The sequence below is a fragment of the Pseudophryne corroboree genome, chromosome 1, assembly GCF_028390025.1.
Source record: "Pseudophryne corroboree isolate aPseCor3 chromosome 1, aPseCor3.hap2, whole genome shotgun sequence".
Classification (NCBI taxonomy): Eukaryota; Metazoa; Chordata; class Amphibia; order Anura; family Myobatrachidae; genus Pseudophryne; species Pseudophryne corroboree.
The window spans coordinates 39,127,045-39,197,917 of NC_086444.1; the positions used below are offsets into that span (position 1 = coordinate 39,127,045).

At 48.4% G+C, this 70,873-nt stretch overlaps 6 protein-coding genes across 6 annotated transcripts; all 6 read right to left on the minus strand.

The window, feature by feature from the left end:
• Positions 1-11,838: 11,838 nt before the first annotated feature.
• LOC135054074 (protein kinase C delta type-like) lies at positions 11,839-13,380 on the minus strand. Its single transcript, XM_063957535.1, has one exon. It carries the CDS (start codon positions 13,378-13,380, stop codon positions 11,839-11,841), a length of 1,542 nt encoding a protein of 513 aa, XP_063813605.1.
• A 7,086-nt stretch (positions 13,381-20,466) lies between these two features.
• Positions 20,467-21,747, minus strand: LOC135068472 (protein kinase C delta type-like). The gene has a single exon (XM_063964642.1). It carries the CDS (start codon positions 21,690-21,692, stop codon positions 20,706-20,708), a length of 987 nt encoding a protein of 328 aa, XP_063820712.1. The 5' UTR covers positions 21,693-21,747; the 3' UTR covers positions 20,467-20,705.
• Positions 21,748-36,093: 14,346 nt separating this feature from the next.
• On the minus strand, positions 36,094-37,635 carry LOC135054227 (protein kinase C delta type-like). Its single transcript, XM_063957551.1, has one exon. It carries the CDS (start codon positions 37,633-37,635, stop codon positions 36,094-36,096), a length of 1,542 nt encoding a protein of 513 aa, XP_063813621.1.
• A 7,222-nt stretch (positions 37,636-44,857) lies between these two features.
• LOC135054384 (protein kinase C delta type-like) lies at positions 44,858-46,399 on the minus strand. Its single transcript, XM_063957563.1, has one exon. It carries the CDS (start codon positions 46,397-46,399, stop codon positions 44,858-44,860), a length of 1,542 nt encoding a protein of 513 aa, XP_063813633.1.
• A 7,239-nt stretch (positions 46,400-53,638) lies between these two features.
• On the minus strand, positions 53,639-55,180 carry LOC135054503 (protein kinase C delta type-like). The gene has a single exon (XM_063957663.1). The coding sequence runs from the start codon at positions 55,178-55,180 to the stop codon at positions 53,639-53,641; it is 1,542 nt and encodes a 513-aa protein (XP_063813733.1).
• A 6,969-nt stretch (positions 55,181-62,149) lies between these two features.
• Positions 62,150-64,025, minus strand: LOC135054889 (protein kinase C delta type-like). Its single transcript, XM_063958345.1, has one exon. The coding sequence runs from the start codon at positions 63,928-63,930 to the stop codon at positions 62,389-62,391; it is 1,542 nt and encodes a 513-aa protein (XP_063814415.1). The 5' UTR covers positions 63,931-64,025; the 3' UTR covers positions 62,150-62,388.
• Positions 64,026-70,873: the final 6,848 nt, after the last annotated feature.

The window sequence follows — 70,873 nt, forward strand, 5'->3', positions numbered from 1 at the left end:
ACCGGGACACAGTTTTGAGGCTGGCTTGTACCAAGGGCCCTTTAAATGGAATGGGTCGCCTATATCGGTATTTCCGGATTTTGCGGTGGATGTACAAAAAGATAGGGCTCAGTTCCTACCTGTTAAGAGGAGGCTCCGTGAACTTGACTTACCATATGCCATGCTCTTCCCATCTCGGCTGCGGGTGGTGGCTGATGGGGAAACAAAGTTTTTCACAACTCCTCGTGAGGCCATGGTGTGGCTGGACTGACGATTCCCGGCGAAGCGTGCCCTTGCAGATCCGTGAATCTCCGGCTGACTTTGGAAGCTGACTTTCTCTTGTTTTTTTTCTTCTTGTTATTCATCCTGTTTGTTTTGTATATAGGTGCTATTTACTGCGAGGCGATAGGATGCGGGAATGTTTGGTAGTTGTCATTGTTCACTTTATCCCCCGCTATTCTGCTCTCGCGGTTTAGACAGGTTATATGATTATTCACTTGTCTGCTCTGATATCTCTGGTATTCCTTTGATTTTTTTATTTCTGTTTTTTGTTTTTGTTTTGCTTTTACTTCTCCCTTTTGGGTGGGTGGAGGGGGGTTGTATATTTGGCCTGATATGTTTGGTTCTCTGATATCCGTAGATGTTTCATTTTGGGTATTGGATAGACCTAGGGGGTGGATCTCTATGATCTCCCCTCAATTTTTTCGGGGGGGGGGGGGGGTAGTAGTTGGTGGCTGGGGGCTACCTCTTTTTTTTTTTTTTTTTTCGAGAGTCATTAAATTCTTGGCCCCGATTAAGGAGTGTTTGCACTAGTTAATGGTGCTACGAAGTTTTGTTTATTTTTATTTTTAGGTTTTTTTTGCACTTAGTTTTGGGATCCAAGTACGCTGCATGTTGGGGGTGGTATACAGGGAGGGGGGTGGGGGACGGTTTTAGGTTGTATTTACTTTTTGTGTATGTTGTGAATGTACATGGTTTGCTGCTGTGCTAATTAAGCAATGGTGTCCGGTTACTGAATTTATGCATGGCGGAATTGGCTGGCCGCGGGGTGTTGCACTTATTGTACTTTTGCTGTACTATGGCGGGGCTTAAAGTGTTATCGTGGAATGTGAGAGGGCTCAATGATAAAGTTAAGAGGTCCCTGGTACTCCGACAGATTAAACATTATGCCGCTGATATTGTCTGCCTTATGGAAACGCACTTGGTGGGGAGTAAGATTCTCTCATTGAAAAGACCCTGGGTGGGATGGGCGTACCACTCCATGCATACTTCTGCCTCCCGTGGAGTTTCAGTCCTTATTAGGTGGACCATCCCCATCGTGCTGGAATCTATACAAATGGATCCCTGGGGGAGATATGTGTTTTTGAAATGTAGACTATTTTATGTCCCTGTCCTACTTCTAGCTGTTTACGTGCCCCCTCCCTATTCTCCTGATGTTCTTAAGAATGTTGCTGGGTTCATGGCCTCATATCCCGGGATATCTGTTATTTGCCTCGGGGATTTCAATAATGTGCTAGATGTGGCGAAGGACAGACTCTCTATATCTTCATCTGCTGCGTGTCCTGGGAGATTCACTTTTGCAAATGTGGTGTCGGGGTTGGGCCTGGTCGATCCTTGGAGATTGAGACACACGTCTCTTAAACAATACTCCTGTTTCTCTCACTCTCATTCTTCGTTCTCCAGGATTGAGCTGGCCCTCCTCTCGAGCGACATGGTTCACCGGGATGGTAGTATCAGATATGAGACCAGATCACTCCCCTTTGACCTTTACTTTAGACTTTAACTGTTCTAGGGGCCAAGCTGTATGGAAATTTAACCCATTTTGGCTTGTTCACATGGAGGACGGCTCTGACCTGGTGGCTGCATGGCGGGAGTTCTTTGAATTGAATAGTGCCGACCAAGCTATCTCTAATTTATGGGACACGTTTTTTAGGCCTTTCTGCGGGGGAGTTTGATTAAACGGGTGTCTAGTTTGAAGTCCTTCTATAGGCGACGGGAGGCTGAGTTGGAGGCCCAGAGTGTCGCTGCAGAATTACAATACTTACAAGATTCTTTGAACAGTTCTAGGCTAGCCTGGTTATCGGCTCAGAGGGAATGGAGAGATTACCTAATGGAAAAGACTCAGCATAGAATCCTTTTCTCATCCCATACCTTTTACGCTACTGGTGATAGGCCGGGGACGTACCTGGCCTCTTTGGCCTGGGGTGATAGACCTACTACTGTTTTGGTTGAGATTGTGAACTCTGATGGTGTTCCCCTGACTCAGACTCCACAAATGGCGGCTGAATTTGTACCCTATTATAGCCACTTGTATGAATCCAAACTAGATTGCACCTCGTCGCAACTGAACGATTATTTAGACGGTGTTTCTTTCCCCACCTTAGCCAGTGAGGCTTGTGACCTTTTGGAGGCGCCTATGTCCTCCGATGAAATTATGGCAGCTGTTAGGGCCTCCCCTACTGGCAAAGCCTCGGGCTTGGCTGGCATACCTTCTGAGGTCTATAAGCAACACCTGGATTTCTTTGTCCCGCGCCTACTTGAGTTGTATGGCCAGATCTTTGCACAGGAGTCTCTCCCCCCGTCTATGGCGGAGGCAATGATTGTAGTTCTCCCTAAACCTGACAAGGATCTTAGGAAAGTTGAGTCCTATCGCCTTATATCCCTCTTACCCACTGATATTAAAATTTTGGCTAAGGTGTTGGCTGGCAGATTAAATACAGTTTTCTCTAACGTCCTAGAGGATGCTGGGGACTCCGTAAGGACCATGGGGAATAGATGGGCTCCGCAGGAGATAGGGCACATTAAGCAGGAGGCAGCTGGTGGTGCTACTGCCGGGATGAGCAGGCAGCAGATGGTGCTTCTACCGGGAGCAGGAGGCAGCTGGTGGTGCTGCTGCCGGGATGAGGAGGCAGCTGGTGGTGCTTGTGCCAGGAGGAGGAGGCAGCTGGTGGTGCTTGTGCCTTGAGGAGGAGGCAGCTGGTGGTGCTACTGCCTAGAGGAGGATACACCAGCTGGTAGTTTGCCTTGCGCAGGTCATTGTTGTCCACATGTCACTGGTAAAGGAGAATCCTGTGAACAGGCACTCATCCTCTGAAGATATTGCAGATTCTGTAGGTGAGAGCAGGTCATCCAACGGTATAGCTTCAGCCATTGTCTCTGGGGTAGGATACATGGTAAATGGGGGAGTTATCCTGCCGGCCTCTAGTTGCTTCCAGTTTATGGACTTGAAGAATGGATGACATTTGATGTTACTACAGAGTTTCTGCCTTTCCTCTGGGTCTTTGCATAAGAGTCTTTCAAGGATGTCCCTAATCTCTGGATGGAGATTGCTCGGATAGCATGGAGCATCTTGCCTAATAGACAGCATAACCTCGTCAGAATCATCGCCAGCATGAAAGGGGTATACTCCGGTAGCCATTTCAAATAATACTACCCCGAATGAAAAGAGGTCTACCGTGGTGTTATATGGGATGTTAGAGGTAATCTCTGGGGCCATGTAATACAGAGTCCCAGTTTGTCCTGAGATTTTCTTATCACCATGGACATTCATCACAGAGAGGCCAAAATCTGCGATTTTGACATGGCCAGCTGCATCCAGAAGTATATTGTCTGTCTTAATGTCCCTGTGGACAATGCCTCTTGTGTGCAGGAACTGCAGCCCACAGAGTATTTCTGCTGCAAAAATCTGATGGTAGGAACATCAAATGGGCCTCTGCGCTGTATTAATTGGAAGAGGTCTCCCCCACTCAGGTACTCCATTACAAAGAATATATGGCCCGGTGTGTGGAACGCTGCATATGTGTGCGGGAAGAATGCACTCTCCCCAGTTATTTTCAGCACCTCTTTCTCTACACACATGGAGTATTTCTTAATGCTCTTCACTTCTTGACTCTTTTCTATTACTTTCACTGCCAGACGCTGTTTGCTGATGGAATGGGAAGCTAGGAACACCTTCCCAAAGCCGCCCTCTCCAAGCATTCTGTGGAAGGTCAAACTGGCTAGAAGGTGAGACGCAGCTGTAGTTTCTGGGGTGCTGGCTACGGATATCCCACTTGCATCTGCCGATCTCCTCCTTTTGTTGCCAGTTTCCTCACTTGTGTGAGTTCTCTTTATGCCCCTCCGTCCTGATGCCTGGGGTATGATGGGCATGCTGGGTCCCTCGCCTGGACTATCATGATGTTCCTCCTCTTTCTTTTTCTTACATGTTCCACTGTCCCCTGTCCTGTCTGAGGGTCTTTTAGAGGCCATTCTCTTAAGCATGACCTCAGTTCTGCCACTGCTGGTCTTTCTCATCTTCCTCATAGTTGGGGACTCATCTGATGACTCTCTTGTTCTCTTCTTTTGAAGAGTCTTTGATGCTATCTCAGTTGACTGGTTCTCCTCACGCACCTGGATGTCTCCTGCCAATTCAATTTTGGAAACATCGCCTCTCTCCTCACATATATCCTCCTCCTTCTTCCTCTTGCTAGGAGCCGCTAGCTCCTTTATAGCAGACCCGTTGTTATTTGGTCGCTTTCTCTTTTTTGGATCCATATTGTAGAAACAATATAAACAAATTTGCCAAGGGCAAAGAAAAGCAGCTTCACACTGGAATAGGTGAAGATACACTAATGGAAATTATGTTCATGAGTCACTGAGCCAGCAGCCAGTGACATCACAAAGCTTGGTGACATCACAAAGCTTGGTGACATCACAAAGCAGCATTGTGACATCATCAGCAGCTGCTGTAGGTCCAGTGTCACTGCCTGCTACCTGCTGTCCCTATAATATAACCAGGTTTTATGTAAGAAAAGTCCCTGACACACTTGGTGCTCTAGGATGAGAATTTTGGGGGCAATTTTTGTGTTTCTTTTTCCCTAGTAGAGTCAGGTGATAGTAAATACTAAGGAAAAACTTCCGCACACATCTTATTACTTTCCTATATTTGTTATTGAACCAAACAAGGTCTGCAGACTTATTTGTACACAGATTAATAAATTATAATTATTATCAGTTAATTATAAAGCATCAATATATTCTGTTGCCCTTCACAATGGGAACAAACAGTATATAATATGTAGGAATAATATGTTTTTAGGTTGGGAGTGCCAAGATATAATTTCATTTTTGCTCCTGTAAATAGCTGGATGTCACCTCCTCAGGGGCAGATGGACTTACCTGCCGCACCACCTACCTGACAGAGAGAGATTATAAGGGTACGGTGATGCCCTTATGTTAAGGCTGAATAGAATAAAATGGAATTATTCCATAGGGAATTCCTGAGAGGGGTCATGGTGTTTGAGGGGCTGCAACTAAAGTTATTGGACGTACTGAGATGAAATCCGGCATGAATGTGGAGACCCGTCACTTGGTGCGGCATGCCAAATTTGAGGGCACATAAATACAAAAGGAGTCATTGGGAACCATCTAAACATGACAATGACAGCATTTTCCTTCCACTTCCTCTTTGGTCAAACTGACCCTTTCCTGCTGCAGTCTATGAGGGATGTTTGGGAAGGTATAACTCAGGGTAGAGGATGAATTGTGACTTGGGGGGAAATTTACTAACGCTTCTAAAACAGAAAATTGGTGAGGTTGCCCATAGCAACCAATCAGATGCTGTCTATCATTTTTCTAAAAGGCAATAGAGAAATGATAGCATCTGATTGGTTGTCTCGAGCAGAGCCGGATTATGAGAGGGGCGACATGGGCGGCCATCCTGGGGCTCCCACACATTAAGGGCCCCCAAGACCCCTGCTTTCTAAATTGAAACAGTCTCCCGCAGCCGCCGAGGAGCTTTACAGCACACGCCGGCAGCGGCCGCTGAGGAGCTCTGATTTCAGCACATGCCGGCGGCTCAATCAGTGTCTCAGGGATTTCCCTTCGCTATCCCGCAAGACACTGACTGAGTCGCCGGCGTGTGCTGCTGTCACCGACCAGGCTGAGGCGCGTCCAGGGTGAGTGAGTGTGTGTGTGTGTTGTGGGGGGCGGTAATCTGTGGCAGCAATTGATGTGTGTGTGTGTATACACGCTGGCAGGGGGCATTGCATTTACCCATGGGGGGTCTGCCTCCAGTAATTTTAGTAGTGGGGGGGGGGTATCTCCCAGCAATTTTAGTAGTGGGGGCCCCCACACGTTTGTTGCCAGGGGCCCCCACCTGCCTTAATCCAGCCCTGGCTACAGGTAACATCACCAATTCTCTGTTTTAGAAGCTTTAGTAAATTTGGGGCAGCTCTTGTACCAGTTTAGGGCCTTTGGGGTTCAGAGAATTGAGAGCGTTACAGTTTTTTAACAATTGAACAAAATATGCCCCATTCTAAAGAGAGGGGATTTCAGTTTGTTGCGCCTGCGGTGGGTGAAAGCAGCTCAAAACACAGAACGTGAGCTGCAATCAGCTCAAAATCGTCCAGTGTATATGGGCCTTAACTCTCTCTGCATATGTTACATCTGCCCCCCCTCAGTGCACATGGTTTTGCCCATTAGCTAACAAATGTGCTGCTGCCATCAGATCTGAGTTAGTCCCTATGACGCTGGCTAAAGTATATACATTGTGCAGCGCTGCAATCAGATCATACCTCCCAACTTTGAAGGGGGAGGAAGAGGGACCTCTTCGTGGCAAAGCCGTTCGCAACCCGAAAAGGGGGAGTGGCTTGTCATGGATGGGGTGTGGCCGCCGAGTGGGCGTGGCCGAGCGCCACGGACCCGTTTTCGGCATTTTGGGGGCGTGCCGTAAGTGTGGTATATATATACTTGCACTTCGTTGCCGGGGCGAGAACTTCTCCCCTAATTGAACTCCGCCCTATGAATAAAGGTTGTGTGATCCCTGTGCAGCAGTCACAGAAAGGGTTAATCTCTGCAGTTTGTCACTCACATTACATTGATGCAGAAGTGGAGCTGGGAGCTGTAATCACAAACCAGCTGCAATCATTACGCTCGGTACATACTAGACCAGTGGTTCTCAAACTGTGCTGTGGCTCCCTGGGGTCAGGGCCGGATTAACAATGGGGCGTGTGGAGCTGCAGCTCCAGGCCACCCATGAAAATAGGCCCACAGGCTCCACTGCAGTGGTGATAGGAAAAAAATAATTTTCCTGTCACCACCAACAGATGAGCTCACTCACCTCCTCCCAGATGAAACATTACCCATTCACACCTTCAGCGGGTCCCGATCTCTCCTAAGCCCAGCCTACTCCCATTGCCGTCTGTAGCTCCACCCCATGTCAGATTAGGCTCCTCCCACTGTACAGCCCAGGACTGACACCCGAAGCTCTGCCCACTGAGTTGCATGAAGCCCCGCCCAATCACTCCTATCCTTCCCTCAGCAACTGAGAGATGGCACTGGCAGCCAGGCTGATCTGCCTAGCACAGGAGGGAAGGCATCTGGCAATGTCTGTGAGGAGAAACCAACATGACAGGAGTACCTTCCAGGGACGTGGAGGCAGGGGAGGCAGGGGAGGCAGTGCCTCCCCTGTCATAATGATTAAAATAATAAAAAGAAGATATTTATAACACAGAGTCTGTTATAAATATATTTCTCTGACGTCCTAGTGGATGCTGGGAACTCCGAAAGGACCATGGGGAATAGCGGCTCCGCAGGAGACTGGGCACAACTAAAGAAAGCTTTAGGTCACCTGGTGTGCACTGGCTCCTCCCACTATGACCCTCCTCCAAGCCTCAGTTAGATTTTGTGCCCGGCCGAGGTTGGATGCACACTAGGGGGCTCTCCTGAGCTTCTAAAAAGAAAGTATAGAATTAGGTTTTTTATTTTCAGTAAGACCTGCTGGCAACAGGCTCACTGCAGCGAGGGACTAAGGGGAGAAGAAGCGAACCTACCTGCTTGCAGCTAGCTTGGGCTTCTTAGGCTACTGGACACCATTAGCTCCAGAGGGATCGACCGCATGGAACTGGCCTTGGTGTTCGTTCCCGGAGCCGCGCCGCCGTCCCCCTTACAGAGCCAGAAGCAAGAAGAGGTCCGGAAAATCGGCGGCAGAAGACATCAGTCTTCACCAAGGTAGCGCACAGCACTGCAGCTGTGCGCCATTGCTCCTCATACACACTTCACACTCCGGTCACTGAGGGTGCAGGGCGCTAGGGGGGGGGAGCGCCCTGAGCAGCAATAAAAACACCTTGGCTGGCAAAAATATCACAATATATAGCCCCTGAGGCTATATATGTGATAATTACCCCTGCCAGAGTCCATAAAATAGCGGGAGAATAGTCCGCGAAAAAGGGGCGGAGCTATCTCCTTCAGCCCACTGGCGCCATTTTTCCCTCACAGCTCCGCTGGAAGGAAGCTCCCTGGCTCTCCCCTGCAGTCTACACTACAGAAAAGGGTAAAAAAGAGAGGGGGGGCACTAAATTTAGGCGCAGTATATATAACAGCAGCTATAGGGGACATAATTCAGTTAGTCCCTGCATTATATAGCGCTCTGGTGTGTGCTGGCATACTCTCACTCTGTCTCCCCAAAGGGCTTTTGTAGGTCCTGTCCTCTGTTAGAGCATTCCCTGTGTGTGTGCGGTGTGTCGGTACGGCTGTGTCGACATGTTTGATGAGGATAATGATGTGGAGGCGGAACAGATGCCTATAGAAGGGATGTCACCCCCTGCGGGGCAGACACCTGAGTGGATGGACTTATGCAAGGAATTGCGTGCACGTGTCGACTCCTTACACAAAAAATTTGACGACATGCCAAATATGGGACAGCCGGCTTCTCAGCTCGTGCCTGTCCAGGCGTCTCAAAGGCCATCGGGGGCTCTAAAACGCCCGCTACCTCAGATGGCAGATGCAGATGTCGACACGGATACTGACACCAGTGTCGACGACGATGAGTCTAGTCTAATGTCCACTAAGGCCATTCGTTGCATGATTGAAGCAATGAAAGAGGTGTTACAAATTTCTGATATAAACCCAGGTACCACTAAAAAGGGTATTATGTTTGGGGAGAAAAAACTACCCGTGGTTTTTCCCCCATCAGAAGAATTAAATGAAGTGTGTGAAGAAGCGTGGGCTTTCCCTGATAAAAGATTGGTAATCTCTAAGAAGTTACTAATGGCGTTCCCTTTCCCGCCAGAGGGGAGTGGGCTGTAGGGTAGCTGTGGTGTAGCGTGTGGGGAGGGGGGATTAATTGCTTAATTAGTCATTGTGGCGAGGTAGATGAAAAAAAAATCTCTTATAAGCCATGTCTCGCACAGCCTTATCAGGGCTAATTGAATAGCCCCCCGGAGACACAATTACCCGCCATCAATGACCGTGGGTAATAGAATACCTCCATATGTTGTGTAAAGGTCACTAGGAGTGACAGATTTTACTTATGGACTACAGGGCTGCATCCCCCCAGTAAAATCTGTCACCCGCAGGGACTGCCTAGCCGTGGCAGTGACTTACTGTACCATAGGAAGTGTTTCTCTTCATGCAGAGCCGGCCTTAGGCATAAGCAAACTAGGCAAATGCCTAGGGCATTTGGTATGCTTAGGGGCACCAGCAGCTTCTGCGGATTAAAATGATATGCGGAATGCCTATATTCTGTGTGTGACTGCGGCTGTATCTGCATACGAAATGCTACATTGCAGTGTATTCCTGGAAATCACTGTAATGTAGCATTTCGTATGCAGATACAGTCGCAGTTGCACACAGAATATAGGCATGCTGCATATCATTTTAATCAGCAGCAGCTGCTTGTGAGTCCTAGTCACATAGTAATGCAAATAAAATGCATTTTCATGAACAAAAGGTGCCAAACGTTAGCCGAGCTGTCAGCTGACTCATGCCAGACATCTCCTGCAGAACTAGCGGCGGTGCTAGGGGGCACCAGCCAAAATCTTGCCTAGGGCATCATATTGGTTAGGGCCGGCTCTGTCTTCATGGTACTGTAAGTCCGGACATGTAATGTTTCAATTTTTGTTAAATGCAGTTTCTCCACTGCCTGCCACCTGCTGCCTCTCCACAGCCGTCACCTCTCTCTCCTGTCACCCACTCTCTCATCCTCTCCCCGTCACCTCTCTCTCCAGTCACTCTCTCCGTCACAACCCTTCCCCATCAGCTCTCTCTCCTATCACCCTCTCCCTGTCATCCAACCCTCTCCTCGTCACCTCTATCTCCTGCCACCCTCTCCCTGTCATCCAACCCTCTTAACGTCACCTCTCTTTCCTGTCACTCTCTCCCTGTCATCCAACTCTCTCTCCTGTCACCCTCTCCCTGTCACCCACCCCTCTCTGCATCACCTCTCTCTCCTGTAGAACTATCCCTGTCACCCACTGATTCTCACCCTTTCCCCATCACCTCTCTCTCCTGTCACCCACTGACGCTCACCCTCTCCCCGTCATTCTCTTTTGTCACCCTCTGCTTGTCACCATCTCATCGTCACCTTCCAGTTCTCACTGTTGCCCATTGCCTCTCCCTAGCTTCACTCTGTGCCCGTCTCCCACTATCTCTCACTGTAGCTACCCTCTCCCTGTCACCCACTGACATTCCTGTTACCCACTTACTTTCACCCTCTACCCGTCACGCTTTCTCTCCTGCTATCCTCTCTCTCACACACCCGTGATCCATACGATCGTATGGTGTGTGCACTCCCACTAACTGGATGCAGCTAGTCGCAAGCGCAATGTGGCTGCTTGTGGGTAGGAGGCCGCAAAATTTAGAGTTTGCAGGAGGGCGCTGAACACCCTAGCACCGGCCCTGTGTGTCAGGCTGCTGTGCGTGTGTGTGTGTGTGTGTGTGTGTGTGTGTGTGTTTGTGTGTGTGTCAGGCCACTGTGCATATGTCCATGTGCATGTCAGGCTGCCGTGTGTATATGTCAGCTGCTGTGTGTGTGTGTGGGTGTCAGGCCAATGTGTTTATGTGTGTGTGTATGTAAACTGCTGTGTGTGTGTGGGTGTCAGGTGACTGTGCATATATGTGTGTGTGTGTGTGTGTGTGTGTGTGTGTGTGTGTGTGTGTGTCAGGCTGCTGTGTGTGTGTGTGTGTGTGTGTGTGTGTGTGTGTGTGTGTGTGTGTGTGTGTGTGTGTGTCAGGCTGCTGTGTGTGTGTGTGTGTCAGGCTGCTGTGTGTGTGTGTGTGTGTGTGTGTGTGTGTCAGCTGCTGTACTATGTGTGGTGTTACTGCCATTAGTAGGAGATAGAAAAACATTTATTTTGAGCTCTAACAATAGTCTACTGTAAACCTGTGTAAACGTAGCAAATAAAACATTGGGGATTTTGTCATATTTTGATCAAAACATATAAGGTTGCAGCCCACGTCAAGGGACCCCTACATTCTTCTAGTCCCTAATCTAACATATATGCCCAGCACACCATTACATTGCAGTTACATGTACTCCCAGCTACAGAGGGGAACATCTATACAGAGCTGGCGTGTGAGCCGCACCCAACTAGGTCTGTCATAGCCTTAATTGTAAGATGCCGTGATATAACAGAAAAGAAATATGCCCGCACTCGGTGTTACCCATATTGTACATGGTACCAGCTGCGTGGCACTATTCATGCCATATATTTATATAAAAGAGAAAGACATTTGCTGTCAGCTCTAACAATAATATACTGCAAATCTGTGTGTAGCAAATAAAATAGAGGGGGTTTTATCATGTTTTGATCAAAACATTTAAGCTTGCAGCCCACGTCAAGGGACCCCAATATTCTGCAAGTCCCTAACCTGGCCTATATGCATTTAGGCAGCAGGTGGTGCTTCTACCGGGAGCAGGAGGCAGCTGGTGGTGCTACTGCCGGGATGAGCAGGCAGCAGATGGTGCTTCTACCGGGAGCAGGAGGCAGCTGGTGGTGCTGCTGCCGGGATGAGGAGGCAGCTGGTGGTGCTTGTGCCAGGAGGAGGAGGCAGCTGGTGGTGCTTGTGCCTTGAGGAGGAGGCAGCTGGTGGTGCTACTGCCTAGAGGAGGATACACCAGCTGGTAGTTTGCCTTGCGCAGGTCATTGTTGTCCACATGTCACTGGTAAAGGAGAATCCTGTGAACAGGCGCTCATCCTCTGAAGATATTGCAGATTCTGTAGGTGAGAGCAGGTCATCCAACGGTATAGCTTCAGCCATTGTCTCTGGGGTAGGATACATGGTAAATGGGGGAGTTATCCTGCCGGCCTCTAGTTGCTTCCAGTTTATGGACTTGAAGAATGGATGACATTTGATGTTACTACAGAGTTTCTGCCTTTCCTCTGGGTCTTTGCATAAGAGTCTTTCAAGGATGTCCCTAATCTCTGGATGGAGATTGCTCGGATAGCGTGGAGCATCTTGCCTGATAGACAGCATAACCTCGTCAGAATCATCGCCAGCATGAAAGGGGTATACTCCGGTAGCCATTTCAAATAATACTACCCCGAATGAAAAGAGGTCTACCGTGGTGTTATATGGGATGTTAGAGGTAATCTCTGGGGCCATGTAATACAGAGTCCCAGTTTGTCCTGAGATTTTCTTATCACCATGGACATTCATCACAGAGAGGCCAAAATCTGCGATTTTGACATGGCCAGCTGCATCCAGAAGTATATTGTCTGTCTTAATGTCCCTGTGGACAATGCCTCTTGTGTGCAGGAACTGCAGCCCACAGAGTATTTCTGCTGCAAAAAATCTGATGGTAGGAACATCAAATGGGCCTCTGCGCTGTATTAATTGGAAGAGGTCTCCCCCACTCAGGTACTCCATTACAAAGAATATATGGCCCGGTGTGTGGAACGCTGCATATGTGTGCGGGAAGAATGCACTCTCCCCAGTTATTTTCAGCACCTCTTTCTCTACACACATGGAGTATTTCTTAATGCTCTTCACTTCTTGACTCTTTTCTATTACTTTCACTGCCAGACGCTGTTTGCTGATGGAATGGGAAGCTAGGAACACCTTCCCAAAGCCGCCCTCTCCAAGCATTCTGTGGAAGGTCAAACTGGCTAGAAGGTGAGACGCAGCTGTAGTTTCTGGGGTGCTGGCTACGGATATCCCACTTGCATCTGCCGATCTCCTCCTTTTGTTGCCAGTTTCCTCACTTGTGTGAGTTCTCTTTATGCCCCTCCGTCCTGATGCCTGGGGTATGATGGGCATGCTGGGTCCCTCGCCTGGACTATCATGATGTTCCTCCTCTTTCTTTTTCTTACATGTTCCACTGTCCCCTGTCCTGTCTGAGGGTCTTTTAGAGGCCATTCTCTTAAGCATGACCTCAGTTCTGCCACTGCTGGTCTTTCTCATCTTCCTCATAGTTGGGGACTCATCTGATGACTCTCGTGTTCTCTTCTTTTGAAGAGTCTTTGATGCTATCTCAGTAGACTGGTTCTCCTCACGCACCTGGATGTCTCCTGCCAATTCCATTTTGGAAACATCGCCTCTCTCCTCACATATATCCTCCTCCTTCTTCCTCTTGCTAGGAGCCGCTAGCTCCTTTATAGCAGACCCGTTGTTATTTGGTCGCTTTCTCTTTTTTGGATCCATATTGTAGAAACAATATAAACAAATTTGCCAAGGGCAAAGAAAAGCAGCTTCACACTGGAATAGGTGAAGATACACTAATGGAAATTATGTTCATGAGCCACTGAGCCAGCAGCCAGTGACATCACAAAGCTTGGTGACATCACAAAGCAGCATTGTGACATCATCATCAGCTGCTGTAGGTCCAGTGTCACTGCCTGCTACCTGCTGTCCCTATAATATAACCAGGTTTTATGTTAGAAAAGTCCCTGACACACTTGGTGCTCTAGGATGAGAATTTTGGGGGCAATTTTTGTGTTTCTTTTTCCCTAGTAGAGTCAGGTGATAGTAAATACTAAGGAAAAACTTCCGCACACATCTTATTACTTTCCTATATTTGTTATTGAACCAAACAAGGTCTGCAGACTTATTTGTACACAGATTAATAAATTATAATTATTATCAGTTAATTATAAAGCATCAATATATTCTGTTGCCCTTCACAATGGGAACAAACAGTATATAATATGTAGGAATAATATGTTTTTAGGTTGGGAGTGCCAAGATATAATTTCATTTTTGCTCCTGTAAATAGCTGGATGTCACCTCCTCAGGGGCAGATGGACTTACCTGCCGCACCACCTACCTGACAGAGAGAGATTATAAGGGTACGGTGATGCCCTTATGTTAAGGCTGAATAGAATAAAATGGAATTATTCCATAGGGAATTCCTGAGAGGGGTCATGGTGTTTGAGGGGCTGCAACTAAAGTTATTGGACGTACTGAGATGAAATCCGGCATGAATGTGGAGACCCGTCACTTGGTGCGGCATGCCAAATTTGAGGGCACATAAATACAAAAGGAGTCATTGGGAACCATCTAAACATGACAATGACAGCATTTTCCTTCCACTTCCTCTTTGGTCAAACTGACCCTTTCCTGCTGCAGTCTATGAGGGATGTTTGGGAAGGTATAACTCAGGGTAGAGGATGAATTGTGACTTGGGGGGAAATTTACTAACGCTTCTAAAACAGAAAATTGGTGAGGTTGCCCATAGCAACCAATCAGATGCTGTCTATCATTTTTCTAAAAGGCAATAGAGAAATGATAGCATCTGATTGGTTGTCTCGAGCAGAGCCGGATTATGAGAGGGGCGACATGGGCGACCATCCTGGGGCTCCCACACATTAAGGGCCCCCAAGACCCCTGCTTTCTAAATTGAAACAGTCTCCCGCAGCCGCCGAGGAGCTTTACAGCACACGCCGGCAGCGGCCGCTGAGGAGCTCTGATTTCAGCACATGCCGGCGGCTCAATCAGTGTCTCAGGGATTTCCCTTTGCTATCCCGCGAGACACTGACTGAGTCGCCGGCGTGTGCTGCTGTCACCGACCAGGCTGAGGCGCGTCCAGGGTGAGTGAGTGTGTGTGTGTGTTGTGGGGGGCGGTAATCTGTGGCAGCAATTGATGTGTGTGTGTGTATACACGCTGGCAGGGGGCATTGCATTTACCCATGGGGGGTCTGCCTCCAGTAATTTTAGTAGTGGGGGGGTATCTCCCAGCAATTTTAGTAGTGGGGGCCCCCACACGTTTGTTGCCAGGGGCCCCCACCTGCCTTAATCCAGCCCTGGCTACAGGTAACATCACCAATTCTCTGTTTTAGAAGCTTTAGTAAATTTGGGGCAGCTCTTGTACCAGTTTAGGGCCTTTGGGGTTCAGGGAATTGAGAGCGTTACAGTTTTTTAACAATTGAACAAAATATGCCCCATTCTAAAGAGAGGGGATTTCAGTTTGTTGCGCCTGCGGTGGGTGAAAGCAGCTCAAAACACAGAACGTGAGCTGCAATCAGCTCAAAATCGTCCAGTGTATATGGGCCTTAACTCTCTCTGCATATGTTACATCTGCCCCCCCTCAGTGCACATGGTTTTGCCCATTAGCTAACAAATGTGCTGCTGCCATCAGATCTGAGTTAGTCCCTATGACGCTGGCTAAAGTATATACATTGTGCAGCGCTGCAATCAGATCATACCTCCCAACTTTGAAGGGGGAGGAAGAGGGACCTCTTCGTGGCAAAGCCGTTCGCAACCCGAAAAGGGGGAGTGGCTTGTCATGGATGGGGTGTGGCCGCCGAGTGGGCGTGGCCGAGCGCCACGGACCCGTTTTCGGCATTTTGGGGGCGTGCCGTAAGTGTGGTATATATACTTGCACTTCGTTGCCGGGGCGAGAACTTCTCCCCTAATTGAACTCCGCCCTATGTATAAAGGTTGTGTGATCCCTGTGCAGCAGTCACAGAAAGGGTTAATCTCTGCAGTTTGTCACTCACATTACATTGATGCAGAAGTGGAGCTGGGAGCTGTAATCACAAACCAGCTGCAATCATTACGCTCGGTACACACTAGACCAGTGGTTCTCAAACTGTGCTGTGGCTCCCTGGGGTCAGGGCCGGATTAACAATGGGGCGGGTGGAGCTGCAGCTCCAGGCCACCCATGAAAATAGGCCCACAGGCTCCACTGCAGTGGTGATAGGAAAAAAATAATTTTCCTGTCACCACCAACAGATGAGCTCACTCACCTCCTCCCAGATGAAACATTACCCATTCACACCTTCAGCGGGTCCCGATCTCTCCTAAGCCCAGCCTACTCCCAGTGCCGTCTGTAGCTCCGCCCCATGTCAGATGAGGCTCCACCCACTGTACAGCCCAGGACTGACACCCGAAGCTCTGCCCACTGAGTTGCATGAAGCCCCGCCCAATCACTCCTATCCTTCCCTCAGCAACTGAGAGATGGCACTGGCAGCCAGGCTGATCTACCTAGCACAGGAGGGAAGGCATCTGGCAATGTCTGTGAGGAGAAACCAACATGACAGGAGTACCTTCCAGGGACGTGGAGGCAGGGGAGGCAGGGGAGGCAGTGCCTCCCCTGTCATAATGATTAAAATAATAAAAAGAAGATATTTATAACACAGAGTCTGTTATAAATATATTTCTCTGACGTCCTAGTGGATGCTGGGAACTCCGAAAGGACCATGGGGAATAGCGGCTCCGCAGGAGACTGGGCACAACTAAAGAAAGCTTTAGGTCACCTGGTGTGCACTGGCTCCTCCCACTATGACCCTCCTCCAAGCCTCAGTTAGATTTTGTGCCCGGCCGAGGTTGGATGCACACTAGGGGGCTCTCCTGAGCTTCTAAAAAGAAAGTATAGAATTAGGTTTTTTATTTTCAGTAAGACCTGCTGGCAACAGGCTCACTGCAGCGAGGGACTAAGGGGAGAAGAAGCGAACCTACCTGCTTGCAGCTAGCTTGGGCTTCTTAGGCTACTGGACACCATTAGCTCCAGAGGGATCGACCGCATGGAACTGGCCTTGGTGTTCGTTCCCGGAGCCGCGCCGCCGTCCCCCTTACAGAGCCAGAAGCAAGAAGAGGTCCGGAAAATCGGCGGCAGAAGACATCAGTCTTCACCAAGGTAGCGCACAGCACTGCAGCTGTGCGCCATTGCTCCTCATACACACTTCACACTCCGGTCACTGAGGGTGCAGGGCGCTAGGGGGGGGGAGCGCCCTGAGCAGCAATAAAAACACCTTGGCTGGCAAAAATATCACAATATATAGCCCCTGAGGCTATATATGTGATAATTACCCCTGCCAGAGTCCATAAAATAGCGGGAGAATAGTCCGCGAAAAAGGGGCGGAGCTATCTCCTTCAGCCCACTGGCGCCATTTTTCCCTCACAGCTCCGCTGGAAGGAAGCTCCCTGGCTCTCCCCTGCAGTCTACACTACAGAAAAGGGTAAAAAAAGAGAGGGGGGGCACTAAATTTAGGCGCAGTATATATAACAGCAGCTATAGGGGACATAATTCAGTTAGTCCCTGCATTATATAGCGCTCTGGTGTGTGCTGGCATACTCTCACTCTGTCTCCCCAAAGGGCTTTTGTAGGTCCTGTCCTCTGTTAGAGCATTCCCTGTGTGTGTGCGGTGTGTCGGTACGGCTGTGTCGACATGTTTGATGAGGATAATGATGTGGAGGCGGAACAGATGCCTATAGAAGGGATGTCACCCCCTGCGGGGCAGACACCTGAGTGGATGGACTTATGCAAGGAATTGCGTGCACGTGTCGACTCCTTACACAAAAAATTTGACGACATGCCAAATATGGGACAGCCGGCTTCTCAGCTCGTGCCTGTCCAGGCGTCTCAAAGGCCATCGGGGGCTCTAAAACGCCCGCTACCTCAGATGGCAGATGCAGATGTCGACACGGATACTGACACCAGTGTCGACGACGATGAGTCTAGTCTAATGTCCACTAAGGCCATTCGTTGCATGATTGAAGCAATGAAAGAGGTGTTACAAATTTCTGATATAAACCCAGGTACCACTAAAAAGGGTATTATGTTTGGGGAGAAAAAACTACCCGTGGTTTTTCCCCCATCAGAAGAATTAAATGAAGTGTGTGAAGAAGCGTGGGCTTTCCCTGATAAAAGATTGGTAATCTCTAAGAAGTTACTAATGGCGTTCCCTTTCCCGCCAGAGGGGAGTGGGCTGTAGGGTAGCTGTGGTGTAGCGTGTGGGGAGGGGGGATTAATTGCTTAATTAGTCATTGTGGCGAGGTAGATGAAAAAAAAATCTCTTATAAGCCATGTCTCGCACAGCCTTATCAGGGCTAATTGAATAGCCCCCCGGAGACACAATTACCCGCCATCAATGACCGTGGGTAATAGAATACCTCCATATGTTGTGTAAAGGTCACTAGGAGTGACAGATTTTACTTATGGACTACAGGGCTGCATCCCCCCAGTAAAATCTGTCACCCGCAGGGACTGCCTAGCAGTGGCAGTGACTTACTGTACCATAGGAAGTGTTTCTCTTCATGCAGAGCCGGCCTTAGGCATAAGCAAACTAGGCAAATGCCTAGGGCATTTGGTATGCTTAGGGGCACCAGCAGCTTCTGCGGATTAAAATGATATGCGGAATGCCTATATTCTGTGTGTGACTGCGGCTGTATCTGCATACGAAATGCTACATTGCAGTGTATTCCTGGAAATCACTGTAATGTAGCATTTCGTATGCAGATACAGTCGCAGTTGCACACAGAATATAGGCATGCTGCATATCATTTTAATCAGCAGCAGCTGCTTGTGAGTCCTAGTCACATAGTAATGCAAATAAAATGCATTTTCATGAACAAAAGGTGCCAAACGTTAGCCGAGCTGTCAGCTGACTCATGCCAGGCATCTCCTGCAGAACTAGCGGCGGTGCTAGGGGGCACCAGCCAAAATCTTGCCTAGGGCATCATATTGGTTAGGGCCGGCTCTGTCTTCATGGTACTGTAAGTCCGGACATGTAATGTTTCAATTTTTGTTAAATGCAGTTTCTCCACTGCCTGCCACCTGCTGCCTCTCCACAGCCGTCACCTCTCTCTCCTGTCACCCACTCTCTCATCCTCTCCCCGTCACCTCTCTCTCCAGTCACTCTCTCCGTCACAACCCTTCCCCATCAGCTCTCTCTCCTATCACCCTCTCCCTGTCATCCAACCCTCTCCTCGTCACCTCTATCTCCTGCCACCCTCTCCCTGTCATCCAACCCTCTTAACGTCACCTCTCTTTCCTGTCACTCTCTCCCTGTCATCCAACTCTCTCTCCTGTCACCCTCTCCCTGTCACCCACCCCTCTCTGCATCACCTCTCTCTCCTGTAGAACTATCCCTGTCACCCACTGATTCTCACCCTTTCCCCATCACCTCTCTCTCCTGTCACCCACTGACGCTCACCCTCTCCCCGTCATTCTCTTTTGTCACCCTCTGCTTGTCACCATCTCATCGTCACCTTCCAGTTCTCACTGTTGCCCATTGCCTCTCCCTAGCTTCACTCTGTGCCCGTCTCCCACTATCTCTCACTGTAGCTACCCTCTCCCTGTCACCCACTGACATTCCTGTTACCCACTTACTTTCACCCTCTACCCGTCACGCTTTCTCTCCTGCTATCCTCTCTCTCACACACCCGTGATCCATACGATCGTATGGTGTGTGCACTCCCACTAACTGGATGCAGCTAGTCGCAAGCGCAATGTGGCTGCTTGTGGGTAGGAGGCCGCAAAATTTAGAGTTTGCAGGAGGGCGCTGAACACCCTAGCACCGGCCCTGTGTGTCAGGCTGCTGTGCGTGTGTGTGTGTGTGTGTGTGTGTGTGTGTTTGTGTGTGTGTCAGGCCACTGTGCATATGTCCATGTGCATGTCAGGCTGCCGTGTGTATATGTCAGCTGCTGTGTGTGTGTGTGGGTGTCAGGCCAATGTGTTTATGTGTGTGTGTATGTAAACTGCTGTGTGTGTGTGGGTGTCAGGTGACTGTGCATATATGTGTGTGTGTGTGTGTGTGTGTGTGTGTGTGTGTGTGTGTGTGTGTGTGTGTGTGTGTGTGTCAGGCTGCTGTGTGTGTGTGTGTGTGTGTGTGTGTGTGTGTGTGTGTGTGTGTGTGTGTGTGTGTCAGGCTGCTGTGTGTGTGTGTGTGTGTGTGTGTGTGTGTGTGTGTGTGTGTGTGTGTGTGTGTGTGTGTGTGTGTCAGCTGCTGTACTATGTGTGGTGTTACTGCCATTAGTAGGAGATAGAAAAACATTTATTTTGAGCTCTAACAATAGTCTACTGTAAACCTGTGTAAACGTAGCAAATAAAACATTGGGGATTTTGTCATATTTTGATCAAAACATATAAGGTTGCAGCCCACGTCAAGGGACCCCTACATTCTTCTAGTCCCTAATCTAACATATATGCCCAGCACACCATTACATTGCAGTTACATGTACTCCCAGCTACAGAGGGGAACATCTATACAGAGCTGGCGTGTGAGCCGCACCCAACTAGGTCTGTCATAGCCTTAATTGTAAGATGCCGTGATATAACAGAAAAGAAATATGCCCGCACTCGGTGTTACCCATATTGTACATGGTACCAGCTGCGTGGCACTATTCATGCCATATATTTATATAAAAGAGAAAGACATTTGCTGTCAGCTCTAACAATAATATACTGCAAATCTGTGTGTAGCAAATAAAATAGAGGGGGTTTTATCATGTTTTGATCAAAACATTTAAGCTTGCAGCCCACGTCAAGGGACCCCAATATTCTGCAAGTCCCTAACCTGGCCTATATGCATTTAGGCAGCAGGTGGTGCTTCTACCGGGAGCAGGAGGCAGCTGGTGGTGCTACTGCCGGGATGAGCAGGCAGCAGATGGTGCTTCTACCGGGAGCAGGAGGCAGCTGGTGGTGCTGCTGCCGGGATGAGGAGGCAGCTGGTGGTGCTTGTGCCAGGAGGAGGAGGCAGCTGGTGGTGCTTGTGCCTTGAGGAGGAGGCAGCTGGTGGTGCTACTGCCTAGAGGAGGATACACCAGCTGGTAGTTTGCCTTGCGCAGGTCATTGTTGTCCACATGTCACTGGTAAAGGAGAATCCTGTGAACAGGCGCTCATCCTCTGAAGATATTGCAGATTCTGTAGGTGAGAGCAGGTCATCCAACGGTATAGCTTCAGCCATTGTCTCTGGGGTAGGATACATGGTAAATGGGGGAGTTATCCTGCCGGCCTCTAGTTGCTTCCAGTTTATGGACTTGAAGAATGGATGACATTTGATGTTACTACAGAGTTTCTGCCTTTCCTCTGGGTCTTTGCATAAGAGTCTTTCAAGGATGTCCCTAATCTCTGGATGGAGATTGCTCGGATAGCGTGGAGCATCTTGCCTGATAGACAGCATAACCTCGTCAGAATCATCGCCAGCATGAAAGGGGTATACTCCGGTAGCCATTTCAAATAATACTACCCCGAATGAAAAGAGGTCTACCGTGGTGTTATATGGGATGTTAGAGGTAATCTCTGGGGCCATGTAATACAGAGTCCCAGTTTGTCCTGAGATTTTCTTATCACCATGGACATTCATCACAGAGAGGCCAAAATCTGCGATTTTGACATGGCCAGCTGCATCCAGAAGTATATTGTCTGTCTTAATGTCCCTGTGGACAATGCCTCTTGTGTGCAGGAACTGCAGCCCACAGAGTATTTCTGCTGCAAAAAATCTGATGGTAGGAACATCAAATGGGCCTCTGCGCTGTATTAATTGGAAGAGGTCTCCCCCACTCAGGTACTCCATTACAAAGAATATATGGCCCGGTGTGTGGAACGCTGCATATGTGTGCGGGAAGAATGCACTCTCCCCAGTTATTTTCAGCACCTCTTTCTCTACACACATGGAGTATTTCTTAATGCTCTTCACTTCTTGACTCTTTTCTATTACTTTCACTGCCAGACGCTGTTTGCTGATGGAATGGGAAGCTAGGAACACCTTCCCAAAGCCGCCCTCTCCAAGCATTCTGTGGAAGGTCAAACTGGCTAGAAGGTGAGACGCAGCTGTAGTTTCTGGGGTGCTGGCTACTGAAAGGATCTGCCCTTATATTCTTTAACCCTCGATGTGATGGCCTCTCAGACGTCTGGGAGTGTAAACCTTTACGCTATCAGTTACATGCACAACACAAGCAGTAAAAATTCACACTGTTTATTTAATAAATTACAGAGTACTATATAGAAAAGAAACATGGGTGTATACAATATGTGCAAGCATATGATTGGATAAATAGAAGTAGCATACGACATTACATGCAGGATATTTTAGTAACACACAGAAGTAACAGTTTTGATCTGGTATGTAATTGTCCTTGAAGATAAGACACACACAAGCCTTATATTATATGAACAGACAAAGGCATCTTGTAGAGAGTGCGTACGTGTCTATTCAAACACATAACAATTCATATAGCATGTTTAACCCTTCATTAGGGAGGTAGAAATATTCACTTTTACACTATACTTATTATAAGGAAATTGATCATATAAAAAGTAATATGTACCAAGACAGAAGAGGTAACCCTTCAATCCCCTCTTAGAATCATGATTATTATATGACATGATTCTTGAGTGAGGCTCCTTTCTTGTTCCTCCAGTTCTTGAGATATTGGACATAATCGTCGGGTCCCTTACTATCAGAGGAGGTGACAGGACTGGTGGTTATATCATAGTACATCAGGGCCTTATCAATGCCTTTGGAGGTAAGTTTCTTTCCACAGGGGATTACACAATAAACTATAATGCCTACAAGAATTAAAGTTACAAGTATGAATATGCTTATTTGCACAAGAGCCTGTTTCCAATTTTCAAACCATCCAAAATATTGGCTCCATGGGTTATCAATACCTGAATTTTTCTTAAGTTCTATGGATAAGGTTTCTAACTTGTTTATGGCTAAAGTAACCTTACCATTGGGACCAGTGTTGTCAGGAATATATGTACAACAGCCTTCCACCTTACTAATGTAAACACATGTACCGCCTTTTTCTGCTAGGATCATGTCAAGGGCCATTCTATTTTGAAATGTCATTTGGGAAGTGGCTTCTAGCTGTTCAGCTATACCTTTAAGAGCATCTTTGGTATCATTAACAAATCTTTGTTGATTATAATATATATAATTAATCCAGGCTACGTTTTTATTTACAGTTACTATAGGGAACAATGACTCAAAACCCGCAGCCACCTCATCTCTAGCTTTGAACTCATTTGGAACACCTCTTGGGACCCCTATAGCATCAATGTATACGTGGGGGTCAAAGCTACCTCCTGGGAGTGCTCTTTTCTTTCGATTAGCAGGAGTATTAGAGGGAGGAGTGGGGTCATCGGTGATCATTAAAAAGGCTGAAAAAACAATTTTCCTGTTCTAGGGGTATATTAAGGGGCACTGTACCTAGGTGGGGCCTAGATTTGCCACAGACATAACAGTTGCTTTTATTGTGTTTGTTAGCACTATACTTCATCCATTCCAACCAAAAATTAATGTCAGGGAAACCAGTTTCAATAGCTAGGGTGTCTTCAAAGCTAGGGTTAGTAATAGCCACCATATACCAAGTACATAAGTCTCATTGTCGCTTCTGCTAGGGTTCACTATGTTTAGTCTAAACCTGTATGAATTTGGGCCTTCATCCATCTTATGAATGGATAGTCTAGAAAGTAGGGGTACTCCATATTTGCTCCATCTATTTTTTTTGCAAATGATGGGCCATATTTCCAATCTACTCCTGTATTCCACCCCACATATTCCCAGGAATTACAATTAGATCCATAATATCTAATGTCATAGTACCATTCGTCAGTAACACAAATATATACTGTCTCAGACATTCCTGATTTCCTTCTTTGTTGTATATAACATAAAATAGTCAAGGATATATGTGGCTACGTGTGTGTTAGAGGAATTATACCACAAGGTGGGGATCCCATTAGTGTGTGTAATATCAACCTCACATATTGTGTGGTGAGTGAGGGCCAGTAGGGCTATCAAGGTAGTCCCCAGGATAAAGATAGGGGACAGGTTCCTCATCTTCTTCTGTTCTTCTTTCTTCGCTAGGTGGGAGGTCAGGGCTGTCTGCCCCGGTTCGTACCTCACTGGAATCACTTGCTTCCCTCTCTAGGTCTGGTCTAGGAACCTTTTTTACTCGGGATGCATGGATCCAGGCAGGACTTTCCTCTGTCAGGACTGCTGTTCGGGTAACTGCTACGACCTCTGTCTCTGGACCATAGGTGAAGTCTCCTGGGCTCTTGTTCCTGGGGAGCACCTTCACCACGACTCTGTCTCTGACTTTAAAGGGGTGTGTAGGTTCCTGTGGATTCAAAGGGTTTTTACAAACAACCTCATGTTCAATTTCATTCAGTTTTGTTATCAGGGACCTGACATACTCTTCTCTGATGAGTTCTAGATCTCCTTCCTGTATTACTAGTGGTTTCTTAGCCCAGGGTGTAGGAAAAGGGTCTACCCATTAGTATTTCAAAGGGTGAGTATCCTAGAGTCTTTTGTGGGGTATTCAAGATGCTGGTGTTTAGCTTTATTAGGGTTGTTCCTGAGGCAAGTGATGCATCTGCTAACATACTGGTCCACAAGTGATTTGGCATTAGTAACATAAAAATCATTGGTTAGTAGGAGGAGTGTTGTGGCTTCACCACGGTGACCAACACCACGGCACTGGGCAACGAGCAAAGGGGCACTGGACTGGGGTATACAGGGTTTCCCCTCTTTGCAGATTAATCCTGATTTAGGATTTTTTCTGCAGAATTGGGTAAGTCCAGTCGGAGAGACCAGCACTAGTCGCAGCAGCCTGAAGTTGAGTGAGCAGATGGACGTTGTCAAGGGAGGGACATGCTCTAGTGAGTGCAATGAGTTCTGCAGCTTGCGCGGACTGATAAGGTATTGGTAGGGTTTCCAACACAGTATCAGGGAGGGTGACAATGGCATAGCCAGCCTGGTATGTATTGTCATTGGGCCTACTACATGAGCCGTCAACAAAAACTACGTCTGCGCCTGGTATGGGAACGGGAGACATGTCAAGTCTGGGAGAAGTTTCAGCTTCAATGGAAGCAGCACAGTCATGTAGGTCGGGTGGTTCATCCTCGGGACCTTTCAAGCCTAAAAGGGCATTGAGAATGGGTGCAGGGCCAGAAGAACTAGCAGTGTACTTAATGGTAAGGGTAGGGTTACTCAAAAGGAGTACTTCATATCCACTAAGGCGTTGTGCTGACATGTACTGTGTGTGTAAGCCTTTAAGTATTGCCAGGACATCATGTGTGGTGTGGAGTACTGTGATGTGGCCTAAAGTGAGGGTAGTGGCCATTTCTGCAACCATTGCACAGGCTGCCAAAGCCCTGAGGCAGGCAGGCATACCTTGCACAGACACTGGCATGACTTTGGAAAAAAATGCACGGGGCGCAACTTCCCTCCATGAAACTGTGTGAGCACCCCCGCCATGGTTTTACAATTGTCCCTTGCATATAGATGGAAAGGTAGCACATAACTGGGGAGGCCAAGTGCCGGACTTTTTATCAACATACATTTTAAACTTTCATATGCAGTTAACATTTCTTGTGACCATTGTACAGTTTTAGGCTTGTCCTTCAGTGTGGCTTGTCTCAAAATGTTATCATAATAAGAGCAATCAGATATCCACTGTCTGCAGTAATTTACCATACCCAGGAAGGACAGTAGTTCCTTCTGGGTAGTTGGGGTGACCAGGCCCAATACAGACTGTATGCGCCGCGGACTGACCTTCCTCTCTCCCTGAGTGAGCACAAAACCCAAGTAATCAACATGCTTTTTACACCATTGCATTTTTATTTTGGACACCTTGTGTCCACATTCACAAAGCCAGTTTAGTAATGAAACACCATCCTCTCGGCAGGCCTCCTCAGTTTTACTACAGAGCAGCAGATCATCTGCATACTGTAGCAGGACTGAACCATGGTGAGGTTGCCAGGGCCTCAATGTGGCCTGGAGACAACAGGTGCGTCATTAATCTGCACCAGGTAAGTTGTTTACCCTCAAAAGAAAAGGCAAAAAGTAATTGTGTCTGTGAATCTACAGGTATGCTGAAAAAAAGGCATTCTTCAAATCAATTACAGAGAAGAACGCAGCATCTGCAGGGATTGCAGAAATGAGTGAGTTTACATCTGGAACAATTGGTGCAATTGGGACAATTAGCTGATTGATCGCTCTGAGATTCTGTACAAATCTTATACTGCCATCAGCTTTGGCAACAGGGTTCACAGGAGTACAGTATGGTGATACAATATGTCTGAGAATACCCTGTTGTAAGAATTGCTGTATCACGGGGCGGAGACCTTCTATCTTTTCTGGTGAGAGGGGATACTGCATAAGTCAGAACACAAAACACTGGTTGTTGCACCGCTGTCCACTAAAAAGGGAATTTTACTTCCATTTATAATAAGTGGCAGCAGAGGTGAATCTTTACTATGACGGGAGAGTTGAATAAAGGCTGGGATACCCTCCTCCGGGCCCCGTCAGTGCGCGGGGTCTTTGGAATCTTCCCTGACTGCGGGGTTGGCTCTGTCTGGTGGGGAAATGAGTAAGCTTTCTGAGTTAAGCAAAGGTAAGCCAGCGTCATCTGTCCAGCAGTCCTTAAACCTTTTCCAAAACGCAGTAACAGACTATGAAGGTTTCTGTTTACAAGCTACAGCGACAGGCAAAAAAGCACAGGCAAAGGAGCACGGGTTTTAAAGACCTCCTTCATATGTGTATAGCTGCGTCCTTTGCAAGCTTTGCGCAAATAAGATATACAGCCATCGAGGGTAATGGTGGGCTTGGGACAGTGTTTTACTATTATCTAAACTCTGGGTTATTGGTGCTAGGGATAGAGCTAGTGGACGCACCCTCCAGCAGTGAAGTTGGAGGCGATCCCATCTAGTGTGAAAGGGTTACTGCTGCCAAGAGATTTGTGTCTCTGAGCGCAGGATACATTGGAATGCAAAGGGGGGAGGCGAGAGGGATTTTCAAAGATTTACAGTTCTCTGCAGCTTCGCTTCTGTGCTATTGGGAACTGACATTTTTTCTTAAATCTCCATATAGAAAGGGTAATTACTGCCTTCCCGTAGGAATGGGTCCTGTCCTGCTTTCTCTGTCCATCCCGCTAAATTATCCACCCATGGGTTAACTAAGTAATACTCTGAGGTAGAGTTGCGGGCGACATACATCTTGCATGTCTCACCAGGGAGGGGCGGGGGATAAATGACTGTCTTACTCTGACCCCCTCCCATAGTAAATGCAATCTACACCAGCTTTCTACGCAATTTCCACAACAACTTACAACAACTGTCTATGCAATATCACAACAAAAATGCAGTTTACAAAAAAAAAAAAAACCTTCTATGCAATTTCACAACAAAAAATGCAATTTACAAAAACTTTCTATGCATGCATTAGCTAACACCAGTTAATTAGTCATTGACAATATCACAATATTATCTGTATAATGAGAACATTAAATCTTTTGACGGGTACGCTTACCATTCGTACAAGATGTCAGAAAAATACAGCGTTTTAAACAGGAAGCAAGAAAAGTGTTTGAGTAAAGATATCTGGCAGACGAAAACTTACCAGCCGTCTGAACCAAATATAAGAACTTATCTCACTACAACATACAAGAATATATATATAGACGATCAGATCGAGGTATAATCTACGTTATGTATAGACCCCAGGTCTATTTTTTTTTTTAAGTATCCCAGATACTAACGTCTTTGGAGAATTGCGCTTGGACGCCTGGTCCTTTCTCAGACGTATCTTTAAGTCCCAGACATTAAAGATTCTATGGTATCCCTGATACCTGTTTTATGCTTTTACATAAAACTTCGTAATATTAAGTCCCGGACTTAAATATTACCTTGTCACGTGTTCCCGGAACACTGACACGGATTCAGCTTCAGTGTATGACCGCAATCCTGTATGGCAAAGACAGACAATAAATTCTCTATTTTTACCATTCAGGGACGATCACTGAATCCCGGACGAGCCCCCAGCTGAAAGGATCTGCCCTTATATTCTTTAACCCTCGATGTGATGGCCTCTCAGACGTCTGGGAGTGTAAACCTTTACGCTATCAGTTACATGCACAACACAAGCAGTAAAAATTCACACTGTTTATTTAATAAATTACAGAGTACTATATAGAAAAGAAACATGGGTGTATACAATATGTGCAAGCATATGATTGGATAAATAGAAGTAGCATACGACATTACATGCAGGATATTTTAGTAACACACAGAAGTAACAGTTTTGATCTGGTATGTAATTGTCCTTGAAGATAAGACACACACAAGCCTTATATTATATGAACAGACAAAGGCATCTTGTAGAGAGTGCGTACGTGTCTATTCAAACACATAACAATTCATATAGCATGTTTAACCCTTCATTAGGGAGGTAGAAATATTCACTTTTACACTATACTTATTATAAGGAAATTGATCATATAAAAAGTAATATGTACCAAGACAGAAGAGGTAACCCTTCAGCTACGGATATCCCACTTGCATCTGCCGATCTCCTCCTTTTGTTGCCAGTTTCCTCACTTGTGTGAGTTCTCTTTATGCCCCTCCGTCCTGATGCCTGGGGTATGATGGGCATGCTGGGTCCCTCGCCTGGACTATCATGATGTTCCTCCTCTTTCTTTTTCTTACATGTTCCACTGTCCCCTGTCCTGTCTGAGGGTCTTTTAGAGGCCATTCTCTTAAGCATGACCTCAGTTCTGCCACTGCTGGTCTTTCTCATCTTCCTCATAGTTGGGGACTCATCTGATGACTCTCGTGTTCTCTTCTTTTGAAGAGTCTTTGATGCTATCTCAGTTGACTGGTTCTCCTCACGCACCTGGATGTCTCCTGCCAATTCCATTTTGGAAACATCGCCTCTCTCCTCACATATATCCTCCTCCTTCTTCCTCTTGCTAGGAGCCGCTAGCTCCTTTATAGCAGACCCGTTGTTATTTGGTCGCTTTCTCTTTTTTGGATCCATATTGTAGAAACAATATAAACAAATTTGCCAAGGGCAAAGAAAAGCAGCTTCACACTGGAATAGGTGAAGATACACTAATGGAAATTATGTTCATGAGCCACTGAGCCAGCAGCCAGTGACATCACAAAGCTTGGTGACATCACAAAGCAGCATTGTGACATCATCATCAGCTGCTGTAGGTCCAGTGTCACTGCCTGCTACCTGCTGTCCCTATAATATAACCAGGTTTTATGTTAGAAAAGTCCCTGACACACTTGGTGCTCTAGGATGAGAATTTTGGGGGCAATTTTTGTGTTTCTTTTTCCCTAGTAGAGTCAGGTGATAGTAAATACTAAGGAAAAACTTCCGCACACATCTTATTACTTTCCTATATTTGTTATTGAACCAAACAAGGTCTGCAGACTTATTTGTACACAGATTAATAAATTATAATTATTATCAGTTAATTATAAAGCATCAATATATTCTGTTGCCCTTCACAATGGGAACAAACAGTATATAATATGTAGGAATAATATGTTTTTAGGTTGGGAGTGCCAAGATATAATTTCATTTTTGCTCCTGTAAATAGCTGGATGTCACCTCCTCAGGGGCAGATGGATTTACCTGCCGCACCACCTACCTGACAGAGAGAGATTATAAGGGTACGGTGATGCCCTTATGTTAAGGCTGAATAGAATAAAATGGAATTATTCCATAGGGAATTCCTGAGAGGGGTCATGGTGTTTGAGGGGCTGCAACTAAAGTTATTGGACGTACTGAGATGAAATCCGGCATGAATGTGGAGACCCGTCACTTGGTGCGGCATGCCAAATTTGAGGGCACATAAATACAAAAGGAGTCATTGGGAACCATCTAAACATGACAATGACAGCATTTTCCTTCCACTTCCTCTTTGGTCAAACTGACCCTTTCCTGCTGCAGTCTATGAGGGATGTTTGGGAAGGTATAACTCAGGGTAGAGGATGAATTGTGACTTGGGGGGAAATTTACTAACGCTTCTAAAACAGAAAATTGGTGAGGTTGCCCATAGCAACCAATCAGATGCTGTCTATCATTTTTCTAAAAGGCAATAGAGAAATGATAGCATCTGATTGGTTGTCTCGAGCAGAGCCGGATTATGAGAGGGGCGACATGGGCGGCCATCCTGGGGCTCCCACACATTAAGGGCCCCCAAGACCCCTGCTTTCTAAATTGAAACAGTCTCCCGCAGCCGCCGAGGAGCTTTACAGCACACGCCGGCAGCGGCCGCTGAGGAGCTCTGATTTCAGCACATGCCGGCGGCTCAATCAGTGTCTCAGGGATTTCCCTTCGCTATCCCGCGAGACACTGACTGAGTCGCCGGCGTGTGCTGCTGTCACCGACCAGGCTGAGGCGCGTCCAGGGTGAGTGAGTGTGTGTGTGTGTTGTGGGGGGCGGTAATCTGTGGCAGCAATTGATGTGTGTGTGTGTATACACGCTGGCAGGGGGCATTGCATTTACCCATGGGGGGTCTGCCTCCAGTAATTTTAGTAGTGGGGGGGTATCTCCCAGCAATTTTAGTAGTGGGGGCCCCCACACGTTTGTTGCCAGGGGCCCCCACCTGCCTTAATCCAGCCCTGGCTACAGGTAACATCACCAATTCTCTGTTTTAGAAGCTTTAGTAAATTTGGGGCAGCTCTTGTACCAGTTTAGGGCCTTTGGGGTTCAGGGAATTGAGAGCGTTACAGTTTTTTAACAATTGAACAAAATATGCCCCATTCTAAAGAGAGGGGATTTCAGTTTGTTGCGCCTGCGGTGGGTGAAAGCAGCTCAAAACACAGAACGTGAGCTGCAATCAGCTCAAAATCGTCCAGTGTATATGGGCCTTAACTCTCTCTGCATATGTTACATCTGCCCCCCCTCAGTGCACATGGTTTTGCCCATTAGCTAACAAATGTGCTGCTGCCATCAGATCTGAGTTAGTCCCTATGACGCTGGCTAAAGTATATACATTGTGCAGCGCTGCAATCAGATCATACCTCCCAACTTTGAAGGGGGAGGAAGAGGGACCTCTTCGTGGCAAAGCCGTTCGCAACCCGAAAAGGGGGAGTGGCTTGTCATGGATGGGGTGTGGCCGCCGAGTGGGCGTGGCCGAGCGCCACGGACCCGTTTTCGGCATTTTGGGGGCGTGCCGTAAGTGTGGTATATATACTTGCACTTCGTTGCCGGGGCGAGAACTTCTCCCCTAATTGAACTCCGCCCTATGTATAAAGGTTGTGTGATCCCTGTGCAGCAGTCACAGAAAGGGTTAATCTCTGCAGTTTGTCACTCACATTACATTGTTGCAGAAGTGGAGCTGGGAGCTGTAATCACAAACCAGCTGCAATCATTACGCTCGGTACACACTAGACCAGTGGTTCTCAAACTGTGCTGTGGCTCCCTGGGGTCAGGGCCGGATTAACAATGGGGCGGGTGGAGCTGCAGCTCCAGGCCACCCATGAAAATAGGCCCACAGGCTCCACTGCAGTGGTGATAGGAAAAAAATAATTTTCCTGTCACCACCAACAGATGAGCTCACTCACCTCCTCCCAGATGAAACATTACCCATTCACACCTTCAGCGGGTCCCGATCTCTCCTAAGCCCAGCCTACTCCCCGTGCCGTCTGTAGCTCCGCCCCATGTCAGATGAGGCTCCACCCACTGTACAGCCCAGGACTGACACCCGAAGCTCTGCCCACTGAGTTGCATGAAGCCCCGCCCAATCACTCCTATCCTTCCCTCAGCAACTGAGAGATGGCACTGGCAGCCAGGCTGATCTACCTAGCACAGGAGGGAAGGCATCTGGCAATGTCTGTGAGGAGAAACCAACATGACAGGAGTACCTTCCAGGGACGTGGAGGCAGGGGAGGCAGGGGAGGCAGTGCCTCCCCTGTCATAATGATTAAAATAATAAAAAGAAGATATTTATAACACAGAGTCTGTTATAAATATATTTCTCTGACGTCCTAGTGGATGCTGGGAACTCCGAAAGGACCATGGGGAATAGCGGCTCCGCAGGAGACTGGGCACAACTAAAGAAAGCTTTAGGTCACCTGGTGTGCACTGGCTCCTCCCACTATGACCCTCCTCCAAGCCTCAGTTAGATTTTGTGCCCGGCCGAGGTTGGATGCACACTAGGGGGCTCTCCTGAGCTTCTAAAAAGAAAGTATAGAATTAGGTTTTTTATTTTCAGTAAGACCTGCTGGCAACAGGCTCACTGCAGCGAGGGACTAAGGGGAGAAGAAGCGAACCTACCTGCTTGCAGCTAGCTTGGGCTTCTTAGGCTACTGGACACCATTAGCTCCAGAGGGATCGACCGCATGGAACTGGCCTTGGTGTTCGTTCCCGGAGCCGCGCCGCCGTCCCCCTTACAGAGCCAGAAGCAAGAAGAGGTCCGGAAAATCGGCGGCAGAAGACATCAGTCTTCACCAAGGTAGCGCACAGCACTGCAGCTGTGCGCCATTGCTCCTCATACACACTTCACACTCCGGTCACTGAGGGTGCAGGGCGCTAGGGGGGGGGAGCGCCCTGAGCAGCAATAAAAACACCTTGGCTGGCAAAAATATCACAATATATAGCCCCTGAGGCTATATATGTGATAATTACCCCTGCCAGAGTCCATAAAATAGCGGGAGAATAGTCCGCGAAAAAGGGGCGGAGCTATCTCCTTCAGCCCACTGGCGCCATTTTTCCCTCACAGCTCCGCTGGAAGGAAGCTCCCTGGCTCTCCCCTGCAGTCTACACTACAGAAAAGGGTAAAAAAGAGAGGGGGGGCACTAAATTTAGGCGCAGTATATATAACAGCAGCTATAGGGGACATAATTCAGTTAGTCCCTGCATTATATAGCGCTCTGGTGTGTGCTGGCATACTCTCACTCTGTCTCCCCAAAGGGCTTTTGTAGGTCCTGTCCTCTGTTAGAGCATTCCCTGTGTGTGTGCGGTGTGTCGGTACGGCTGTGTCGACATGTTTGATGAGGATAATGATGTGGAGGCGGAACAGATGCCTATAGAAGGGATGTCACCCCCTGCGGGGCAGACACCTGAGTGGATGGACTTATGCAAGGAATTGCGTGCACGTGTCGACTCCTTACACAAAAAATTTGACGACATGCCAAATATGGGACAGCCGGCTTCTCAGCTCGTGCCTGTCCAGGCGTCTCAAAGGCCATCGGGGGCTCTAAAACGCCCGCTACCTCAGATGGCAGATGCAGATGTCGACACGGATACTGACACCAGTGTCGACGACGATGAGTCTAGTCTAATGTCCACTAAGGCCATTCGTTGCATGATTGAAGCAATGAAAGAGGTGTTACAAATTTCTGATATAAACCCAGGTACCACTAAAAAGGGTATTATGTTTGGGGAGAAAAAACTACCCGTGGTTTTTCCCCCATCAGAAGAATTAAATGAAGTGTGTGAAGAAGCGTGGGCTTTCCCTGATAAAAGATTGGTAATCTCTAAGAAGTTACTAATGGCGTTCCCTTTCCCGCCAGAGGGGAGTGGGCTGTAGGGTAGCTGTGGTGTAGCGTGTGGGGAGGGGGGATTAATTGCTTAATTAGTCATTGTGGCGAGGTAGATGAAAAAAAAATCTCTTATAAGCCATGTCTCGCACAGCCTTATCAGGGCTAATTGAATAGCCCCCCGGAGACACAATTACCCGCCATCAATGACCGTGGGTAATAGAATACCTCCATATGTTGTGTAAAGGTCACTAGGAGTGACAGATTTTACTTATGGACTACAGGGCTGCATCCCCCCAGTAAAATCTGTCACCCGCAGGGACTGCCTAGCAGTGGCAGTGACTTACTGTACCATAGGAAGTGTTTCTCTTCATGCAGAGCCGGCCTTAGGCATAAGCAAACTAGGCAAATGCCTAGGGCATTTGGTATGCTTAGGGGCACCAGCAGCTTCTGCGGATTAAAATGATATGCGGAATGCCTATATTCTGTGTGTGACTGCGGCTGTATCTGCATACGAAATGCTACATTGCAGTGTATTCCTGGAAATCACTGTAATGTAGCATTTCGTATGCAGATACAGTCGCAGTTGCACACAGAATATAGGCATGCTGCATATCATTTTAATCAGCAGCAGCTGCTTGTGAGTCCTAGTCACATAGTAATGCAAATAAAATGCATTTTCATGAACAAAAGGTGCCAAACGTTAGCCGAGCTGTCAGCTGACTCATGCCAGGCATCTCCTGCAGAACTAGCGGCGGTGCTAGGGGGCACCAGCCAAAATCTTGCCTAGGGCATCATATTGGTTAGGGCCGGCTCTGTCTTCATGGTACTGTAAGTCCGGACATGTAATGTTTCAATTTTTGTTAAATGCAGTTTCTCCACTGCCTGCCACCTGCTGCCTCTCCACAGCCGTCACCTCTCTCTCCTGTCACCCACTCTCTCATCCTCTCCCCGTCACCTCTCTCTCCAGTCACTCTCTCCGTCACAACCCTTCCCCATCAGCTCTCTCTCCTATCACCCTCTCCCTGTCATCCAACCCTCTCCTCGTCACCTCTATCTCCTGCCACCCTCTCCCTGTCATCCAACCCTCTTAACGTCACCTCTCTTTCCTGTCACTCTCTCCCTGTCATCCAACTCTCTCTCCTGTCACCCTCTCCCTGTCACCCACCCCTCTCTGCATCACCTCTCTCTCCTGTAGAACTATCCCTGTCACCCACTGATTCTCACCCTTTCCCCATCACCTCTCTCTCCTGTCACCCACTGACGCTCACCCTCTCCCCGTCATTCTCTTTTGTCACCCTCTGCTTGTCACCATCTCATCGTCACCTTCCAGTTCTCACTGTTGCCCATTGCCTCTCCCTAGCTTCACTCTGTGCCCGTCTCCCACTATCTCTCACTGTAGCTACCCTCTCCCTGTCACCCACTGACATTCCTGTTACCCACTTACTTTCACCCTCTACCCGTCACGCTTTCTCTCCTGCTATCCTCTCTCTCACACACCCGTGATCCATACGATCGTATGGTGTGTGCACTCCCACTAACTGGATGCAGCTAGTCGCAAGCGCAATGTGGCTGCTTGTGGGTAGGAGGCCGCAAAATTTAGAGTTTGCAGGAGGGCGCTGAACACCCTAGCACCGGCCCTGTGTGTCAGGCTGCTGTGCGTGTGTGTGTGTGTGTGTGTGTGTGTGTTTGTGTGTGTGTCAGGCCACTGTGCATATGTCCATGTGCATGTCAGGCTGCCGTGTGTATATGTCAGCTGCTGTGTGTGTGTGTGGGTGTCAGGCCAATGTGTTTATGTGTGTGTGTATGTAAACTGCTGTGTGTGTGTGGGTGTCAGGTGACTGTGCATATATGTGTGTGTGTGTGTGTGTGTGTGTGTGTGTGTGTGTGTGTGTGTGTGTGTGTGTCAGGCTGCTGTGTGTGTGTGTGTGTGTGTGTGTGTGTGTGTGTGTGTGTGTGTGTGTGTGTGTGTGTGTCAGGCTGCTGTGTGTGTGTGTGTGTCAGGCTGCTGTGTGTGTGTGTGTGTGTGTGTGTGTGTGTGTGTGTGTGTGTGTGTGTGTGTGTGTGTGTGTGTGTGTGTGTGTGTGTGTGTGTGTGTGTGTCAGCTGCTGTACTATGTGTGGTGTTACTGCCATTAGTAGGAGATAGAAAAACATTTATTTTGAGCTCTAACAATAGTCTACTGTAAACCTGTGTAAACGTAGCAAATAAAACATTGGGGATTTTGTCATATTTTGATCAAAACATATAAGGTTGCAACCCACGTCAAGGGACCCCTACATTCTTCTAGTCCCTAATCTAACATATATGCCCAGCACACCATTACATTGCAGTTACATGTACTCCCAGCTACAGAGGGGAACATCTATACAGAGCTGGCGTGTGAGCCGCACCCAACTAGGTCTGTCATAGCCTTAATTGTAAGATGCCGTGATATAACAGAAAAGAAATATGCCCGCACTCGGTGTTACCCATATTGTACATGGTACCAGCTGCGTGGCACTATTCATGCCATATATTTATATAAAAGAGAAAGACATTTGCTGTCAGCTCTAACAATAATATACTGCAAATCTGTGTGTAGCAAATAAAATAGAGGGGGTTTTATCATGTTTTGATCAAAACATTTAAGCTTGCAGCCCACGTCAAGGGACCCCAATATTCTGCAAGTCCCTAACCTGGCCTATATGCATTTAGGCAGCAGGTGGTGCTTCTACCGGGAGCAGGAGGCAGCTGGTGGTGCTACTGCCGGGATGAGCAGGCAGCAGATGGTGCTTCTACCGGGAGCAGGAGGCAGCTGGTGGTGCTGCTGCCGGGATGAGGAGGCAGCTGGTGGTGCTTGTGCCAGGAGGAGGAGGCAGCTGGTGGTGCTTGTGCCTTGAGGAGGAGGCAGCTGGTGGTGCTACTGCCTAGAGGAGGATACACCAGCTGGTAGTTTGCCTTGCGCAGGTCATTGTTGTCCACATGTCACTGGTAAAGGAGAATCCTGTGAACAGGCGCTCATCCTCTGAAGATATTGCAGATTCTGTAGGTGAGAGCAGGTCATCCAACGGTATAGCTTCAGCCATTGTCTCTGGGGTAGGATACATGGTAAATGGGGGAGTTATCCTGCCGGCCTCTAGTTGCTTCCAGTTTATGGACTTGAAGAATGGATGACATTTGATGTTACTACAGAGTTTCTGCCTTTCCTCTGGGTCTTTGCATAAGAGTCTTTCAAGGATGTCCCTAATCTCTGGATGGAGATTGCTCGGATAGCGTGGAGCATCTTGCCTGATAGACAGCATAACCTCGTCAGAATCATCGCCAGCATGAAAGGGGTATACTCCGGTAGCCATTTCAAATAATACTACCCCGAATGAAAAGAGGTCTACCGTGGTGTTATATGGGATGTTAGAGGTAATCTCTGGGGCCATGTAATACAGAGTCCCAGTTTGTCCTGAGATTTTCTTATCACCATGGACATTCATCACAGAGAGGCCAAAATCTGCGATTTTGACATGGCCAGCTGCATCCAGAAGTATATTGTCTGTCTTAATGTCCCTGTGGACAATGCCTCTTGTGTGCAGGAACTGCAGCCCACAGAGTATTTCTGCTGCAAAAAATCTGATGGTAGGAACATCAAATGGGCCTCTGCGCTGTATTAATTGGAAGAGGTCTCCCCCACTCAGGTACTCCATTACAAAGAATATATGGCCCGGTGTGTGGAACGCTGCATATGTGTGCGGGAAGAATGCACTCTCCCCAGTTATTTTCAGCACCTCTTTCTCTACACACATGGAGTATTTCTTAATGCTCTTCACTTCTTGACTCTTTTCTATTACTTTCACTGCCAGACGCTGTTTGCTGATGGAATGGGAAGCTAGGAACACCTTCCCAAAGCCGCCCTCTCCAAGCATTCTGTGGAAGGTCAAACTGGCTAGAAGGTGAGACGCAGCTGTAGTTTCTGGGGTGCTGGCTACGGATATCCCACTTGCATCTGCCGATCTCCTCCTTTTGTTGCCAGTTTCCTCACTTGTGTGAGTTCTCTTTATGCCCCTCCGTCCTGATGCCTGGGGTATGATGGGCATGCTGGGTCCCTCGCCTGGACTATCATGATGTTCCTCCTCTTTCTTTTTCTTACATGTTCCACTGTCCCCTGTCCTGTCTGAGGGTCTTTTAGAGGCCATTCTCTTAAGCATGACCTCAGTTCTGCCACTGCTGGTCTTTCTCATCTTCCTCATAGTTGGGGACTCATCTGATGACTCTCGTGTTCTCTTCTTTTGAAGAGTCTTTGATGCTATCTCAGTTGACTGGTTCTCCTCACGCACCTGGATGTCTCCTGCCAATTCCATTTTGGAAACATCGCCTCTCTCCTCACATATATCCTCCTCCTTCTTCCTCTTGCTAGGAGCCGCTAGCTCCTTTATAGCAGACCCGTTGTTATTTGGTCGCTTTCTCTTTTTTGGATCCATATTGTAGAAACAATATAAACAAATTTGCCAAGGGCAAAGAAAAGCAGCTTCACACTGGAATAGGTGAAGATACACTAATGGAAATTATGTTCATGAGCCACTGAGCCAGCAGCCAGTGACATCACAAAGCTTGGTGACATCACAAAGCAGCATTGTGACATCATCATCAGCTGCTGTAGGTCCAGTGTCACTGCCTGCTACCTGCTGTCCCTATAATATAACCAGGTTTTATGTTAGAAAAGTCCCTGACACACTTGGTGCTCTAGGATGAGAATTTTGGGGGCAATTTTTGTGTTTCTTTTTCCCTAGTAGAGTCAGGTGATAGTAAATACTAAGGAAAAACTTCCGCACACATCTTATTACTTTCCTATATTTGTTATTGAACCAAACAAGGTCTGCAGACTTATTTGTACACAGATTAATAAATTATAATTATTATCAGTTAATTATAAAGCATCAATATATTCTGTTGCCCTTCACAATGGGAACAAACAGTATATAATATGTAGGAATAATATGTTTTTAGGTTGGGAGTGCCAAGATATAATTTCATTTTTGCTCCTGTAAATAGCTGGATGTCACCTCCTCAGGGGCAGATGGATTTACCTGCCGCACCACCTACCTGACAGAGAGAGATTATAAGGGTACGGTGATGCCCTTATGTTAAGGCTGAATAGAATAAAATGGAATTATTCCATAGGGAATTCCTGAGAGGGGTCATGGTGTTTGAGGGGCTGCAACTAAAGTTATTGGACGTACTGAGATGAAATCCGGCATGAATGTGGAGACCCGTCACTTGGTGCGGCATGCCAAATTTGAGGGCACATAAATACAAAAGGAGTCATTGGGAACCATCTAAACATGACAATGACAGCATTTTCCTTCCACTTCCTCTTTGGTCAAACTGACCCTTTCCTGCTGCAGTCTATGAGGGATGTTTGGGAAGGTATAACTCAGGGTAGAGGATGAATTGTGACTTGGGGGGAAATTTACTAACGCTTCTAAAACAGAAAATTGGTGAGGTTGCCCATAGCAACCAATCAGATGCTGTCTATCATTTTTCTAAAAGGCAATAGAGAAATGATAGCATCTGATTGGTTGTCTCGAGCAGAGCCGGATTATGAGAGGGGCGACATGGGCGGCCATCCTGGGGCTCCCACACATTAAGGGCCCCCAAGACCCCTGCTTTCTAAATTGAAACAGTCTCCCGCAGCCGCCGAGGAGCTTTACAGCACACGCCGGCAGCGGCCGCTGAGGAGCTCTGATTTCAGCACATGCCGGCGGCTCAATCAGTGTCTCAGGGATTTCCCTTCGCTATCCCGCGAGACACTGACTGAGTCGCCGGCGTGTGCTGCTGTCACCGACCAGGCTGAGGCGCGTCCAGGGTGAGTGAGTGTGTGTGTGTGTTGTGGGGGGCGGTAATCTGTGGCAGCAATTGATGTGTGTGTGTGTATACACGCTGGCAGGGGGCATTGCATTTACCCATGGGGGGTCTGCCTCCAGTAATTTTAGTAGTGGGGGGGTATCTCCCAGCAATTTTAGTAGTGGGGGCCCCCACACGTTTGTTGCCAGGGGCCCCCACCTGCCTTAATCCAGCCCTGGCTACAGGTAACATCACCAATTCTCTGTTTTAGAAGCTTTAGTAAATTTGGGGCAGCTCTTGTACCAGTTTAGGGCCTTTGGGGTTCAGGGAATTGAGAGCGTTACAGTTTTTTAACAATTGAACAAAATATGCCCCATTCTAAAGAGAGGGGATTTCAGTTTGTTGCGCCTGCGGTGGGTGAAAGCAGCTCAAAACACAGAACGTGAGCTGCAATCAGCTCAAAATCGTCCAGTGTATATGGGCCTTAACTCTCTCTCTGCATATGTTACATCTGCCCCCCCTCAGTGCACATGGTTTTGCCCATTAGCTAACAAATGTGCTGCTGCCATCAGATCTGAGTTAGTCCCTATGACGCTGGCTAAAGTATATACATTGTGCAGCGCTGCAATCAGATCATACCTCCCAACTTTGAAGGGGGAGGAAGAGGGACCTCTTCGTGGCAAAGCCGTTCGCAACCCGAAAAGGGGGAGTGGCTTGTCATGGATGGGGTGTGGCCGCCGAGTGGGCGTGGCCGAGCGCCACGGACCCGTTTTCGGCATTTTGGGGGCGTGCCGTAAGTGTGGTATATATACTTGCACTTCGTTGCCGGGGCGAGAACTTCTCCCCTAATTGAACTCCGCCCTATGTATAAAGGTTGTGTGATCCCTGTGCAGCAGTCACAGAAAGGGTTAATCTCTGCAGTTTGTCACTCACATTACATTGTTGCAGAAGTGGAGCTGGGAGCTGTAATCACAAACCAGCTGCAATCATTACGCTCGGTACACACTAGACCAGTGGTTCTCAAACTGTGCTGTGGCTCCCTGGGGTCAGGGCCGGATTAACAATGGGGCGGGTGGAGCTGCAGCTCCAGGCCACCCATGAAAATAGGCCCACAGGCTCCACTGCAGTGGTGATAGGAAAAAAATAATTTTCCTGTCACCACCAACAGATGAGCTCACTCACCTCCTCCCAGATGAAACATTACCCATTCACACCTTCAGCGGGTCCCGATCTCTCCTAAGCCCAGCCTACTCCCAGTGCCGTCTGTAGCTCCGCCCCATGTCAGATGAGGCTCCACCCACTGTACAGCCCAGGACTGACACCCGAAGCTCTGCCCACTGAGTTGCATGAAGCCCCGCCCAATCACTCCTATCCTTCCCTCAGCAACTGAGAGATGGCACTGGCAGCCAGGCTGATCTACCTAGCACAGGAGGGAAGGCATCTGGCAATGTCTGTGAGGAGAAACCAACATGACAGGAGTACCTTCCAGGGACGTGGAGGCAGGGGAGGCAGGGGAGGCAGTGCCTCCCCTGTCATAATGATTAAAATAATAAAAAGAAGATATTTATAACACAGAGTCTGTTATAAATATATTTCTCTGACGTCCTAGTGGATGCTGGGAACTCCGAAAGGACCATGGGGAATAGCGGATCCGCAGGAGACTGGGCACAACTAAAGAAAGCTTTAGGTCACCTGGTGTGCACTGGCTCCTCCCACTATGACCCTCCTCCAAGCCTCAGTTAGATTTTGTGCCCGGCCGAGGTTGGATGCACACTAGGGGGCTCTCCTGAGCTTCTAAAAAGAAAGTATAGAATTAGGTTTTTTATTTTCAGTGAGACCTGCTGGCAACAGGCTCACTGCAGCGAGGGACTAAGGGGAGAAGAAGCGAACCTACCTGCTTGCAGCTAGCTTGGGCTTCTTAGGCTACTGGACACCATTAGCTCCAGAGGGATCGACCGCATGGAACTGGCCTTGGTGTTCGTTCCCGGAGCCGCGCCGCCGTCCCCCTTACAGAGCCAGAAGCATGAAGAGGTCCGGAAAATCGGCGGCAGAAGACATCAGTCTTCACCAAGGTAGCGCACAGCACTGCAGCTGTGCGCCATTGCTCCTCATACACACTTCACACTCCGGTCACTGAGGGTGCAGGGCGCTAGGGGGGGGGGGGGGGGCGCCCTGAGCAGCAATAAAAACACCTTGGCTGGCAAAAATATCACAATATATAGCCCCTGAGGCTATATATGTGATAATTACCCCTGCCAGAGTCCATAAAATAGCGGGAGAATAGACCGCGAAAAAGGGGCGGAGCTATCTCCTTCAGCACACTGGCGCCATTTTTCCCTCACAGCTCCGCTGGAAGGAAGCTCCCTGGCTCTCCCCTGCAGTCTACACTACAGAAAAGGGTAAAAAAGAGAGGGGGGGCACTAAATTTAGGCGCAGTATATATAACAGCAGCTATAGGGGACATAATTCAGTTAGTCCCTGCATTATATAGCGCTCTGGTGTGTGCTGGCATACTCTCACTCTGTCTCCCCAAAGGGCTTTTGTAGGTCCTGTCCTCTGTTAGAGCATTCCCTGTGTGTGTGCGGTGTGTCGGTACGGCTGTGTCGACATGTTTGATGAGGATAATGATGTGGAGGCGGAACAGATGCCTATAGAAGGGATGTCACCCCCTGCGGGGCAGACACCTGAGTGGATGGACTTATGGAAGGAATTGCGTGCACGTGTCGACTCCTTACACAAAAAATTTGACGACATGCCAAATATGGGACAGCCGGCTTCTCAGCTCGTGCCTGTCCAGGCGTCTCAAAGGCCATCGGGGGCTCTAAAACGCCCGCTACCTCAGATGGCAGATGCAGATGTCGACACGGATACTGACACCAGTGTCGACGATGATGAGTCTAGTCTAATGTCCACTAAGGCCATTCGTTGCATGATTGAAGCAATGAAAGAGGTGTTACAAATTTCTGATATAAACCCAGGTACCACTAAAAAGGGTATTATGTTTGGGGAGAAAAAACTACCCGTGGTTTTTCCCCCATCAGAAGAATTAAATGAAGTGTGTGAAGAAGCGTGGGCTTTCCCTGATAAAAGATTGGTAATCTCTAAGAAGTTACTAATGGCGTTCCCTTTCCCGCCAGAGGGGAGTGGGCTGTAGGGTAGCTGTGGTGTAGCGTGTGGGGAGGGGGGATTAATTGCTTAATTAGTCATTGTGGCGAGGTAGATGAAAAAAAAATCTCTTATAAGCCATGTCTCGCACAGCCTTATCAGGGCTAATTGAATAGCCCCCCGGAGACACAATTACCCGCGATCAATGACCGTGGGTAATAGAATACCTCCATATGTTGTGTAAAGGTCACTAGGAGTGACAGATTTTACTTATGGACTACAGGGCTGCATCCCCCCAGTAAAATCTGTCACCCGCAGGGACTGCCTAGCAGTGGCAGTGACTTACTGTACCATAGGAAGTGTTTCTCTTCATGCAGAGCCGGCCTTAGGCATAAGCAAACTAGGCAAATGCCTAGGGCATTTGGTATGCTTAGGGGCACCAGCAGCTTCTGCGGATTAAAATGATATGCGGAATGCCTATATTCTGTGTGTGACTGCGGCTGTATCTGCATACGAAATGCTACATTGCAGTGTATTCCTGGAAATCACTGTAATGTAGCATTTCGTATGCAGATACAGTCGCAGTTGCACACAGAATATAGGCATGCTGCATATCATTTTAATCAGCAGCAGCTGCTTGTGAGTCCTAGTCACATAGTAATGCAAATAAAATGCATTTTCATAAACAAAAGGTGCCAAACGTTAGCCGAGCTGTCAGCTGACTCATGCCAGACATCTCCTGCAGAACTAGCGGCGGTGCTAGGGGGCACCAGCCAAAATCTTGCCTAGGGCATCATATTGGTTAGGGCCGGCTCTGTCTTCATGGTACTGTAAGTCCGGACATGTAATGTTTCAATTTTTGTTAAATGCAGTTTCTCCACTGCCTGCCACCTGCTGCCTCTCCACAGCCGTCACCTCTCTCTCCTGTCACCCACTCTCTCATGCTCTCCCCGTCACCTCTCTCTCCAGTCACTCTCTCCGTCACAACCCTTCCCCATCAGCTCTCTCTCCTATCACCCTCTCCCTGTCATCCAACCCTCTCCTCGTCACCTCTATCTCCTGCCACCCTCTCCCTGTCATCCAACCCTCTTAACGTCACCTCTCTTTCCTGTCACTCTCTCCCTGTCATCCAACTCTCTCTCCTGTCACCCTCTCCCTGTCATCCACCCCTCTCTGCATCACCTCTCTCTCCTGTCGAACTATCCCTGTCACCCACTGATTCTCACCCTTTCCCCATCACCTCTCTCTCCTGTCACCCACTGACGCTCACCCTCTCCCCGTCATTCTCTTTTGTCACCCTCTGCTTGTCACCATCTCATCGTCACCTTCCAGTTCTCACTGTTGCCCATTGCCTCTCCCTAGCTTCACTCTGTGCCCGTCTCCCACTATCTCTCACTGTAGCTACCCTCTCCCTGTCACCCACTGACATTCCTGTTACCCACTTACTTTCACCCTCTACCCGTCACGCTTTCTCTCCTGCTATCCTCTCTCTCACACACCCGTGATCCATACGATCGTATGGTGTGTGCACTCCCACTAACTGGATGCAGCTAGTCGCAAGCGCAATGTGGCTGCTTGTGGGTAGGAGGCCGCAAAATTTAGAGTTTGCAGGAGGGCGCTGAACACCCTAGCACCGGCCTTGTGTGTCAGGCTGCTGTGCGTGTGTGTGTTTGTTTGTGTGTGTGTCAGGCCACTGTGCATATGTCCATGTGCATGTCAGGCTGCCGTGTGTATATGTCAGCTGCTGTGTGTGTGGGTGTCAGGCCAATATGTTTATGTGTGTGTGTATGTAAACTGCTGTGTGTGTGTGGGTGTCAGGTGACTGTGCATATATATGTGTGTGTGTGTGTGTGTGTGTGTGTGTGTGTGTGTGTGTGTGTGTGTGTGTGTGTGTGTGTGTGTCAGGCTGCTGTGTGTGTGTGTGTGTGTGTGTGTGTGTGTGTGTGTGTGTCAGCTGCTGTACTATGTGTGGTGTTACTGCCATTAGTAGGAGATAGAAAAACATTTACTTTGAGCTCTAACAATAATCTACTGTAAACCTGTGTAAACGTAGCAAATAAAACATTGGGGATTTTGTCATATTTTGATCAAAACATATAAGGTTGCAGCCCACGTCAGGGGACCCCTACATTCTTCTAGTCCCTAATCTAACATATATGCCCAGCACACCATTACATTGCAGTTACATGTACTCCCAGCTACAGAGGGGAACATCTATACAGAGCTGGCGTGTGAGCCGCACCCAACTAGGCCTGTCATAGCCTTAATTGTAAGATGCCGTGCTATAACAGAAAAGAAATATGCCCGCACTCGGTGTTACCCATATTGTACATGGTACCAGCTGCGTGGCACTATTCATGCCATATATTTATATAAAAGAGAAAGACATTTGCTGTCAGCTCTAACAATAATAAACTGCAAATCTGTGTGTAGCAAATAAAATGGGGTTTTATCATGTTTTGATCAAAACATTTAAGCTTGCAGCCCACGTCAAGGGACCCCAATATTCTGCAAGTCCCTCACCTGGTCTATATGCATTTAGGCAGCAGGTGGTGCTTCTACCGGGAGCAGGAGGCAGCTGGTGGTGCTACTGCCGGGATGAGCAGGCAGCAGATGGTGCTTCTACCGGGAGCAGGAGGCAGCTGGTGGTGCTGCTGCCGGGATGAGGAGGCAGCTGGTGGTGCTTGTGCCAGGAGGAGGAGGCAGCTGGTGGTGCTTGTGCCTTGAGGAGGAGGCAGCTGGTGGTGCTACTGCCTAGAGGAGGATACACCAGCTGGTAGTTTGCCTTGCGCAGGTCATTGTTGTCCACATGTCACTGGTAAAGGAGAATCCTGTGAACAGGCACTCATCCTCTGAAGATATTGCAGATTCTGTAGGTGAGAGCAGGTCATCCAACGGTATAGCTTCAGCCATTGTCTCTGGGGTAGGATACATGGTAAATGGGGGAGTTATCCTGCCGGCCTCTAGTTGCTTCCAGTTTATGGACTTGAAGAATGGATGACATTTGATGTTACTACAGAGTTTCTGCCTTTCCTCTGGGTCTTTGCATAAGAGTCTTTCAAGGATGTCCCTAATCTCTGGATGGAGATTGCTCGGATAGCATGGAGCATCTTGCCTAATAGACAGCATAACCTCGTCAGAATCATCGCCAGCATGAAAGGGGTATACTCCGGTAGCCATTTCAAATAATACTACCCCGAATGAAAAGAGGTCTACCGTGGTGTTATATGGGATGTTAGAGGTAATCTCTGGGGCCATGTAATACAGAGTCCCAGTTTGTCCTGAGATTTTCTTATCACCATGGACATTCATCACAGAGAGGCCAAAATCTGCGATTTTGACATGGCCAGCTGCATCCAGAAGTATATTGTCTGTCTTAATGTCCCTGTGGACAATGCCTCTTGTGTGCAGGAACTGCAGCCCACAGAGTATTTCTGCTGCAAAAAATCTGATGGTAGGAACATCAAATGGGCCTCTGCGCTGTATTAATTGGAAGAGGTCTCCCCCACTCAGGTACTCCATTACAAAGAATATATGGCCCGGTGTGTGGAACGCTGCATATGTGTGCGGGAAGAATGCACTCTCCCCAGTTATTTTCAGCACCTCTTTCTCTACACACATGGAGTATTTCTTAATGCTCTTCACTTCTTGACTCTTTTCTATTACTTTCACTGCCAGACGCTGTTTGCTGATGGAATGGGAAGCTAGGAACACCTTCCCAAAGCCGCCCTCTCCAAGCATTCTGTGGAAGGTCAAACTGGCTAGAAGGTGAGACGCAGCTGTAGTTTCTGGGGTGCTGGCTACGGATATCCCACTTGCATCTGCCGATCTCCTCCTTTTGTTGCCAGTTTCCTCACTTGTGTGAGTTCTCTTTATGCCCCTCCGTCCTGATGCCTGGGGTATGATGGGCATGCTGGGTCCCTCGCCTGGACTATCGTGATGTTCCTCCTCTTTCTTTTTCTTACATGTTCCACTGTCCCCTGTCCTGTCTGAGGGTCTTTTAGAGGCCATTCTCTTAAGCATGACCTCAGTTCTGCCACTGCTGGTCTTTCTCATCTTCCTCATAGTTGGGGACTCATCTGATGACTCTCGTGTTCTCTTCTTTTGAAGAGTCTTTGATGCTATCTCAGTTGACTGGTTCTCCTCACGCACCTGGATGTCTCCTGCCAATTCCATTTTGGAAACATCGCCTCTCTCCTCACATATATCCTCCTCCTTCTTCCTCTTGCTAGGAGCCGCTAGCTCCTTTATAGCAGACCCGTTGTTATTTGGTCGCTTTCTCTTTTTTGGATCCATATTGTAGAAACAATATAAACAAATTTGCCAAGGGCAAAGAAAAGCAGCTTCACACTGGAATGGGTGAAGATACACTAATGGAAATTATGTTCATGAGCCACTGAGCCAGCAGCCAGTGACATCACAAAGCTTGGTGACATCACAAAGCAGCATTGTGACATCATCATCAGCTGCTGTAGGTCCAGTGTCACTGCCTGCTACCTGCTGTCCCTATAATATAACCAGGTTTTATGTAAGAAAAGTCCCTGACACACTTGGTGCTCTAGGATGAGAATTTTGGGGGCAATTTTTGTGTTTCTTTTTCCCTAGTAGAGTCAGGTGATAGTAAATACTAAGGAAAAACTTCCGCACACATCTTATTACTTTCCTATATTTGTTATTGAACCAAACAAGGTCTGCAGACTTATTTGTACACAGATTAATAAATTATAATTATTATCAGTTAATTATAAAGCATCAATATATTCTGTTGCCCTTCACAATGGGAACAAACAGTATATAATATGTAGGAATAATATGTTTTTAGGTTGAGAGTGCCAAGATATAATTTCATTTTTGCTCCTGTAAATAGCTGGATGTCACCTCCTCAGGGGCAGATGGACTTACCTGCCGCACCACCTACCTGACAGAGAGAGATTATAAGGGTACGGTGATGCCCTTATGTTAAGGCTGAATAGAATAAAATGGAATTATTCCATAGGGAATTCCTGAGAGGGGTCATGGTGTTTGAGGGGCTGCAACTAAAGTTATTGGACGTACTGAGATGAAATCCGGCATGAATGTGGAGACCCGTCACTTGGTGCGGCATGCCAAATTTGAGGGCACATAAATACAAAAGGAGTCATTGGGAACCATCTAAACATGACAATGACAGCATTTTCCTTCCACTTCCTCTTTGGTCAAACTGACCCTTTCCTGCTGCAGTCTATGAGGGATGTTTGGGAAGGTATAACTCAGGGTAGAGGATGAATTGTGACTTGGGGGGAAATTTACTAACGCTTCTAAAACAGAAAATTGGTGAGGTTGCCCATAGCAACCAATCAGATGCTGTCTATCATTTTTCTAAAAGGCAATAGAGAAATGATAGCATCTGATTGGTTGTCTCGAGCAGAGCCGGATTATGAGAGGGGCGACATGGGCGGCCATCCTGGGGCTCCCACACATTAAGGGCCCCCAAGACCCCTGCTTTCTAAATTGAAACAGTCTCCCGCAGCCGCCGAGGAGCTTTACAGCACACGCCGGCAGCGGCCGCTGAGGAGCTCTGATTTCAGCACATGCCGGCGGCTCAATCAGTGTCTCAGGGATTTCCCTTCGCTATCCCGCGAGACACTGACTGAGTCGCCGGCGTGTGCTGCTGTCACCGACCAGGCTGAGGCGCGTCCAGGGTGAGTGAGTGTGTGTGTGTGTTGTGGGGGGCGGTAATCTGTGGCAGCAATTGATGTGTGTGTGTGTATACACGCTGGCAGGGGGCATTGCATTTACCCATGGGGGGTCTGCCTCCAGTAATTTTAGTAGTGGGGGGGGTATCTCCCAGCAATTTTAGTAGTGGGGGCCCCCACACGTTTGTTGCCAGGGGCCCCCACCTGCCTTAATCCAGCCCTGGCTACAGGTAACATCACCAATTCTCTGTTTTAGAAGCTTTAGTAAATTTGGGGCAGCTCTTGTACCAGTTTAGGGCCTTTGGGGTTCAGGGAATTGAGAGCGTTACAGTTTTTTAACAATTGAACAAAATATGCCCCATTCTAAAGAGAGGGGATTTCAGTTTGTTGCGCCTGCGGTGGGTGAAAGCAGCTCAAAACACAGAACGTGAGCTGCAATCAGCTCAAAATCGTCCAGTGTATATGGGCCTTAACTCTCTCTGCATATGTTACATCTGCCCCCCCTCAGTGCACATGGTTTTGCCCATTAGCTAACAAATGTGCTGCTGCCATCAGATCTGAGTTAGTCCCTATGACGCTGGCTACAGTATATACATTGTGCAGCGCTGCAATCAGATCATACCTCCCAACTTTGAAGGGGGAGGAAGAGGGACCTCTTCGTGGCAAAGCCGTTCGCAACCCGAAAAGGGGGAGTGGCTTGTCATGGATGGGGTGTGGCCGCCGAGTGGGCGTGGCCGAGCACCACGGACCCGTTTTCGGCATTTTGGGGGCGTGCCGTAAGTGTGGTATATATACTTGCACTTCGTTGCCGGGGCGAGAACTTCTCCCCTAATTGAACTCCGCCCTATGAATAAAGGTTGTGTGATCCCTGTGCAGCAGTCACAGAAAGGGTTAATCTCTGCAGTTTGTCACTCACAATACATTGTTGCAGAAGTGGAGCTGGGAGCTGTAATCACAAACCAGCTGCAATCATTACGCTCGGTACACACTAGACCAGTGGTTCTCAAACTGTGCTGTGGCTCCCTGGGGTCAGGGCCGGATTAACAATGGGGCGGGTGGAGCTGCAGCTCCAGGCCACCCATGAAAATAGGCCCACAGGCTCCACTGCAGTGGTGATAGGAAAAAAATAATTTTCCTGTCACCACCAACAGATGAGCTCACTCACCTCCTCCCAGATGAAACATTACCCATTCACACCTTCAGCGGGTCCCGATCTCTCCTAAGCCCAGCCTACTCCCAGTGCCGTCTGTAGCTCCGCCCCATGTCAGATGAGGCTCCACCCACTGTACAGCCCAGGACTGACACCCGAAGCTCTGCCCACTGAGTTGCATGAAGCCCCGCCCAATCACTCCTATCCTTCCCTCAGCAACTGAGAGATGGCACTGGCAGCCAGGCTGATCTACCTAGCACAGGAGGGAAGGCATCTGGCAATGTCTGTGAGGAGAAACCAACATGACAGGAGTACCTTCCAGGGACGTGGAGGCAGGGGAGGCAGGGGAGGCAGTGCCTCCCCTGTCATAATGATTAAAATAATAAAAAGAAGATATTTATAACACAGAGTCTGTTATAAATATATTTCTCTGACGTCCTAGTGGATGCTGGGAACTCCGAAAGGACCATGGGGAATAGCGGATCCGCAGGAGACTGGGCACAACTAAAGAAAGCTTTAGGTCACCTGGTGTGCACTGGCTCCTCCCACTATGACCCTCCTCCAAGCCTCAGTTAGATTTTGTGCCCGGCCGAGGTTGGATGCACACTAGGGGGCTCTCCTGAGCTTCTAAAAAGAAAGTATAGAATTAGGTTTTTTATTTTCAGTGAGACCTGCTGGCAACAGGCTCACTGCAGCGAGGGACTAAGGGGAGAAGAAGCGAACCTACCTGCTTGCAGCTAGCTTGGGCTTCTTAGGCTACTGGACACCATTAGCTCCAGAGGGATCGACCGCATGGAACTGGCCTTGGTGTTCGTTCCCGGAGCCGCGTCGCCGTCCCCCTTACAGAGCCAGAAGCAAGAAGAGGTCCGGAAAATCGGCGGCAGAAGACATCAGTCTTCACCAAGGTAGCGCACAGCACTGCAGCTGTGCGCCATTGCTCCACACTCCGGTCACTGAGGGTGCAGGGCGCTAGGGGGGGGGGGGGGGCGCCCTGAGCAGCAATAAAAACACCTTGGCTGGCAAAAATATCACAATATATAGCCCCTGAGGCTATATATGTGATAATTACCCCTGCCAGAGTCCATAAAATAGCGGGAGAATAGACCGCGAAAAAGGGGCGGAGCTATCTCCTTCAGCACACTGGCGCCATTTTTCCCTCACAGCTCCGCTGGAAGGAAGCTCCCTGGCTCTCCCCTGCAGTCTACACTACAGAAAAGGGTAAAAAAGAGAGGGGGGGCACTAAATTTAGGCGCAGTATATATAACAGCAGCTATAGGGGACATAATTCAGTTAGTCCCTGCATTATATAGCGCTCTGGTGTGTGCTGGCATACTCTCACTCTGTCTCCCCAAAGGGCTTTTGTAGGTCCTGTCCTCTGTTAGAGCATTCCCTGTGTGTGTGCGGTGTGTCGGTACGGCTGTGTCGACATGTTTGATGAGGATAATGATGTGGAGGCGGAACAGATGCCTATAGAAGGGATGTCACCCCCTGCGGGGCAGACACCTGAGTGGATGGACTTATGGAAGGAATTGCGTGCACGTGTCGACTCCTTACACAAAAAATTTGACGACATGCCAAATATGGGACAGCCGGCTTCTCAGCTCGTGCCTGTCCAGGCGTCTCAAAGGCCATCGGGGGCTCTAAAACGCCCGCTACCTCAGATGGCAGATGCAGATGTCGACACGGATACTGACACCAGTGTCGACGATGATGAGTCTAGTCTAATGTCCACTAAGGCCATTCGTTGCATGATTGAAGCAATGAAAGAGGTGTTACAAATTTCTGATATAAACCCAGGTACCACTAAAAAGGGTATTATGTTTGGGGAGAAAAAACTACCCGTGGTTTTTCCCCCATCAGAAGAATTAAATGAAGTGTGTGAAGAAGCATGGGCTTTCCCTGATAAAAGATTGGTAATCTCTAAGAAGTTACTAATGGCGTTCCCTTTCCCGCCAGAGGGGAGTGGGCTGTAGGGTAGCTGTGGTGTAGCGTGTGGGGAGGGGGGATTAATTGCTTAATTAGTCATTGTGGCGAGGTAGATGAAAAAAAAATCTCTTATAAGCCATGTCTCGCACAGCCTTATCAGGGCTAATTGAATAGCCCCCCGGAGACACAATTACCCGCGATCAATGACCGTGGGTAATAGAATACCTCCATATGTTGTGTAAAGGTCACTAGGAGTGACAGATTTTACTTATGGACTACAGGGCTGCATCCCCCCAGTAAAATCTGTCACCCGCAGGGACTGCCTAGCAGTGGCAGTGACTTACTGTACCATAGGAAGTGTTTCTCTTCATGCAGAGCCGGCCTTAGGCATAAGCAAACTAGGCAAATGCCTAGGGCATTTGGTATGCTTAGGGGCACCAGCAGCTTCTGCGGATTAAAATGATATGCGGAATGCCTATATTCTGTGTGTGACTGCGGCTGTATCTGCATACGAAATGCTACATTGCAGTGTATTCCTGGAAATCACTGTAATGTAGCATTTCGTATGCAGATACAGTCGCAGTTGCACACAGAATATAGGCATGCTGCATATCATTTTAATCAGCAGCAGCTGCTTGTGAGTCCTAGTCACATAGTAATGCAAATAAAATGCATTTTCATAAACAAAAGGTGCCAAACGTTAGCCGAGCTGTCAGCTGACTCATGCCAGGCATCTCCTGCAGAACTAGCGGCGGTGCTAGGGGGCACCAGCCAAAATCTTGCCTAGGGCATCATATTGGTTAGGGCCGGCTCTGTCTTCATGGTACTGTAAGTCCGGACATGTAATGTTTCAATTTTTGTTAAATGCAGTTTCTCCACTGCCTGCCACCTGCTGCCTCTCCACAGCCGTCACCTCTCTCTCCTGTCACCCACTCTCTCATGCTCTCCCCGTCACCTCTCTCTCCAGTCACTCTCTCCGTCACAACCCTTCCCCATCACCTCTCTCTCCTATCACCCTCTCCCTGTCATCCAACCCTCTCCTTGTCACCTCTATCTCCTGCCACCCTCTCCCTGTCATCCAACCCTCTTAACGTCACCTCTCTTTCCTGTCACTCTCTCCCTGTCATCCAACTCTCTCTCCTGTCACCCTCTCCCTGTCATCCACCCCTCTCTGCATCACCTCTCTCTCCTGTCGAACTATCCCTGTCACCCACTGATTCTCACCCTTTCCCCATCACCTCTCTCTCCTGTCACCCACTGACGCTCACCCTCTCCCCGTCATTCTCTTTTGTCACCCTCTGCTTGTCACCATCTCATCGTCACCTTCCAGTTCTCACTGTTGCCCATTGCCTCTCCCTAGCTTCACTCTGTGCCCGTCTCCCACTATCTCTCACTGTAGCTACCCTCTCCCTGTCACCCACTGACATTCCTGTTACCCACTTACTTTCACCCTCTACCCGTCACGCTTTCTCTCCTGCTATCCTCTCTCTCACACACCCGTGATCCATACGATCGTATGGTGTGTGCACTCCCACTAACTGGATGCAGCTAGTCGCAAGCGCAATGTGGCTGCTTGTGGGTAGGAGGCCGCAAAATTTAGAGTTTGCAGGAGGGCGCTGAACACCCTAGCACCGGCCTTGTGTGTCAGGCTGCTGTGCGTGTGTGTGTTTGTTTGTGTGTGTGTCAGGCCACTGTGCATATGTCCATGTGCATGTCAGGCTGCCGTGTGTATATGTCAGCTGCTGTGTGTGTGGGTGTCAGGCCAATATGTTTATGTGTGTGTGTATGTAAACTGCTGTGTGTGTGTGGGTGTCAGGTGACTGTGCATATATATGTGTGTGTGTGTGTGTGTGTGTGTGTGTGTGTGTGTGTGTGTGTGTGTGTGTGTGTGTGTCAGGCTGCTGTGTGTGTGTGTGTGTGTGTGTGTGTGTGTGTGTGTGTGTGTGTGTGTGTGTGTGTGTGTGTGTGTGTGTGTGTGTGTCAGCTGCTGTACTATGTGTGGTGTTACTGCCATTAGTAGGAGATAGAAAAACATTTACTTTGAGCTCTAACAATAATCTACTGTAAACCTGTGTAAACGTAGCAAATAAAACATTGGGGATTTTGTCATATTTTGATCAAAACATATAAGGTTGCAGCCCACGTCAGGGGACCCCTACATTCTTCTAGTCCCTAATCTAACATATATGCCCAGCACACCATTACATTGCAGTTACATGTACTCCCAGCTACAGAGGGGAACATCTATACAGAGCTGGCGTGTGAGCCGCACCCAACTAGGCCTGTCATAGCCTTAATTGTAAGATGCCGTGCTATAACAGAAAAGAAATATGCCCGCACTCGGTGTTACCCATATTGTACATGGTACCAGCTGCGTGGCACTATTCATGCCATATATTTATATAAAAGAGAAAGACATTTGCTGTCAGCTCTAACAATAATAAACTGCAAATCTGTGTGTAGCAAATAAAATGGGGTTTTATCATGTTTTGATCAAAACATTTAAGCTTGCAGCCCACGTCAAGGGACCCCAATATTCTGCAAGTCCCTCACCTGGTCTATATGCATTTAGGCAGCAGGTGGTGCTTCTACCGGGAGCAGGAGGCAGCTGGTGGTGCTACTGCCGGGATGAGCAGGCAGCAGATGGTGCTTCTACCGGGAGCAGGAGGCAGCTGGTGGTGCTGCTGCCGGGATGAGGAGGCAGCTGGTGGTGCTTGTGCCAGGAGGAGGAGGCAGCTGGTGGTGCTTGTGCCTTGAGGAGGAGGCAGCTGGTGGTGCTACTGCCTAGAGGAGGATACACCAGCTGGTAGTTTGCCTTGCGCAGGTCATTGTTGTCCACATGTCACTGGTAAAGGAGAATCCTGTGAACAGGCACTCATCCTCTGAAGATATTGCAGATTCTGTAGGTGAGAGCAGGTCATCCAACGGTATAGCTTCAGCCATTGTCTCTGGGGTAGGATACATGGTAAATGGGGGAGTTATCCTGCCGGCCTCTAGTTGCTTCCAGTTTATGGACTTGAAGAATGGATGACATTTGATGTTACTACAGAGTTTCTGCCTTTCCTCTGGGTCTTTGCATAAGAGTCTTTCAAGGATGTCCCTAATCTCTGGATGGAGATTGCTCGGATAGCATGGAGCATCTTGCCTAATAGACAGCATAACCTCGTCAGAATCATCGCCAGCATGAAAGGGGTATACTCCGGTAGCCATTTCAAATAATACTACCCCGAATGAAAAGAGGTCTACCGTGGTGTTATATGGGATGTTAGAGGTAATCTCTGGGGCCATGTAATACAGAGTCCCAGTTTGTCCTGAGATTTTCTTATCACCATGGACATTCATCACAGAGAGGCCAAAATCTGCGATTTTGACATGGCCAGCTGCATCCAGAAGTATATTGTCTGTCTTAATGTCCCTGTGGACAATGCCTCTTGTGTGCAGGAACTGCAGCCCACAGAGTATTTCTGCTGCAAAAAATCTGATGGTAGGAACATCAAATGGGCCTCTGCGCTGTATTAATTGGAAGAGGTCTCCCCCACTCAGGTACTCCATTACAAAGAATATATGGCCCGGTGTGTGGAACGCTGCATATGTGTGCGGGAAGAATGCACTCTCCCCAGTTATTTTCAGCACCTCTTTCTCTACACACATGGAGTATTTCTTAATGCTCTTCACTTCTTGACTCTTTTCTATTACTTTCACTGCCAGACGCTGTTTGCTGATGGAATGGGAAGCTAGGAACACCTTCCCAAAGCCGCCCTCTCCAAGCATTCTGTGGAAGGTCAAACTGGCTAGAAGGTGAGACGCAGCTGTAGTTTCTGGGGTGCTGGCTACGGATATCCCACTTGCATCTGCCGATCTCCTCCTTTTGTTGCCAGTTTCCTCACTTGTGTGAGTTCTCTTTATGCCCCTCCGTCCTGATGCCTGGGGTATGATGGGCATGCTGGGTCCCTCGCCTGGACTATCGTGATGTTCCTCCTCTTTCTTTTTCTTACATGTTCCACTGTCCCCTGTCCTGTCTGAGGGTCTTTTAGAGGCCATTCTCTTAAGCATGACCTCAGTTCTGCCACTGCTGGTCTTTCTCATCTTCCTCATAGTTGGGGACTCATCTGATGACTCTCGTGTTCTCTTCTTTTGAAGAGTCTTTGATGCTATCTCAGTTGACTGGTTCTCCTCACGCACCTGGATGTCTCCTGCCAATTCCATTTTGGAAACATCGCCTCTCTCCTCACATATATCCTCCTCCTTCTTCCTCTTGCTAGGAGCCGCTAGCTCCTTTATAGCAGACCCGTTGTTATTTGGTCGCTTTCTCTTTTTTGGATCCATATTGTAGAAACAATATAAACAAATTTGCCAAGGGCAAAGAAAAGCAGCTTCACACTGGAATAGGTGAAGATACACTAATGGAAATTATGTTCATGAGCCACTGAGCCAGCAGCCAGTGACATCACAAAGCTTGGTGACATCACAAAGCAGCATTGTGACATCATCATCAGCTGCTGTAGGTCCAGTGTCACTGCCTGCTACCTGCTGTCCCTATAATATAACCAGGTTTTATGTAAGAAAAGTCCCTGACACACTTGGTGCTCTAGGATGAGAATTTTGGGGGCAATTTTTGTGTTTCTTTTTCCCTAGTAGAGTCAGGTGATAGTAAATACTAAGGAAAAACTTCCGCACACATCTTATTACTTTCCTATATTTGTTATTGAACCAAACAAGGTCTGCAGACTTATTTGTACACAGATTAATAAATTATAATTATTATCAGTTAATTATAAAGCATCAATATATTCTGTTGCCCTTCACAATGGGAACAAACAGTATATAATATGTAGGAATAATATGTTTTTAGGTTGAGAGTGCCAAGATATAATTTCATTTTTGCTCCTGTAAATAGCTGGATGTCACCTCCTCAGGGGCAGATGGACTTACCTGCCGCACCACCTACCTGACAGAGAGAGATTATAAGGGTACGGTGATGCCCTTATGTTAAGGCTGAATAGAATAAAATGGAATTATTCCATAGGGAATTCCTGAGAGGGGTCATGGTGTTTGAGGGGCTGCAACTAAAGTTATTGGACGTACTGAGATGAAATCCGGCATGAATGTGGAGACCCGTCACTTGGTGCGGCATGCCAAATTTGAGGGCACATAAATACAAAAGGAGTCATTGGGAACCATCTAAACATGACAATGACAGCATTTTCCTTCCACTTCCTCTTTGGTCAAACTGACCCTTTCCTGCTGCAGTCTATGAGGGATGTTTGGGAAGGTATAACTCAGGGTAGAGGATGAATTGTGACTTGGGGGGAAATTTACTAACGCTTCTAAAACAGAAAATTGGTGAGGTTGCCCATAGCAACCAATCAGATGCTGTCTATCATTTTTCTAAAAGGCAATAGAGAAATGATAGCATCTGATTGGTTGTCTCGAGCAGAGCCGGATTATGAGAGGGGCGACATGGGCGGCCATCCTGGGGCTCCCACACATTAAGGGCCCCCAAGACCCCTGCTTTCTAAATTGAAACAGTCTCCCGCAGCCGCCGAGGAGCTTTACAGCACACGCCGGCAGCGGCCGCTGAGGAGCTCTGATTTCAGCACATGCCGGCGGCTCAATCAGTGTCTCAGGGATTTCCCTTCGCTATCCCGCGAGACACTGACTGAGTCGCCGGCGTGTGCTGCTGTCACCGACCAGGCTGAGGCGCGTCCAGGGTGAGTGAGTGTGTGTGTGTGTTGTGGGGGGCGGTAATCTGTGGCAGCAATTGATGTGTGTGTGTGTATACACGCTGGCAGGGGGCATTGCATTTACCCATGGGGGGTCTGCCTCCAGTAATTTTAGTAGTGGGGGGGGTATCTCCCAGCAATTTTAGTAGTGGGGGCCCCCACACGTTTGTTGCCAGGGGCCCCCACCTGCCTTAATCCAGCCCTGGCTACAGGTAACATCACCAATTCTCTGTTTTAGAAGCTTTAGTAAATTTGGGGCAGCTCTTGTACCAGTTTAGGGCCTTTGGGGTTCAGGGAATTGAGAGCGTTACAGTTTTTTAACAATTGAACAAAATATGCCCCATTCTAAAGAGAGGGGATTTCAGTTTGTTGCGCCTGCGGTGGGTGAAAGCAGCTCAAAACACAGAACGTGAGCTGCAATCAGCTCAAAATCGTCCAGTGTATATGGGCCTTAACTCTCTCTGCATATGTTACATCTGCCCCCCCTCAGTGCACATGGTTTTGCCCATTAGCTAACAAATGTGCTGCTGCCATCAGATCTGAGTTAGTCCCTATGACGCTGGCTACAGTATATACATTGTGCAGCGCTGCAATCAGATCATACCTCCCAACTTTGAAGGGGGAGGAAGAGGGACCTCTTCGTGGCAAAGCCGTTCGCAACCCGAAAAGGGGGAGTGGCTTGTCATGGATGGGGTGTGGCCGCCGAGTGGGCGTGGCCGAGCACCACGGACCCGTTTTCGGCATTTTGGGGGCGTGCCGTAAGTGTGGTATATATACTTGCACTTCGTTGCCGGGGCGAGAACTTCTCCCCTAATTGAACTCCGCCCTATGAATAAAGGTTGTGTGATCCCTGTGCAGCAGTCACAGAAAGGGTTAATCTCTGCAGTTTGTCACTCACAATACATTGTTGCAGAAGTGGAGCTGGGAGCTGTAATCACAAACCAGCTGCAATCATTACGCTCGGTACACACTAGACCAGTGGTTCTCAAACTGTGCTGTGGCTCCCTGGGGTCAGGGCCGGATTAACAATGGGGCGGGTGGAGCTGCAGCTCCAGGCCACCCATGAAAATAGGCCCACAGGCTCCACTGCAGTGGTGATAGGAAAAAAATAATTTTCCTGTCACCACCAACAGATGAGCTCACTCACCTCCTCCCAGATGAAACATCGCCCATTCACACCTTCAGCGGGTCCCGATCTCTCCTAAGCCCAGCCTACTCCCAGTGCCGTCTGTAGCTCCGCCCCATGTCAGATGAGGCTCCACCCACTGTACAGCCCAGGACTGACACCCGAAGCTCTGCCCACTGAGTTGCATGAAGCCCCGCCCAATCACTCCTATCCTTCCCTCAGCAACTGAGAGATGGCACTGGCAGCCAGGCTGATCTACCTAGCACAGGAGGGAAGGCATCTGGCAATGTCTGTGAGGAGAAACCAACATGACAGGAGTACCTTCCAGGGACGTGGAGGCAGGGGAGGCAGGGGAGGCAGTGCCTCCCCTGTCATAATGATTAAAATAATAAAAAGAAGATATTTATAACACAGAGTCTGTTATAAATATATTTCTCTGACGTCCTAGTGGATGCTGGGAACTCCGAAAGGACCATGGGGAATAGCGGATCCGCAGGAGACTGGGCACAACTAAAGAAAGCTTTAGGTCACCTGGTGTGCACTGGCTCCTCCCACTATGACCCTCCTCCAAGCCTCAGTTAGATTTTGTGCCCGGCCGAGGTTGGATGCACACTAGGGGGCTCTCCTGAGCTTCTAAAAAGAAAGTATAGAATTAGGTTTTTTATTTTCAGTGAGACCTGCTGGCAACAGGCTCACTGCAGCGAGGGACTAAGGGGAGAAGAAGCGAACCTACCTGCTTGCAGCTAGCTTGGGCTTCTTAGGCTACTGGACACCATTAGCTCCAGAGGGATCGACCGCATGGAACTGGCCTTGGTGTTCGTTCCCGGAGCCGCGCCGCCGTCCCCCTTACAGAGCCAGAAGCATGAAGAGGTCCGGAAAATCGGCGGCAGAAGACATCAGTCTTCACCAAGGTAGCGCACAGCACTGCAGCTGTGCGCCATTGCTCCTCATACACACTTCACACTCCGGTCACTGAGGGTGCAGGGCGCTAGGGGGGGGGGGGGGGCGCCCTGAGCAGCAATAAAAACACCTTGGCTGGCAAAAATATCACAATATATAGCCCCTGAGGCTATATATGTGATAATTACCCCTGCCAGAGTCCATAAAATAGCGGGAGAATAGACCGCGAAAAAGGGGCGGAGCTATCTCCTTCAGCACACTGGCGCCATTTTTCCCTCACAGCTCCGCTGGAAGGAAGCTCCCTGGCTCTCCCCTGCAGTCTACACTACAGAAAAGGGTAAAAAAGAGAGGGGGGGCACTAAATTTAGGCGCAGTATATATAACAGCAGCTATAGGGGACATAATTCAGTTAGTCCCTGCATTATATAGCGCTCTGGTGTGTGCTGGCATACTCTCACTCTGTCTCCCCAAAGGGCTTTTGTAGGTCCTGTCCTCTGTTAGAGCATTCCCTGTGTGTGTGCGGTGTGTCGGTACGGCTGTGTCGACATGTTTGATGAGGATAATGATGTGGAGGCGGAACAGATGCCTATAGAAGGGATGTCACCCCCTGCGGGGCAGACACCTGAGTGGATGGACTTATGGAAGGAATTGCGTGCACGTGTCGACTCCTTACACAAAAAATTTGACGACATGCCAAATATGGGACAGCCGGCTTCTCAGCTCGTGCCTGTCCAGGCGTCTCAAAGGCCATCGGGGGCTCTAAAACGCCCGCTACCTCAGATGGCAGATGCAGATGTCGACACGGATACTGACACCAGTGTCGACGATGATGAGTCTAGTCTAATGTCCACTAAGGCCATTCGTTGCATGATTGAAGCAATGAAAGAGGTGTTACAAATTTCTGATATAAACCCAGGTACCACTAAAAAGGGTATTATGTTTGGGGAGAAAAAACTACCCGTGGTTTTTCCCCCATCAGAAGAATTAAATGAAGTGTGTGAAGAAGCATGGGCTTTCCCTGATAAAAGATTGGTAATCTCTAAGAAGTTACTAATGGCGTTCCCTTTCCCGCCAGAGGGGAGTGGGCTGTAGGGTAGCTGTGGTGTAGCGTGTGGGGAGGGGGGATTAATTGCTTAATTAGTCATTGTGGCGAGGTAGATGAAAAAAAAATCTCTTATAAGCCATGTCTCGCACAGCCTTATCAGGGCTAATTGAATAGCCCCCCGGAGACACAATTACCCGCGATCAATGACCGTGGGTAATAGAATACCTCCATATGTTGTGTAAAGGTCACTAGGAGTGACAGATTTTACTTATGGACTACAGGGCTGCATCCCCCCAGTAAAATCTGTCACCCGCAGGGACTGCCTAGCAGTGGCAGTGACTTACTGTACCATAGGAAGTGTTTCTCTTCATGCAGAGCCGGCCTTAGGCATAAGCAAACTAGGCAAATGCCTAGGGCATTTGGTATGCTTAGGGGCACCAGCAGCTTCTGCGGATTAAAATGATATGCGGAATGCCTATATTCTGTGTGTGACTGCGGCTGTATCTGCATACGAAATGCTACATTGCAGTGTATTCCTGGAAATCCCTGTAATGTAGCATTTCGTATGCAGATACAGTCGCAGTTGCACACAGAATATAGGCATGCTGCATATCATTTTAATCAGCAGCAGCTGCTTGTGAGTCCTAGTCACATAGTAATGCAAATAAAATGCATTTTCATAAACAAAAGGTGCCAAACGTTAGCCGAGCTGTCAGCTGACTCATGCCAGGCATCTCCTGCAGAACTAGCGGCGGTGCTAGGGGGCACCAGCCAAAATCTTGCCTAGGGCATCATATTGGTTAGGGCCGGCTCTGTCTTCATGGTACTGTAAGTCCGGACATGTAATGTTTCAATTTTTGTTAAATGCAGTTTCTCCACTGCCTGCCACCTGCTGCCTCTCCACAGCCGTCACCTCTCTCTCCTGTCACCCACTCTCTCATGCTCTCCCCGTCACCTCTCTCTCCAGTCACTCTCTCCGTCACAACCCTTCCCCATCACCTCTCTCTCCTATCACCCTCTCCCTGTCATCCAACCCTCTCCTCGTCACCTCTATCTCCTGCCACCCTCTCCCTGTCATCCAACCCTCTTAACGTCACCTCTCTTTCCTGTCACTCTCTCCCTGTCATCCAACTCTCTCTCCTGTCACCCTCTCCCTGTCATCCACCCCTCTCTGCATCACCTCTCTCTCCTGTCGAACTATCCCTGTCACCCACTGATTCTCACCCTTTCCCCATCACCTCTCTCTCCTGTCACCCACTGACGCTCACCCTCTCCCCGTCATTCTCTTTTGTCACCCTCTGCTTGTCACCATCTCATCGTCACCTTCCAGTTCTCACTGTTGCCCATTGCCTCTCCCTAGCTTCACTCTGTGCCCGTCTCCCACTATCTCTCACTGTAGCTACCCTCTCCCTGTCACCCACTGACATTCCTGTTACCCACTTACTTTCACCCTCTACCCGTCACGCTTTCTCTCCTGCTATCCTCTCTCTCACACACCCGTGATCCATACGATCGTATGGTGTGTGCACTCCCACTAACTGGATGCAGCTAGTCGCAAGCGCAATGTGGCTGCTTGTGGGTAGGAGGCCGCAAAATTTAGAGTTTGCAGGAGGGCGCTGAACACCCTAGCACCGGCCTTGTGTGTCAGGCTGCTGTGCGTGTGTGTGTTTGTTTGTGTGTGTGTCAGGCCACTGTGCATATGTCCATGTGCATGTCAGGCTGCCGTGTGTATATGTCAGCTGCTGTGTGTGTGGGTGTCAGGCCAATATGTTTATGTGTGTGTGTATGTAAACTGCTGTGTGTGTGTGGGTGTCAGGTGACTGTGCATATATATGTGTGTGTGTGTGTGTGTGTGTGTGTGTGTGTGTGTGTGTGTGTGTGTGTGTGTGTCAGGCTGCTGTGTGTGTGTGTGTGTGTGTGTGTGTGTGTGTGTGTGTCAGCTGCTGTACTATGTGTGGTGTTACTGCCATTAGTAGGAGATAGAAAAACATTTACTTTGAGCTCTAACAATAATCTACTGTAAACCTGTGTAAACGTAGCAAATAAAACATTGGGGATTTTGTCATATTTTGATCAAAACATATAAGGTTGCAGCCCACGTCAGGGGACCCCTACATTCTTCTAGTCCCTAATCTAACATATATGCCCAGCACACCATTACATTGCAGTTACATGTACTCCCAGCTACAGAGGGGAACATCTATACAGAGCTGGCGTGTGAGCCGCACCCAACTAGGCCTGTCATAGCCTTAATTGTAAGATGCCGTGCTATAACAGAAAAGAAATATGCCCGCACTCGGTGTTACCCATATTGTACATGGTACCAGCTGCGTGGCACTATTCATGCCATATATTTATATAAAAGAGAAAGACATTTGCTGTCAGCTCTAACAATAATAAACTGCAAATCTGTGTGTAGCAAATAAAATGGGGTTTTATCATGTTTTGATCAAAACATTTAAGCTTGCAGCCCACGTCAAGGGACCCCAATATTCTGCAAGTCCCTCACCTGGTCTATATGCATTTAGGCAGCAGGTGGTGCTTCTACCGGGAGCAGGAGGCAGCTGGTGGTGCTACTGCCGGGATGAGCAGGCAGCAGATGGTGCTTCTACCGGGAGCAGGAGGCAGCTGGTGGTGCTGCTGCCGGGATGAGGAGGCAGCTGGTGGTGCTTGTGCCAGGAGGAGGAGGCAGCTGGTGGTGCTTGTGCCTTGAGGAGGAGGCAGCTGGTGGTGCTACTGCCTAGAGGAGGATACACCAGCTGGTAGTTTGCCTTGCGCAGGTCATTGTTGTCCACATGTCACTGGTAAAGGAGAATCCTGTGAACAGGCACTCATCCTCTGAAGATATTGCAGATTCTGTAGGTGAGAGCAGGTCATCCAACGGTATAGCTTCAGCCATTGTCTCTGGGGTAGGATACATGGTAAATGGGGGAGTTATCCTGCCGGCCTCTCGTTGCTTCCAGTTTATGGACTTGAAGAATGGATGACATTTGATGTTACTACAGAGTTTCTGCCTTTCCTCTGGGTCTTTGCATAAGAGTCTTTCAAGGATGTCCCTAATCTCTGGATGGAGATTGCTCGGATAGCATGGAGCATCTTGCCTAATAGACAGCATAACCTCGTCAGAATCATCGCCAGCATGAAAGGGGTATACTCCGGTAGCCATTTCAAATAATACTACCCCGAATGAAAAGAGGTCTACCGTGGTGTTATATGGGATGTTAGAGGTAATCTCTGGGGCCATGTAATACAGAGTCCCAGTTTGTCCTGAGATTTTCTTATCACCATGGACATTCATCACAGAGAGGCCAAAATCTGCGATTTTGACATGGCCAGCTGCATCCAGAAGTATATTGTCTGTCTTAATGTCCCTGTGGACAATGCCTCTTGTGTGCAGGAACTGCAGCCCACAGAGTATTTCTGCTGCAAAAAATCTGATGGTAGGAACATCAAATGGGCCTCTGCGCTGTATTAATTGGAAGAGGTCTCCCCCACTCAGGTACTCCATTACAAAGAATATATGGCCCGGTGTGTGGAACGCTGCATATGTGTGCGGGAAGAATGCACTCTCCCCAGTTATTTTCAGCACCTCTTTCTCTACACACATGGAGTATTTCTTAATGCTCTTCACTTCTTGACTCTTTTCTATTACTTTCACTGCCAGACGCTGTTTGCTGATGGAATGGGAAGCTAGGAACACCTTCCCAAAGCCGCCCTCTCCAAGCATTCTGTGGAAGGTCAAACTGGCTAGAAGGTGAGACGCAGCTGTAGTTTCTGGGGTGCTGGCTACGGATATCCCACTTGCATCTGCCGATCTCCTCCTTTTGTTGCCAGTTTCCTCACTTGTGTGAGTTCTCTTTATGCCCCTCCGTCCTGATGCCTGGGGTATGATGGGCATGCTGGGTCCCTCGCCTGGACTATCGTGATGTTCCTCCTCTTTCTTTTTCTTACATGTTCCACTGTCCCCTGTCCTGTCTGAGGGTCTTTTAGAGGCCATTCTCTTAAGCATGACCTCAGTTCTGCCACTGCTGGTCTTTCTCATCTTCCTCATAGTTGGGGACTCATCTGATGACTCTCGTGTTCTCTTCTTTTGAAGAGTCTTTGATGCTATCTCAGTTGACTGGTTCTCCTCACGCACCTGGATGTCTCCTGCCAATTCCATTTTGGAAACATCGCCTCTCTCCTCACATATATCCTCCTCCTTCTTCCTCTTGCTAGGAGCCGCTAGCTCCTTTATAGCAGACCCGTTGTTATTTGGTCGCTTTCTCTTTTTTGGATCCATATTGTAGAAACAATATAAACAAATTTGCCAAGGGCAAAGAAAAGCAGCTTCACACTGGAATAGGTGAAGATACACTAATGGAAATTATGTTCATGAGCCACTGAGCCAGCAGCCAGTGACATCACAAAGCTTGGTGACATCACAAAGCAGCATTGTGACATCATCATCAGCTGCTGTAGGTCCAGTGTCACTGCCTGCTACCTGCTGTCCCTATAATATAACCAGGTTTTATGTAAGAAAAGTCCCTGACACACTTGGTGCTCTAGGATGAGAATTTTGGGGGCAATTTTTGTGTTTCTTTTTCCCTAGTAGAGTCAGGTGATAGTAAATACTAAGGAAAAACTTCCGCACACATCTTATTACTTTCCTATATTTGTTATTGAACCAAACAAGGTCTGCAGACTTATTTGTACACAGATTAATAAATTATAATTATTATCAGTTAATTATAAAGCATCAATATATTCTGTTGCCCTTCACAATGGGAACAAACAGTATATAATATGTAGGAATAATATGTTTTTAGGTTGAGAGTGCCAAGATATAATTTCATTTTTGCTCCTGTAAATAGCTGGATGTCACCTCCTCAGGGGCAGATGGACTTACCTGCCGCACCACCTACCTGACAGAGAGAGATTATAAGGGTACGGTGATGCCCTTATGTTAAGGCTGAATAGAATAAAATGGAATTATTCCATAGGGAATTCCTGAGAGGGGTCATGGTGTTTGAGGGGCTGCAACTAAAGTTATTGGACGTACTGAGATGAAATCCGGCATGAATGTGGAGACCCGTCACTTGGTGCGGCATGCCAAATTTGAGGGCACATAAATACAAAAGGAGTCATTGGGAACCATCTAAACATGACAATGACAGCATTTTCCTTCCACTTCCTCTTTGGTCAAACTGACCCTTTCCTGCTGCAGTCTATGAGGGATGTTTGGGAAGGTATAACTCAGGGTAGAGGATGAATTGTGACTTGGGGGGAAATTTACTAACGCTTCTAAAACAGAAAATTGGTGAGGTTGCCCATAGCAACCAATCAGATGCTGTCTATCATTTTTCTAAAAGGCAATAGAGAAATGATAGCATCTGATTGGTTGTCTCGAGCAGAGCCGGATTATGAGAGGGGCGACATGGGCGGCCATCCTGGGGCTCCCACACATTAAGGGCCCCCAAGACCCCTGCTTTCTAAATTGAAACAGTCTCCCGCAGCCGCCGAGGAGCTTTACAGCACACGCCGGCAGCGGCCGCTGAGGAGCTCTGATTTCAGCACATGCCGGCGGCTCAATCAGTGTCTCAGGGATTTCCCTTCGCTATCCCGCGAGACACTGACTGAGTCGCCGGCGTGTGCTGCTGTCACCGACCAGGCTGAGGCGCGTCCAGGGTGAGTGAGTGTGTGTGTGTGTTGTGGGGGGCGGTAATCTGTGGCAGCAATTGATGTGTGTGTGTGTATACACGCTGGCAGGGGGCATTGCATTTACCCATGGGGGGTCTGCCTCCAGTAATTTTAGTAGTGGGGGGGGTATCTCCCAGCAATTTTAGTAGTGGGGGCCCCCACACGTTTGTTGCCAGGGGCCCCCACCTGCCTTAATCCAGCCCTGGCTACAGGTAACATCACCAATTCTCTGTTTTAGAAGCTTTAGTAAATTTGGGGCAGCTCTTGTACCAGTTTAGGGCCTTTGGGGTTCAGGGAATTGAGAGCGTTACAGTTTTTTAACAATTGAACAAAATATGCCCCATTCTAAAGAGAGGGGATTTCAGTTTGTTGCGCCTGCGGTGGGTGAAAGCAGCTCAAAACACAGAACGTGAGCTGCAATCAGCTCAAAATCGTCCAGTGTATATGGGCCTTAACTCTCTCTGCATATGTTACATCTGCCCCCCCTCAGTGCACATGGTTTTGCCCATTAGCTAACAAATGTGCTGCTGCCATCAGATCTGAGTTAGTCCCTATGACGCTGGCTACAGTATATACATTGTGCAGCGCTGCAATCAGATCATACCTCCCAACTTTGAAGGGGGAGGAAGAGGGACCTCTTCGTGGCAAAGCCGTTCGCAACCCGAAAAGGGGGAGTGGCTTGTCATGGATGGGGTGTGGCCGCCGAGTGGGCGTGGCCGAGCACCACGGACCCGTTTTCGGCATTTTGGGGGCGTGCCGTAAGTGTGGTATATATACTTGCACTTCGTTGCCGGGGCGAGAACTTCTCCCCTAATTGAACTCCGCCCTATGAATAAAGGTTGTGTGATCCCTGTGCAGCAGTCACAGAAAGGGTTAATCTCTGCAGTTTGTCACTCACAATACATTGTTGCAGAAGTGGAGCTGGGAGCTGTAATCACAAACCAGCTGCAATCATTACGCTCGGTACACACTAGACCAGTGGTTCTCAAACTGTGCTGTGGCTCCCTGGGGTCAGGGCCGGATTAACAATGGGGCGGGTGGAGCTGCAGCTCCAGGCCACCCATGAAAATAGGCCCACAGGCTCCACTGCAGTGGTGATAGGAAAAAAATAATTTTCCTGTCACCACCAACAGATGAGCTCACTCACCTCCTCCCAGATGAAACATTGCCCATTCACACCTTCAGCGGGTCCCGATCTCTCCTAAGCCCAGCCTACTCCCAGTGCCGTCTGTAGCTCCGCCCCATGTCAGATGAGGCTCCACCCACTGTACAGCCCAGGACTGACACCCGAAGCTCTGCCCACTGAGTTGCATGAAGCCCCGCCCAATCACTCCTATCCTTCCCTCAGCAACTGAGAGATGGCACTGGCAGCCAGGCTGATCTACCTAGCACAGGAGGGAAGGCATCTGGCAATGTCTGTGAGGAGAAACCAACATGACAGGAGTACCTTCCAGGGACGTGGAGGCAGGGGAGGCAGGGGAGGCAGTGCCTCCCCTGTCATAATGATTAAAATAATAAAAAGAAGATATTTATAACACAGAGTCTGTTATAAATATATTTCTCTGACGTCCTAGTGGATGCTGGGAACTCCGAAAGGACCATGGGGAATAGCGGATCCGCAGGAGACTGGGCACAACTAAAGAAAGCTTTAGGTCACCTGGTGTGCACTGGCTCCTCCCACTATGACCCTCCTCCAAGCCTCAGTTAGATTTTGTGCCCGGCCGAGGTTGGATGCACACTAGGGGGCTCTCCTGAGCTTCTAAAAAGAAAGTATAGAATTAGGTTTTTTATTTTCAGTGAGACCTGCTGGCAACAGGCTCACTGCAGCGAGGGACTAAGGGGAGAAGAAGCGAACCTACCTGCTTGCAGCTAGCTTGGGCTTCTTAGGCTACTGGACACCATTAGCTCCAGAGGGATCGACCGCATGGAACTGGCCTTGGTGTTCGTTCCCGGAGCCGCGCCGCCGTCCCCCTTACAGAGCCAGAAGCATGAAGAGGTCCGGAAAATCGGCGGCAGAAGACATCAGTCTTCACCAAGGTAGCGCACAGCACTGCAGCTGTGCGCCATTGCTCCTCATACACACTTCACACTCCGGTCACTGAGGGTGCAGGGCGCTAGGGGGGGGGGGGGGGGGGCGCCCTGAGCAGCAATAAAAACACCTTGGCTGGCAAAAATATCACAATATATAGCCCCTGAGGCTATATATGTGATAATTACCCCTGCCAGAGTCCATAAAATAGCGGGAGAATAGACCGCGAAAAAGGGGCGGAGCTATCTCCTTCAGCACACTGGCGCCATTTTTCCCTCACAGCTCCGCTGGAAGGAAGCTCCCTGGCTCTCCCCTGCAGTCTACACTACAGAAAAGGGTAAAAAAGAGAGGGGGGGCACTAAATTTAGGCGCAGTATATATAACAGCAGCTATAGGGGACATAATTCAGTTAGTCCCTGCATTATATAGCGCTCTGGTGTGTGCTGGCATACTCTCACTCTGTCTCCCCAAAGGGCTTTTGTAGGTCCTGTCCTCTGTTAGAGCATTCCCTGTGTGTGTGCGGTGTGTCGGTACGGCTGTGTCGACATGTTTGATGAGGATAATGATGTGGAGGCGGAACAGATGCCTATAGAAGGGATGTCACCCCCTGCGGGGCAGACACCTGAGTGGATGGACTTATGGAAGGAATTGCGTGCACGTGTCGACTCCTTACACAAAAAATTTGACGACATGCCAAATATGGGACAGCCGGCTTCTCAGCTCGTGCCTGTCCAGGCGTCTCAAAGGCCATCGGGGGCTCTAAAACGCCCGCTACCTCAGATGGCAGATGCAGATGTCGACACGGATACTGACACCAGTGTCGACGATGATGAGTCTAGTCTAATGTCCACTAAGGCCATTCGTTGCATGATTGAAGCAATGAAAGAGGTGTTACAAATTTCTGATATAAACCCAGGTACCACTAAAAAGGGTATTATGTTTGGGGAGAAAAAACTACCCGTGGTTTTTCCCCCATCAGAAGAATTAAATGAAGTGTGTGAAGAAGCGTGGGCTTTCCCTGATAAAAGATTGGTAATCTCTAAGAAGTTACTAATGGCGTTCCCTTTCCCGCCAGAGGGGAGTGGGCTGTAGGGTAGCTGTGGTGTAGCGTGTGGGGAGGGGGGATTAATTGCTTAATTAGTCATTGTGGCGAGGTAGATGAAAAAAAAATCTCTTATAAGCCATGTCTCGCACAGCCTTATCAGGGCTAATTGAATAGCCCCCCGGAGACACAATTACCCGCGATCAATGACCGTGGGTAATAGAATACCTCCATATGTTGTGTAAAGGTCACTAGGAGTAACAGATTTTACTTATGGACTACAGGGCTGCATCCCCCCAGTAAAATCTGTCACCCGCAGGGACTGCCTAGCAGTGGCAGTGACTTACTGTACCATAGGAAGTGTTTCTCTTCATGCAGAGCCGGCCTTAGGCATAAGCAAACTAGGCAAATGCCTAGGGCATTTGGTATGCTTAGGGGCACCAGCAGCTTCTGCGGATTAAAATGATATGCGGAATGCCTATATTCTGTGTGTGACTGCGGCTGTATCTGCATACGAAATGCTACATTGCAGTGTATTCCTGGAAATCACTGTAATGTAGCATTTCGTATGCAGATACAGTCGCAGTTGCACACAGAATATAGGCATGCTGCATATCATTTTAATCAGCAGCAGCTGCTTGTGAGTCCTAGTCACATAGTAATGCAAATAAAATGCATTTTCATAAACAAAAGGTGCCAAACGTTAGCCGAGCTGTCAGCTGACTCATGCCAGACATCTCCTGCAGAACTAGCGGCGGTGCTAGGGGGCACCAGCCAAAATCTTGCCTAGGGCATCATATTGGTTAGGGCCGGCTCTGTCTTCATGGTACTGTAAGTCCGGACATGTAATGTTTCAATTTTTGTTAAATGCAGTTTCTCCACTGCCTGCCACCTGCTGCCTCTCCACAGCCGTCACCTCTCTCTCCTGTCACCCACTCTCTCATCCTCTCCCCGTCACCTCTCTCTCCAGTCACTCTCTCCGTCACAACCCTTCCCCATCAGCTCTCTCTCCTATCACCCTCTCCCTGTCATCCAACCCTCTCCTCGTCACCTCTATCTCCTGCCACCCTCTCCCTGTCATCCAACCCTCTTAACGTCACCTCTCTTTCCTGTCACTCTCTCCCTGTCATCCAACTCTCTCTCCTGTCACCCTCTCCCTGTCACCCACCCCTCTCTGCATCACCTCTCTCTCCTGTCGAACTATCCCTGTCACCCACTGATTCTCACCCTTTCCCCATCACCTCTCTCTCCTGTCACCCACTGACGCTCACCCTCTCCCCGTCATTCTCTTTTGTCACCCTCTGCTTGTCACCATCTCATCGTCACCTTCCAGTTCTCACTGTTGCCCATTGCCTCTCCCTAGCTTCACTCTGTGCCCGTCTCCCACTATCTCTCACTGTAGCTACCCTCTCCCTGTCACCCACTGACATTCCTGTTACCCACTTACTTTCACCCTCTACCCGTCACGCTTTCTCTCCTGCTATCCTCTCTCTCACACACCCGTGATCCATACGATCGTATGGTGTGTGCACTCCCACTAACTGGATGCAGCTAGTCGCAAGCGCAATGTGGCTGCTTGTGGGTAGGAGGCCGCAAAATTTAGAGTTTGCAGGAGGGCGCTGAACACCCTAGCACCGGCCTTGTGTGTCAGGCTGCTGTGCGTGTGTGTGTTTGTTTGTGTGTGTGTCAGGCCACTGTGCATATGTCCATGTGCATGTCAGGCTGCCGTGTGTATATGTCAGCTGCTGTGTGTGTGGGTGTCAGGCCAATATGTTTATGTGTGTGTGTATGTAAACTGCTGTGTGTGTGTGGGTGTCAGGTGACTGTGCATATATGTGTGTGTGTGTGTGTGTGTGTGTGTGTGTGTGTGTGTGTGTGTGTGTGTGTGTGTGTGAGTGTGTGTGTGTGTGTGTGTGTGTGTCAGGCTGCTGTGTGTGTGTGTGTGTGTGTGTGTGTGTGTGTGTGTGTGTGTGTGTGTGTGTGTGTGTGTGTGTGTCAGCTGCTGTACTATGTGTGGTGTTACTGCCATTAGTAGGAGATAGAAAAACATTTACTTTGAGCTCTAACAATAATCTACTGTAAACCTGTGTAAACGTAGCAAATAAAACATTGGGGATTTTGTCATATTTTGATCAAAACATATAAGGTTGCAGCCCACGTCAGGGGACCCCTACATTCTTCTAGTCCCTAATCTAACATATATGCCCAGCACACCATTACATTGCAGTTACATGTACTCCCAGCTACAGAGGGGAACATCTATACAGAGCTGGCGTGTGAGCCGCACCCAACTAGGCCTGTCATAGCCTTAATTGTAAGATGCCGTGCTATAACAGAAAAGAAATATGCCCGCACTCGGTGTTACCCATATTGTACATGGTACCAGCTGCGTGGCACTATTCATGCCATATATTTATATAAAAGAGAAAGACATTTGCTGTCAGCTCTAACAATAATAAACTGCAAATCTGTGTG

Coding starts and splice junctions, on each gene's coding strand:
- LOC135054074 (XM_063957535.1), bottom strand. CDS start 13,380: ATGGATCCAAAAAAGAGAAAGCGACCAAATAACAACGGGTCTGCTATA.
- LOC135068472 (XM_063964642.1), bottom strand. CDS start 21,692: ATGCTTGGAGAGGGCGGCTTTGGGAAGGTGTTCCTAGCTTCCCATTCC.
- LOC135054227 (XM_063957551.1), bottom strand. CDS start 37,635: ATGGATCCAAAAAAGAGAAAGCGACCAAATAACAACGGGTCTGCTATA.
- LOC135054384 (XM_063957563.1), bottom strand. CDS start 46,399: ATGGATCCAAAAAAGAGAAAGCGACCAAATAACAACGGGTCTGCTATA.
- LOC135054503 (XM_063957663.1), bottom strand. CDS start 55,180: ATGGATCCAAAAAAGAGAAAGCGACCAAATAACAACGGGTCTGCTATA.
- LOC135054889 (XM_063958345.1), bottom strand. CDS start 63,930: ATGGATCCAAAAAAGAGAAAGCGACCAAATAACAACGGGTCTGCTATA.